The 72,089-nt window shown below is 45.6% G+C and overlaps 2 protein-coding genes across 3 annotated transcripts; one reads left to right on the forward strand and one right to left on the reverse strand.

Annotated features, from left to right (window-relative positions):
- The first annotated feature begins 5,772 nt into the window (after positions 1-5,772).
- Positions 5,773-46,940, forward strand: LOC129385168 (uncharacterized). Of its 2 annotated transcripts, XM_055071383.1 has the most exons (7): positions 5,773-6,109; positions 20,695-20,745; positions 24,097-25,193; positions 36,066-36,175; positions 37,352-37,475; positions 39,906-40,211; positions 46,539-46,940. In XM_055071383.1, exons 3-7 carry the CDS (start codon positions 24,183-24,185, stop codon positions 46,677-46,679), a joined length of 1,692 nt encoding a protein of 563 aa, XP_054927358.1. In that variant the 5' UTR covers positions 5,773-6,109; positions 20,695-20,745; positions 24,097-24,182; the 3' UTR covers positions 46,680-46,940. The 2 variants fall into 2 exon arrangements, with proteins under 2 accessions (XP_054927358.1, XP_054927359.1); XM_055071384.1 differs by lacking the exon at positions 39,906-40,211.
- A 3,239-nt stretch (positions 46,941-50,179) lies between these two features.
- LOC126532214 (zinc finger protein 711) lies at positions 50,180-54,635 on the reverse strand. Its single transcript, XM_055071385.1, has 4 exons — positions 54,444-54,635; positions 53,879-53,947; positions 51,258-51,423; positions 50,180-50,786 (listed from the first exon to the last, which is right to left on the reverse strand). Exons 1-4 carry the CDS (start codon positions 54,568-54,570, stop codon positions 50,471-50,473), a joined length of 678 nt encoding a protein of 225 aa, XP_054927360.1. The 5' UTR covers positions 54,571-54,635; the 3' UTR covers positions 50,180-50,470.
- Between the last annotated feature and the right edge of the window lie 17,454 nt (positions 54,636-72,089).

Here is a 72,089-nt window from a genome sequence, read left to right on the forward strand (position 1 = left end):
TTTTGTTCTGCTAGCGCTACGGAGAGTGCACGCATAGGTAGGACTCCCGAAGAGCAGCGTGAACACGATGAACACGATGAGCGGCGTCGGGAGCAGCAACGTCAACATGCACAAATGCGTCGTGCTCAGGCTCAGCAGGATTCATTTCAAGGCCACGTTACATTGGTCGGTCGGATCAGGTGATACCACAGCTTCGTTGGTCAACCACTTTCGCAGCGTGGTTTGTAGCCCATTTTTTTTTTTAAAGTGAAGCTGACCTTCGTGGACTTTTCCTGCAGTGGCTGCTGCTGCTGTTTTGCCGGATAGCTCATTCTTGAAAGAAAAATTGTATTATGGGCCCAATGGTTGGATCAAACTTAGGGTCCCGCGGCACAGCAAACCCGGTACTCATAACTATTGGGCCACAATCGCACGTATACTTTTTGCGTATAAGCGCCAACCAGCTGTTTAAGATGATCGACTTGCGTGTCACAATGCGTAGCACTGGTGCGTGACAGCAAATGGGCACGCACTCGAGCAGCTGCGAAGGGGCTGCGTTTGGACCGCTTGTAACATGAATTATGTGGACGAGGACGGGGATCGCTGACCTCCACCAGAATGTTACGTGTAGAAAGACACAGACGAAAGAGGCTATTTACTGGCTATTTACACTGGACTAGAGCCAGAGTGCCAGGCCGACAAGATGATGATGATGATGATGATGTCCTTGATGAGTTTGGCGCTTACCCACTCGCGGGGATTGGCCAAGAGTCGGGCAGACTTTGCTTATGTGTACAGAAAATGGAGGTAAAAATCTAAAATTTTGTTACATTCACTCGCGCCAAGGGCACAGACCCACTTCGTCGTCGTTCTCGCGGTGGCTCGTCCCTTGAGCATCGTTCAGTGATATCGTAATAATATGAATGGGGCCTTATGTATCACCTTGCACTGACGTTACAATGAAATAGAAACAGGTTTCAGCGCTCGTTATGCATTTACAGAAAGCTTCGCTGAGTGTAGACTCCAAAAAGGTACGTTGGATCTACCACACTTTTTTTTTTACTTGCAGCGTGGAAGTTGCAAGGTTAAACACTGACAGTGCACGGCGCAAGTTGATACGTCTCAACACGGCCAAGGGCATTAGTTAGACTTTTGCCATGAGCCAACCCCATCCATCCATAAGGGTCTATCCGGAAGTCAACGCAGCGTTGACACCGAATATATACGGGTCCACAAAAGGCGCCGCTACCGTACTTGATCAGCTCAACTAATGGATGAAAGGCGCCCAAGTCGACGGCTACCGAAAGACGGCACCGACCTCGGATGCCCAGATTGCTGCACGCATCAGAGGTGAGGTGCCATTAGAGGTAGAGTGCCAACACATGTGGAGTGCGGCTGAACGATGCGATATCATGGGCGGGATATTGCGAACGATTCCTCGATTGTGATTGGCCGGGATACAGTCATAAGATTCCCTAGTCAATTCGCCTAGGGAAGACAACGGTATTAATAGCGGAGACCTTTCGTGCAGTGGCAGGAGGTGCCCACGTGTCCTGATGTGAACTCAGACGTGTAATATGCTCCAGTATAGAATGGGCTTCCGTATCAGGAGCTAGTCTCACTAATGTCAAATAAGCCCTCTTCTTTTCATTCCTGCTACCGGATCTATTCGTCAATGGGCTCGGTGATTTCCTGGTCCAAACACCACCTCGAGCTGTAAAAAAGTGTTTGCGCGAGCGAAAGAAGAAGAAATATGCACGCGGCTCACTCGCTTTCACTGGTAAATTACAGTTCTATCGTCCCACGCTCCACTATTCAAATCTAGTTTCTCTATACTTCTAACCTTACGGAAAACCGCCTGCTTCTTGGCCAATCCCCCATAGTGGGTACGCGCCACTGTCTGGGACACAAGACAAGACAAGCCATATTTTTTGGGAAAGTCAAACGAACGTTTGGTTACACGTAATTACAAGGCTTCCCTCCGGGTTCTTTCTCATTTAGTAGCTTACTTTATTTATAGATTCTGCATTGCTGCAGTGTCTTTCCAGTGGTGGTTGACGCTGGATGCGATTGTTCTGGATATTTTCTTGCATTTCCCGCACCATAACACTGACGAAGCAACATGGGCGACGAATGTAAGTCACGTTAATTCTTTCCTATTTGATTTGCGTCGCCCATATAGTGTTACAGCGTATACCTGTTTATAGCCGCCTTGCGCTGAAGCTTTCCGCAGTTGATATCAGCGCTACAAAACACCTTAGGGAGCGGAGGAAGCGAAATTGGGTATAGGCATTCCAGCCTTGCGCTGGCACTTTGAAACGCTTACGGGAATTTTTATCATTGTTCGCTTATCGCTTTTCGCAAGTTTGATTATACTGCGAGTAGCTGTTTATGCCGCGGTATCTGTTTTTCTTGATTTAGACGCCAAGGCCTACCCACGTGCACGATATTTGCAGTACGCTGAAATCTCTTATCCCTGCCGGGATGGAACGTATGTCGGTCGCAGTTGCGACAGACATTTTACCTTGAAATAATCTTAGAGCTCTTGAAGGACAGGATGAACTGATACGGTTAGCGGCAGCATCGCTTCCGAGATATCCGGTAGGGCGCGTTGATTCTAGCCGTAAATTTCGGGTGGTGAAGCCAGAACGTATGCGTTGCGTTGTGCACGCACGATGGTAATATTCTCCGGCTCGGTGGACAGCTGAGTATAAATAATGCCATCAAAGCGCATGCCACAATTATTGCATGTAATTTAGGAAAGCCTTTTAATGCCTTAGTGTCGGTAACAAAGCTGTTTCCAGCGTCACCCGCCATCGATCCCTTAGCCAGGCTTAAAAGCTTATTAAGGGAAGCAACTGCATTACGCGGATAAAAGCAACACTCTTATTAGCGATGTTTTTTTCGTTAAGCTGCTCTCTTGGTGATGCCTCCCCGTCACTTGCAATTCCTTGCTAGCCTGTTCACCTTGATGATACTTGCCATGATGTGACTTTTCTTTCCACCGCTATGCGTGAAAGGCTCACAGAGGAAACAAGCCATGTCGCTAAAGCTGTCCTCTGCTGGATCTTTTGACCTTGTTTATATTCATTTACTTTCTATTTTTCCTTGCAGCGGTTATGTGTAAGCATATTTTTCTTTATGGCTGCACCGGGTGTACTCAGCCTATATATACCTTGCACGTGACGTCACGGAAGCGGCTTCGCACCATGATGTTTCTCCTTCATGGCGCGTAATATAACGTCAGTGTATCATATTGACCACTACGGGTAACTTATCTACATGGAGAAAGGAAAGGTTAGGAGAGGTTCCTGCACTTCCGGCTTTGTTGAAGCCGCGCAAGACGCCAAAGGATGCAGCTGCCCACCGTGCTATAGGGTGACGTCTGTGCTAGGCGCCAGTGCAAGCCATCTATAAGGGAGAATGTTTCCCAAACGTAGAAACATGCGAGCTTTCAACAATAGACGCATGCGACCGGCCTAGGCAGCTCAGTAGTATTGACGTAATAGTCAGGTTCTGGAAGCCTTTGTGTTCCGGAAGAGACCAGTGGTACTTAACATCTTAATTCAATCAGCGTAAGCATAAAACAGAGTGCGCAACACTTTTGCCTTCTTTAGATTAAATATGTTTGACTATATACTCCTAGTAGTTGACAAGTGCAAAAGGTCACAGTTCATTGAATGCTTTAGGGGCACGAACGCAAGACACTAAATCAGTTTGGAGAGATAAACAGTTCTTTGAAAGCTATGTTGTTAATTTTGAAATAATATCTTGAATTTTTGAAGAGAAAATAAGGGTTGCTGTCTCAATTTTTAAATTTCGCGTGAATCTCCAATGCCGGCACGCCACTGCAACGTCTCGGATTTTAAAGACTTTTTCGTAAGTAGGCCGCGTTGGCTACCCAAATGTCTTCGGTTCCTTTAGAGTACAATGTAGTCTGTCATTGCCCGTAAAGAATTTACTAGGCCCAAGAAGACGCTGCCCCATTCGCGACGTCATATCGAGCTGGTGCTGGAACTTCATTGAGGCGCGGCTACCCGTCTTTTGTTCTTGCGCTTTTCACGGCTTGCTAGGCGTTTTAAAATTGTAAGAGGGGTGTTTTTGGCATTGTACGAGGGTAATTTAAGGGTCCACACAAAGAAATTGTTTTTCTCTTAAGGGTCCGTTTAAAGTATTCACAAATCTCTACTTGACGATGGAGCCTTATCAAATCAAACAATGTTTTATAGGAAGTGGGTAAACATGTACACCATGGCCCACTATAGAGGGGAACATCTATTTGGTATTCCGTCGTCATGTACAACCGCGTTGTGAAATAAACACCTGTATGCGGCGGTTACGTATGGATACCTACTGTCATGTTGTGCGTTAAGTTGCCATGTAGACATCATGAAGGACTTTCGACTTCACAGCGCTGCGCGAGCTTTGTGCGCGATGAAGACGACGGAGACGACGTGCCGAGCGGCTCTTGCGCGGGCGTGGCGATCGCTGCAAGAAAATACAAGATAGAAAATAAATACCGAATAACAGAAGTCCACTGGTGACTAGAGACCAAAGAAGAAGATAAGGAGAACAGAATGACAGACGTCGGCTGATGGGATTCGGCGGATGAGGGCCTGCACTGCGCAGGCGTACGCTCGTGGGGCCACAAGGACACCAGCGCACAAGGTCTTCACCCAGCCGCATCGAAGCTTCCCCGCTTGCCTGGTGTCTACCGGGCACGACGTTAGCACGGGCCGTTCGAGGAAGGCTGCTGGGGTACGAATGTGCGGGCTTGACGGGCTCCTGGACACCGGCTCGTAGATGCCTCCACCCAGACGCGTTGTGCATTTCCCGACGACCTGTGGCGTCTCTGTCGGTGTTGCGGAGACGGGGAAAGCGTGCCGACAGCTGGAAAGCTCGGCCGTTCTCGATCGTCTACGACCGTCACTGTGCTGCGGACGCCGTCCAGACGTCTAACCAAGATAAAGAAACAACCGGTGAACTGTTTTTTCCACAGTCTTGATGAGATGAACTCGGACTCATAAGTTAACTCTGTACAGTTGCCAGGGCTACGTTACGCCACAAGTTTATGTATTGAACTTGCACGATTTCTTGCATGGGCTCTGGTTGCACTTCGAAGCAATGCATCTCTTCTTGGCAATAAGCTGGGATATTGTAAACTCAACGCCATAACGCTCTTTGCGACTGCTTTGTCTTCTGCTTTATAAAGTGTGGTTCTTGTGTGTCTTAAGTTGCAGCTGGCTTTGTTCATTTCTGGAACCGAGGCAACACCTCGGCTTGTTAAATAAGACACGAAACAAATTCGTTACACCTACCAAACGCATCGCAATAACTTTCCGTAATATTCAAGGAAAGGTTGCAGTTCTATCGCTCTTTTTTTTTACCGCTTCAGCATTCCCTTCTTCAAAGAATCATCCGCTACAAACTTCGGAATGCGCTTCGAAATCACCCGAGTATCGATCGCGTGGAGTGTCAGTGCCTCATAAGGGCGAGAAGCGGCTGTATCAGTAGTATAGTACGCGCAAGCGCACGAAGCACTCTCCGATGTCAGAATCGTCTGCTGTGCTTTTCTCTTCAGGAGTGCACGCCCTCGGCGTTGTTGTATTTCACGCCCTATCGTCCAAAGCATTTTCAGAGACGCCTCGTAGATGCTAAAAAAATCACTTATTTTCTTCATCCTGATTCTATTGCGCATGCGCAGATACAGAAATACGAAAAAAAAAAGACAAACCAGGAAAGTGCATCACAGGTGACACACCTTATTTGTACAGGTGTTCTGCTTCAGTGTTATTTTTTTCCGCAGACAAGATCGTAATCACGGCCTGTGTCTTCTTGAAATGAACATCGTAGCAGATGGGTACTGGAGTGTGCCCTGTGCTCATGCGCGCACTATCCTGTTCTCGTCGTTTCTCGCCGTTCTAAGCCTATGGCAAGCTGTGCGGTGAATGCTCGCGCCATATTACAGCATATCCGGGAGGCTGTACGAGCCCTTATTATTAAATATTAGGCTGCCATTGCATGCTAGTCTAAATGAATGCCTTTGATTAACGCTTTGAGTTCTGCTTATTTCGTGTCTTCTCATTAGTTTCAACTACGGAGTCGGAGTCGGGCCTGTCTACTGTTGAGGGTAAGCACTCCTGCATTTCATAATCTTTGTTTTTCATCGTCTGCGTCACAGAACGACCGTGAAGCGTCTTGCGCGTTTGCTGCAATTCAACAACCCCTTCTGAACAAACGGGAGTACCGATACTCATTTGTGTCTAGAACTGGGCGTTTCTTTCACTGACTCGTACTGTTGTAACGAAATTTCCGCAACGTGTTTCGAAAAGATGAATACCCGCAGTGTAAAGGCCTAAAAAATTCAGCGTTACGTGCTATCGCGTTCAGTATGAGCTGCACCCCGCGAGTACTTTGCCGCGTGCTCATCCGTTGTAGCTCACACTGAGCACGATTGGACATCAAGCAACCATAGGTTTCCACAATATTACTGGGGTAGTCTGGCTGCAGTGTCTATGGGATCGACAAGCATAGTGACTGAGACACGAGGGGAATGATGGTTACTAAATGAACTTCTACCTTGTGGCTGAACGGCTTTGTGACTTTAGAAATTGTTAATCTTCAAGAAAATATTGAGTTATATTGTAACCATTTGAATGATTCTGCGTATGCGCAGAGTCATGTTGCCGTCTTCGTTTAGGATGATAGGATGACCTAGAAAGTGAGGCCAACAAATGTAGTTAAGGAGCCATGAAGAAAATAAAAGCGTTCGAAGCTACAAGCAGGAAGGTCTGACCATCATATTGCTGCTAGCCAAATAATTGCAAAACCACAGTTCCCTGTAGCAGTTTTAGCACGAAGCTTTACGCAAACAACCGTTACTGTCTTTGTCTTCATGGTTCATGTTTTACATTTATGATTTCACTGGTGATGAGCTGAATGAAACCAAAAGGGTGGCCGCATCGCGCATGATGAACTCGCACTTTGTTTCGTTATGGTTGCTATGGTGCATTTCGTTTCGTTGCTATGTGTGCATGTGTGGTTAGTGTGGAAGGTTGGGCGTCACTCAGAGGATTGATAGCGTACGCCGTCGGAGGGTCTAAAAATGGGGTACTTATGAGATGCCCGTTCGTCACACGAAGGCTAAATGGCCCGACACCGTCATCCGTCACTTTACACCGAAAGTAGCTTGCTGCTGAGCAGTTAATCGTCAGAAGATTAAAGGAAAAGTAAAGGGTTTATTTTGCACATATACAAAAAGGCTCGGAGCACACATATTTGCAAGTGATATAGAAGCATTCAAGTTTACAGAAATCAGCTGTACACTCATATTTACAGAACTGAGGCGCACGCGCATATTTCCATTTTCATATTATGGGGCGCTCATGTTTAAACAATTATGGAGCACACATGAAACATCCGGTTGTCCTCTATTTAAACTGTTGATATTCCCCGGATCCTTAAATCAATGGTTTTGGTGATAGCATGCACAGCCAACAAGGTGGTCCCAAGCCGTCGTAGGACACCGCCCTAGATGAGACGAATCATTAACGTAAAATGGTATGCGCACCATCCCTGCTCAGAAGGCGAAAATAAGCGGGCGCATAGGACTCCTTGTCCTAGTGATGCTAGGGAAAGAGGTCAAGGGAAGAAGAGGTGCGCGAGAAGGTAAAACTACCTGTTTTAGTGCCCATTTAATGTGATGACGCGAAACAGCACTCCTTGGTTTGTTGAATAGATTGGCATGCCGAAGGCCACCCTTCCGGCGCCGTTAATCAGCTGGTTCTGCGTTGTAGTCGGCTTATGGTGCTTGCAGATCTTGATTGGACCCTTTTTAAAACCGTACTGAACTGCTAGTTTTCAATATTTATTGTTTTCCTTTTAACTGAATGTACATAGACGTATAGCCACCTTCCTCTCCCCCCCCCCTTTCCAAGAAAGTTACATACTAGCAAGCTTCCGAGCTCCCTGAATAATTTACGTTACAATATGCTTCCGCAGCATTTCGCCGCAGTTTACTCTCTTGCGATGTCATAACGGAGTGGGTACTCACGTGGTAGCAGGGCATTTCGACGTTTTGACACTCAACGCAGCTTGCTCGGTCGCCTCCTATGCTGCAACTCGCTGTGAGACCCGATCTAACAAAATAGCACACTGTGGAGCGAGCTGAAGCGAGGGTGAAAGACTCGTAATGTCCTGATGCCCCGTGACTACCTGCTGCGTAATGACGTCACAACATGGTCGAAATGAAAACTAAGCTGCCTCTACATAAAACTGTTATATTAAATTATTTATGGCGCTGCGAGGCCTTCCAGTATTTCTCGTGGGGTTTAGAGCTCCATAAACTTCATTTAACGCAGGAACCGAAGAGGCTTTAGAGTCCACCTTTAGTTGAATTACCGCGGTTATGGGGACCACGTCGTCGACGTGCTCTCAGGCCGATAGCCTGGTAATTATTCTGAGGTAACTAAACATGGTCTTGCGTGTTTCGCAAGAGGGATTCCGCACTGTTAGCGCCGGCTAGACGCTTGAGTGCAATGGGTTTGGACGAGTTCAGAATGAGAACGCACCCACCGCGCCAGCTGAGTGGCTATGGTGCTGCGCTGTGGAGCTCGAAGTCGAAAGTTCGATCGTGGCAGAGGCGGCGCGTTAGAGATGGACGTCACAGAAACCCAGGTGCGCGTGAGGTGGGCGTTACAGAAGCACAGATGAGCAAAATTAATCCGGAGAGCGCCACTACAGCATGCCTTATAACCTGATGGACGTTTTCGCGCGAAAAGCCCGACAAGTTAATTTAACATTGCTTTTTTTTAGCCATGAGGAGACGCCTTTCTGCTGAATGTATCGATATCAGCATGTCTACGATAAGGCCGCAAGGAGCTTGAGCGTAATTTCGTTATTGACGGGATTACAATGTTACCTTCTACATGGGCCTTCCGGCTGGAACTGTGTTCTTAACTGCAGCAAAAGATGGCCTCCAAAAAACTGTTCTCAATACATTTTCATGTGAACTTGCTGCAACAGCTAGACAATGCGCAATAGAAGCGATATGCACTGAAGTCATCAGGCTCATTCACTGATTCATAGCAAAACTAATTCTAAAGTTACTAAAGCAAAAAAATGTTGTGTCTTCACGCCGCTTTTAGCATTCGCTGCCTTAATGAAGTCAGGGATGAAAGACGTGTGTAAACAAATTGAGCTCACTCATAAGTTCCTTTTATTTTATGCTAGGCGGAGAAGACGAGTAAGTACAGTGGTTTATTATTATTTCAGAGGAGACTTACCACATGTTTTGGTGTGTGCAGAATGCGTATTTTAAGGTTTGTATTGGGTATGAATTCAAATAGTTTCTTTATTATTATTGTTGTTCGTTGTACACTGCAATAATAGCTTTTACACAAAAATTTTTTTGTTTTGCGGCTGTATTGACTCGAGGCATTAAAGCATGGGTCATTCTGCGCGTTTTAACTATTACTAGCCATTTAACGGTAATATTAATAGAAATACCTTTTAGCGGCGTCTGTACCGCTTGCGCACGCAGCCATCTTATCCGATGATTGAGCTCACTCTAATCAACAGCTTCCAAATGTTACCACGCAATATCGCAGCCATCAAGGTTGCACACCTTCGTAAGACGTCGACCATCTGCAGGTGACATTACGGAGGCGCCTGCAATTGCTTCAGAATATACAGCACGTTCTGTAACCCGCTCAGGTGATTTGCCTTTTTATTATGCAGTCAAAATCAACAGAACTACGCGGCCGTAGCGGCGAGGCCTGTCAGAAGCATTACGATTGTTGCGGCTCGTATTTTTCAGGCACGTCCTGCAGTAGATCGGTTCACACATTACTGACAAGTAATAAAAAGTATACGGAGAACGAGACGAAGCTGAGGTTAGACTGTAATGACTACTTTAGCTATGATATATCTCCGCAAGCTTCCTATGTTGTGGTCAAAGATATTAAGTGATCATTGTTTGCTAATAATTATGTAGTTTCGCTGAAGAAATGAAATTTCAACATGACAGCGTTTAGGACTTAGGACATATGGAGGGACAAACAGGCTGTGTAACATGTAAGACACGGCGTTTTTTTTTGTGTCAAACGACAATTTTGTTAAGTTTATGGTTCAGGCGTGAAGTTTTAAAAGAAAAGCTAAAGCAGTTACAGCTAGACTCATTAAATAAGGTCCGAAATCTACCTTTGCTCTATACAGTCGTTGAGAAAATCGCAATTAAAGACAGCGTGGTTTCTAAGGCGGATCACTGAGAAATTAACAGAAAAAACTTCATCTGGACTTTGTAGCGATGCTTGTATAAAATAATGGGCTTTGCAAATGAGCTATATGACCCTTGTAACTGTCTCTCTAGTGGTAAGACACCTAAATACATCATGTTGAGATGGGCTTCTTGGATATAAGACTGAAAAGAAGAAGGGTGTGGAGAGAAAAGGGTTCTGTGCAGATTTCGATGCCGAGCAGTGATTATGCTTTGCTAAATCAACTTCCTAGGTTATCTTGCATCGGGCACTGCTGTATTCGGTTACTTAGCGAGGCCGCACAAGAGCTGTTGCTGCTCTAACACCTCTAGTACGCAAATCGCTCTGATAGAGCGGTATGAGTATAATATCACTAGCGAGTTGTCTAGGAAGATCACATAAAAGGGATCGACCTTAATTTTTATTCCTTTCCAAATGCAGTCGACATATATCGCGTCGTCAGCAGCTTGTGTGCACTTTCAGGCCAGTGTGGTCAGTACGATCCATTGAGATCCTTCACTCACTCACAAAATTCTTTTTGTTTTCCTAGAGAAATGAGGCTTTTCTAAGACTTATAAGCAGTAACCTACCTCTCAAATTTGAGAGTTAGATTTAGTATACATGTATGTTGACACTATGCACCACAACTCTATGACGTACATGTTCAACGCGGAAGTTGAACGAAATGATTCCTTCTTTGCAGCTCTCTTTATGTGCATCGCGATCGCTGCCACAATCCTCGACGAGCTTGTAATGGCGACTATCGTTTCCCTTGTATCCTATAGTGGGCAGGTTAAGCACTGACTTTCAGCGCAGCGCGATTTTTTCAACTTCATTGCGCGCGTGGGAATGACGTTGGGCAATACGCGGAACGTCTTTTTTTCATTTGTTTTTGTTGTTGTTTTCAATGTACATTTCACCAAGAAACCTTTAAAGGTAAAAAGAAGATAGGATAATGTTCGAGACGTGTTATTAAAGGAGCCTAGAAGTGAGGACTGACGTGCTGCAGCCACTGATACGTTTATTTACAATGCATTTGAACATGCAAAAAAATGCACACCAACCAATCTTAATCGATATACCTACGCAAGTATATTTGGGCTATGTCGGCACTTTTTACGTGAGTAGGTTACCATCTTTGTACAGACCCCCGACCCAATTAACGCGTTAGCGGCCCAGCTAGAGCATCGCGTTCGATATCGCCGGCACAGCTCTGCAGGAAAGCTTCATGCGGGCGATTTCAGCTATGAAATAATTGCTTGGCGTTTCTTTCCCGATTTTCTTTGCAACAAAGCCACCCTAAAGGGGAAAATTATATCCGCCTCACAGTAGCACAAAGCTACGGAGCTACGAGCTACATTTAAAGGGATTTCAGGTAAAGAATGCTTCGCAGTCGAGGAAAAATCATGCTGTTTCGGGTTTTGGTTATGCACACAAATTTGGGCTGGTTTCTAAGGTATGTGCTCCTTCTCCAAGACAGTTCGCCTTCTGGAGAAAGCCAGATTTTCGGCCGGGGATCACCTGTACCCATTAACATAACCGGTGACTAACTGGTGGCACGGTGTATTTGCAACAACGTCTTCCCGCACACCAGGCGAACACTTAACCACAAGTTTCTCTCCAAGAAACGTTTCTTCAACAGGATGAATTTTTATCCACCTGCGATTCTTTCTGTAGGTTAGGTTAGGTTTTCTTCGCAGGTTTGCCCTAAAGTCGGGTGGTATTTTTTTTTTTGTCTTATCTAAACTTTTCTTCACCTTGCGGGCTTCCGCAGAACTGATTAGCCATACGCGGTGGCCTCTTGACATAAAACAAGTACCGTAACATTTGTAGGCGGGACAATCTAACTGCTTTGAATAATGGAGTAGTTTGTAGTCTCTTCTGGCGCCCGCATTAAGGGTCAATTGTCTTGCATGCAGGAATGACGAACGCAACTTCGCATTTATTTTTGGGGGCATCTGCTGCGTCTGTGCAAGCATACTTCTGGTGATGGCATTGACCGCAGTGTTTTGTAAGTTTTCATGTTTCTGCATCATAGTGTGCGAGATGCTCTTCTGAAATGTTTTTGAGGCTATAGCCTCGTCGTTCAGTGCAATCGAGCTGAGATGTAGATTTCCCTGTTACTGAGATATACTGTAGCATCATTCTCAATCATCGAGTAATCAGCAGCAAGCTTCCTTGATTACCGTAGTCGGTAGCGTTCCGGAACTGCCGAACCATCTTATAAATAACACTAGTCATTGTTAGGCTTGACATGGTTTCTGAACAGATAAAATTTTATTACGGTATCCCATAATTATTCTACTCTTTTCAAAGCGTGTACATTAGGGCTTCTTTGTGCAATAAGGAAATGCTGATATCTGTGAAGGTGCCTGAGCAGGCTAAGCGGTCTTACCTGGCGTATGCTTCGTCGTCTTGAAGTTGACGTTGAGAGCTTGCACAGCATTTGCGTTAAGCAGCTCGACACCGCTAATCCTGCCTCCTTATGAAAGAGCCGTATGATACGTTGTACAGCCTTCTACTCTAACCAGATGCCGTTGTCAGTAGAGGTTTAGCGTTTTCTTTATTTACTCTCCTTCAGTCGCCATGCACAGTCCTTTCCCGTCTTTTTTTCGTATGCCATTTCACATACAGTTGACATAAAGCTGACTGACTCAGCTATGTCTGCATCAAAGAGTAGTCAGGCAAGGAGCATCCTTCCAAGAATGCGTGGTCTGGCAGGCGTGTTAAAAAATGCTATAGAGAGAACACGTTGTGCTATGCTCCGTGTGTTTCTGCCCGGTATATTAGTGCTTTAATCGCAGGTGTTAGCTGAACGCTTTATCGAGCCTAGACCTAATTGACTGTGTCTGCCCGCACGCCGGGTGTTTTCACCGACGCATCCGCTTACAACGAAAGGCTACTCGAACTTATCACGCACCTCTCGGTCAGCCACATGCGAAAGACAAAAGCGGCGGTGATCTCTCTTTAGATACAGCCTATGTTCTGCTGTTCCACATCTGTAATTGCGACAAGGAGGGGACTGTACCTTCTAATTTGAAACTACGGCGAGTATGTCTGCAAGCACGTAGTTTTGATTAATTGGTGCTCTCAATATATTTCTACAGGACGGATTGGCGCCCTTCCTGCCGGTCCGCGTGCAGTCGCTTGCACTGCTGGCAGGTCTCGCAATACGCGACGCCTTACATTTGTCACTTTGCATTTTAGCCACTAAAACCACTGTTGTGTATTTCGCAGCGTGGTTCACTAACCTATTCACCTTTCACCATCTTGAGTGACGTGACACTGTAAAAAATGAGCGAGCCACAAGAGCGAAGGATTACGAGGAGACCATTTTTCTCTTGTTCTGTATCCGTTGGCGATGGTACGTGATGCCACATCACAGAACAGATTTTGCGCTGTTGCGCTGTTTCGTCAATGTGCACAATAAATATCAGCTAGTTCGCGTTTTCTCGTTGGATCTTGGACGCGCTCTCCTGAGAGTATAAGATGCAGAATTCGCTTTTTAGCGATATGTGGCTATCAGTCAGATTCAGTGGCTTATCCTCGGCCGGTACGCTTAAGTCAGTACGACTGAATTCTGAGTTAGATACGCCCATGATAATTGATGATAATATCGTCGTATAGAAAATAGTCTTAAACCAAAATAATGCCAGTAGAAAGGTTCGCGCAAGGCCGGCACAGCAGGGAGGAGCCTGCTGCCAGTTGCTGTGTCTGTTGTTACGTCTAATTTTTTTTTTGTTACCTATATTTTTATTTATTTACATACTGTCAGTGTCATTGCAGCGTTACAGAGAGAGGAGTGGTGTTACAAGTTCAAAATGCCAGTCTTGAATGATGCGGGCTCAGGGTTGTTGACGATGGATGCAGGGAGGTGATTCCATTCGGATGATGTCTTCGGCACGTAGGAGTTGAAGTACATATTGGTCTGGCAGAGCGGGCACTTGAACTTAGAAGTTATGGTCGACGCGGGATGAAAGGTAGCAAAGTGGCAAGAACAATGTGCGTTTCGGTTCAGGACTCATAAAGATATTATGAAAGGGACGTGGGTGGGCTTGCTTCCTTCTGATGGAAAGGTTAGGGAAGTCTAGAGAACTTTTTTTCAAGTAATACTCGTGGTGCGAGAATAATTAGCAATAATGAACCGAGCTGAATGATTTATGATGGCTTTCGATGCGTTTATGATTTATGAAGCATACTCGAGTTTAAACCTGACTAAAGTTTTATAAAGGAAACGTTTTAAGGAATAAGGAGCCGAAGCATTGCGACGACGCAAGAAACCGAGAGGGTGGTTCGCAATGTTAATCACGTAGCTTATATGGGTATTCCATGATAAATTGTTAACTATGTGGACATCTTGGTATTTATATGTATTGACATATGACAACTTATTATTAGTAATGGCATAAACAGGGATCGTACAGTCAGCAGTTCTTCGCGAAATCCTGATTATTCTGCATTTGTCAACATTCAATTTCAAGGACCATATTGAACATCAAGAAGTAATGATGCCAAGAGCAGACTAAAGTTGAGAATAAGCATGAGGGTTAGTTATTGCGCGGTAGATGACACAGTCATCGGCATATAGCCTGATTGTTTATGTAATGTCGGGGAAAAGGTCGCTAATGTAAATTGGAAACGATAGGGGTCGGAAGATGGAGCCTTGCGGTACACACAGGATATGACAAAGCATTTACGTCATTTATTACTGGGAGCGGTTACGTATTGGGTGCTGTTAGATAAAAAGCATTTAATACACGGCAATAAATTCGAGTCCACACTAAACATGCTAAGTTTTAGTAAAAGAAAACGGTGAGAAACGGTATCGAAAGCTTTTTGGAACCTAACTAAAATACAGTCGATAATATAACCACTGTCAGATGCCGAAAATAGGTCGTTAGTAAAGAGAAGTAGTTGAGTTTCGCATGAGTAGTCTTTTCTAAATCCATGCTCAATGTTGTGAAAGAAGTTCTTTTGTTTGAGAAATGCGGTTAGATTAGCGCACTGTCTCTGATAGATCATGATGGACCTTGTATCGAAGCTTGAAATGAGGATGAGGTGCAGTGTACCATTCAACAGTTACAAACTTCACGGATTGGCTAGCCGGTATTTTGAAACATGGCACCTAGCAGGAAGTTCTATAATTGCTAAGAGTGGTGAAATGCAAAGAGTACTATAGGGCATCTGGCCCTAAAAGCCGCCGTATGTGCCAAAATTGCATCCACTGAGCAAGCGCTCTTCACTGATTGCCTACTCGCTTTTCTTCCCTATCATGCAGCTGGATCGGAACCTACCGAGAGTAAGCCACATTTGACTTTCACTGTCAGATTCGGCTTTCTAATTTTTTAAGTCACCGTGAGCGGAAAGCAGTACACATGTTTTTTCTGCTAGTGTTCTACGAAGGGTTTCGACGTGCACTGCCTCCAGTAACTGAATATCGAAGATTTGAGACAAAATACTTTTTTTTTTCTCTAGCTGAGATTAACAGTAACGGCGGAGACATAATTTCTGTGATAAGCGTCAAAGAAGCCTTCGGTTATCGAATTTTCGCTGAATCTTTATTTGCTGAATCTTTAATGCATAAGTTTCCGACTACACACCCCGCAAAATTTTGGACACACTTAACACAGAACAAGGATCCAGTCAGTAAAATTTGTTTGGATCACAGGGAAATTAACGATCCTTATTGCATTGCATCAGCTTTCAATCATTACTTCAGTGTTTACAACGGATAGTACGTACGCCCCAGAATTTCAGTCTCCGTGCCTTATCTTGCCAGACTTACTAATATCTGTTGAAGGAGTTCTTGCTGCCCTGCTTAATTTAAACGCAAGAAAGTCTCCTGGACCAGATGCAACCACAACTACGTTTGGCTCCCGCTACGCAGAATGGTTTGGTAGATACCTTGTGGTCATTTAAAATGAAAGCCTTTTAAATTCGGAAGTTCCAACTGACTGGAAGGTTGCGAAGGTCGTCCCCATTCACAAATCCGGCGATAAACTTTGAGTAAGTAACTACAGGCCAGTTTCACTATTATGTACTTCGGGTAAGATTCTGGAGCATTTAATTTTCAAGCACTTGAGTTCTTTTTTATAAAGTAGCTACTTCTTTTCTAGTAGCGAACATGGGTTTCGGCGTGGCCTGTTCACTGTCACGCAACTAATTCACACAACCAATGAATTCTTGGCATGCCTTGATAACGGTGGGCAAATAGACGCAATATTTCCAGATTTCGCGAAGGCCTCCGATCGTGTTTCGGACCGTAAGCTGATGGTAAAACTCCGACATCTACTGCAAAATCAGCGTCTTCTTCAGTGGCTTGACTCCTTACTTTCTGAACGGCACCAGTACGTCCAGATCTCCGGTTCCAATTCTCCACCAGCTTTAGTTCTTTCGGTAGTCCCCCAAGGATCCGTGCTTGGTCCACTTCTGTTCCTTATTTATTTAAATGACTTGAATTTCGATTCCCCAGGACGATGCAGTTTTTTCGTAGATGACTGCGTTGTATACCTACCGATTCAAAATGCTGAGTATCCTAGTATATTAAACGATTACCTGTCAGAGGTTTCGATGTGGTGTCTGCCCTCGGAAATGTCTTTAAATACCTCAAAGTGTGCAAAAATGGCAATTGCACGCAAGAAGCATATTCATAATTACGCATACAAAATGAACGGCACAACCATTTCTTATGTAAATGAATACAAATACCTGGGGGTTGTATTTAGCAGTAACTTAAACTGGAGCTCGCATATCGGGCATTTGGTTTCAGAGGCGTACAACAGGCTTTGGCTGTTGAGAAACCGCCTAAAGCACTGCACAGCTAAAACAAAATTAACAGCCTACACTGCATTAGTACGCCCATTGCTGGAATATGCAGACGTTCTTTGGGATCCGCACACCCAAGTAGATATAAATCGCATCGAAGGTGTTCCAAAGCAAGCACTAAGATTCATCTACAACGCATATAGTAGACATGTCTCTGTCACTAATCTAAGGCAATCTGAACTCCAGGCGCTTCAATCCCGCCGCAAGTTACACCGTTTAAAATTGCTGCATGGTATTATTAACAAGTTACCAAACATTAATTTTGACTCTTACACGGAATATAACACTTCTCACCCAACACGCGGCAAACACAACTCGACAATAATAGTGCAACTATGGCGAACTAAATCTTACCACTTTTCTTTCTTTCCAAAAACAATATCAGAATGGAACAGGCTTCCGCGTGACATGGTCAGCTTGACAAACCAAGATTCCTTCTTATCTGCTGTCGTGTCTGTTTTCGACGCAATGTGTTTGTTCATGCTCTTATTTGTTGCGTTTTGTTTTTGAGAAACGCAAAATATTTGCTCTTGCTCCTGTGCTCGCTTTTTATTGTGTGTGCGCTCGCTTTGTTGCGTCGCGTTGTGCAGCGATGTATGTTTGTTCCACTCCTGCCTTGGCTACCAAATGGCGGCTGGCAGTAGTGAATAAATATGAATATATATATATTCTCGAAATAATGGTGTTCAATACGTCTATGTGCTACTCGAGGAAGATCATGCCGACCTCTGGATGTAGTGAGACCTACCCTTTAAGCGGTCTCTGGCTGATCAGAGGACGATGACGTGCCTGTTGATGATGGCTGGCTTCCATGTTGGGCAGAGCTTGCTACTACCTGTAAATACACCTCGTAAATAGTTTTCTTGCTGTGCCTCCACGTAACAATATCGAGGCGTGCTACCTTATTAGCGCTATTAAAACGGTCAACGGTTTAGGAATATTACTGAAAGCTGGAACAATCAGTTGCATTGGTTGATAGAACTTGGTAACGAGGAACTGTAATACGCAGGTGCTGGAGGTATTACTTATTTTACTGGAAAGGAATTACTAGCGCGCAAACATAGTCGCAAATCGCGACAACCTCATTTCAAGCACCCCGCCTAAATTTGAAACGAACTTTTTCTCAGGATCCAACCCGTTCTCATTGACAAGATATTGTAGCGCACAAATAACGGAAATGAAGGACGTGACAGCGAGAGACAGCAGAAAGACGTCGCAACACTCGCAACTGTTTATTAGGCACAGAGCTTGGTACATCTATATGCTGCAATCTAATAAACAGTTGTGAGTGTTCATTCTATCTGGTCGCTTTCCCTCTTTTTTTTCTTTTTGGTCCATCGCTGTTAGCGCTGTGTATATCAGCTGTATTTCAGCTCACTTCTGCCAAGCTTTAAAAAGTCCATAGGTGAGTTACCATCGTGCACCCAACTTAATATTCTTAATTGTCCTATTTAACGACTCAAAATTGACTTTTTTTTTTGCTATGAGCGCAGGCAATTATTTAACAATGAAACAATAACTGACTTCAAAATTACTCTGGTATGGTTCTTATTTTTTTTTCGCTGCAAGAAAAGCGCGTGAGACGTGAAGAAGTACCACGTGACTAGGTGCTGTCGCTTCGCGACATTAATTAGTGTGTTCAAACATACAGTGGCGAATAATCGATGCTGCATGCTAATCGAACTCACGAAGACCCCTTAAGCAACGCAGCTAGAATACAACGGTCTTGGCGTCCAATTTTGCTGCGATAAGTTGTCTGTTGCAGCAATGAAGCAAAAGGAGGCCACGTTATACGCGGTAACTAACGCATCACAATCCTTGAAGCTTTGTCAGTGTTTTTCATGTTGACGGATAGCCAGAAGGACGTGGAGCTCTTGGCGGTGGATGTAGATGCACTCGGTGAATGGAGATGCCAACGAGCATAGTTTTTGCTTGCGGCCTGTTCATAGCTTTAGCCTGCGTCTAGCATCGATCATTCGTTGATAGAATGTTCGAGTACCGTAATGTCGCTGCACGCAAGCGCCTGGTCGCGTAGTACTTTTCTGAGTGTGGCGAGTTTTCGTGACAGTCCGGAAACAATTGAAATCAGCGCAGCTATCTTCGCGGAAAAAAAATATTTTGTTAGTTCTCAATAGGTTTTACAACTTTCTCACTGAAAAATTTCTGTTTAAAGAAATACCTCAGAAATTAATAATTTGTAATCAATTTCCTAAGCTCAAAGTAGGATATATATTTAGCCGGACAAGGGGGCAGTCAACAATAATAAGGTGGTTGTATTCCCCTAACGCACGCGTGGATTTTTACGACTTGGCACAAAGTTTGCTGGAAGACCCCGTATGTTTCGGCTATTCTGAACTATCAACGGCCAACACAAACCTACATATATATATATATATTTATATATATATATATATATATATATATATATATATATATCGATAAAAAGGCAATATATAGGCCCGTCTCGCCGAAACGAACAGGTAAATGATTCTTAGCTTAGCAGATTGGCTACCTGTGATATATCAGTGACGTATTGCTCTAAACCCACATACGGCGTTCCTCTGCTGGGCTTATCAAGCATCACCCTTACCTACAGATGCGTTTATATATGAGCAGCTGTCACTGCCTGGATGCGGGCCCTTGTAACCTGACCATATAGTTGTTAACCAGCAGTGAGGCTGCTGCTCGGTTGCTTTGCCATGCAATAAAGGCATCCTATTATGATGGTTTGACTTACTGAACGCTGCGTGTTTCAACGAAGTCAATACCTTGGTTGCGACCTGAAATAAAATTGAAGACGTCAATATAAATTTCTTCTTCATATGTAATGTTCTGCCCTCAGCCAAAATATCGGCAATAATCTTTGTTATGGCATTTCATTTTCGCCGTGGCTTTGAGTTATTTAATTGCATCTGCTTGGAAAACCGAAATTTCAAATATACGCCTATATATTTAGCAAATGGGAGCGCCGAATTCTGCCTCTCCAGTTGGATTAGTTGGAAAGTTGGAATTCTCGCTGAACTCCAATGTAGATTCCCTTCATTGCGCCACGTTTCACCAATTCAGTTTCAAAATTATTCATTTTTGGGTGCATGTCTAAATTGCTGTATTCTTTGTTCCAGACAGTATTTAGTTCCCATTCATTCAGCTTTATATCATGGTACTATAGAACCAGTTTCCATATATCAGTTTGAATTCGGCGCTGCAAAAAACATTGGTGTTCTAATTAAATTTCCTAAAAGCCCCTCTGGCATAGTGTGGTAGAAGATACAACGTAAGATAGGTTTATTTATTCATACAATTTAATCATACAAATCTTAAAAACGTGCCGAATATTTGGCTTAATTAGTGACTATTTACTCCTACTTGATGTGGCATTCGTGGGCTTGCACTTTCTAAAAAAGATATCAACAACTTGTAGTCCACCAGACAGTAGCACAAATGTGCCGACTTGCAGTTTCAGACTTGCGACAACATTGGCAGGCTTTGTTGTTTTTTTTAAACCAAACATTTTCTTAGTTTAAATTTGTTTGGTTTAAATTTAAATTAGGTTTAAAAATGAGTTTATCGTGTGAAGACTTGGCTGACCGTTTAACTCCTTCTAGAGCTTTTAATGAACATTTATTTCTTGCAGGAGATGACGTCGACGCTACTGAAAAGCCGGGAGTTTACAAAGTAGGAGGAGGTAAGGTCACGCCCACAAGTGCAAATGCAGATACGGGACTGCGGAATGGAAGGCATAAAACGATACTCTCTAGATACTCTCTCTAACTCTATAAGTATTGTTACTAGATGGACTGTTAGTAACTGATGTTTCTGCAGTAACTGTAAGCACCCTTCAGTATCTAGAATGAATAAAAATTTAAGTTTTAAGGGTTCTTATATAAAGAAAACAAGAAAACGATGAAGAACAGTCGACGAAAAGAACCTGTCAGAATATTCTCTTGTTTTTCACGAATTATATCTACAATAAATGTACAGCAAACCCCAAACAATACTGCTCTTTTATATACTGTTCGCTGTATATGCTTTTTCACGTCGAGGGACTCCCCTCTATCACACTGTACTTGGTGAATAGTGCGTAAAATATGTGTTTTACTAGTGCGACAAAAGTAATACTTTTCACCATACGGTCCAGTCTCTGCCTAGTTATTGCATTGAGCGCATCGTTGCTACTTGATTAGCTTGTGTTTCTGAGCGACATAGGTAATTCCAATTTATCCGTTTCTGCTACATTGTCAAAACGTTATAGGTATCTGTTATTGTTTTTTGGTGACCAGGAAACACTATAGCAAGCTTTTTCTTTAAGGTTCGGTTTGCTAATCTGTCTTGCGGAATGCAGGAAATCAAAGCAGTAACAATTTTAACATGAAATACACGAATGGAGTGTATTGCTGAATGTATCCCACATCAAATAATTATAGTCTGTTCTTTGGGAAAACTGTGTGCAGCGTCGGTAACTCCATGAGAGCGATGTTTTTTTTTATATATTTTTGTTTCGAGACATAGTTTTAAGTTCAGCCGCATCTTCTTCGTTAGGCCAAAATCGAATGATTATTAGCAGCAGACTATACTTTTGTTAACATATAAACAGTGTGACTTCATCGGGATGGTATCGTCTAAGCCTGCTAACGTGAAAACGCGGGATGCGCGTAATTATGTGGCATTTCGTGCGGAATCCATTCGTCGAAGTCACTGCAGACAAACTATGGGCAGACAGAGACTGTTGGATCAATACAGAGAGCCTGAGAAGGGAAAAATAAAATAGAAAAGAAATAGCCTCGAGCTTTTCTCCTACCTGTTATGATCTTAAGGCCCCCTAGTGCGGTCACGAGTCCGTAAATGAGCAGTAAATGAAAGACTGCATGCAAAGAGGTCATCGAGGAAACGATAGATGAAAGTGTAATGCAAACACAGAAGGACGCCGTGAACTCTGTTTCAGTTGTTTCGGTGCTAGCCTTCACTATGGTAATCACGCGTACCACTTTGCGCAACTTTCGATCTTAGTTTCCGCTGCTTGAGATTGCGCCTTCTCGCGCCGTCGACGTCGCAATCTCATAAGCTGCGATAGAAACAAACATTTTATTGGAATTTCAATGACTGGAAAGCGGTATACATGGTTTAAGAGCGTCAGACAGGTCTTCCATGCACACGTTATGTTTTCTGCTGAACTTCAGTGCAATAGGTCTTAACTCACAACGTGATCTTAAACGAGCAATCGGCTTTTTATGGTAGGTTCACCTACTATAATAATAATAATAATAATAATAATAATAATAATAATCTTTATTTCCATCAGGATGATTGAGGAGGTTGTGGGTAAAAGCTGCTCGTAAACGGCAGCTTGATAAAGGCCCACAACCCCCTTCTACAGGGCAACAACAGAAAAGCAGGGAAAGACAAACACAAGTATACATATAATCTCTTCGGAATTTAGCAGAGCCAAAAATAACAGGAGGACCTTTTCATAAATGAAATAAAGATAGAAACAAAGAAAATAGAACAACAATCAATACAATAAGTACAGAGGGTATAAAGCTGTACAATAAACACAGGATTAAGTATACTGTCACGTGGTGGTGACGTTGAACACAGTAACCATACTGTGGAGGACAAAACTAACTTTTATTGGGTGAACCTGTGCCCACAAAAATAGGCTACACTTATAGCACGACGATAGCGGCGAACACGGTCGGCGATCGTCGAAAATCTGATCAGCGGGTCCAGCGCGTCGGCTTTTACACAGAAATCATCGAATGTTCCAGACTAATCGTTGGAACCTGCGTGCCTTCCACAAAGTTCTACGCCATTCGCGTCACGCGATGAAATCAGGAAACACAAGGTTCGGCGACAACAGACAGCGGATAGAAGCATCGATAACTTTCCAGAAACTTCGGATACATGCCGGCGTTTCCCGCGCTGTGCGATAAGATTTGTTAGGCGGCGAAGCGTGCTCCCCCGATAAATATAAGTACACGTGTCATACACATTATAGGAATACAGGTGGAGTTAGTAATAATGTGTGCAGTGAAGCTGCCGTAATTCACGTTTAGATATTTTAAGTAGGTCAGTCCCGGATTTTTTACAGTTGTTTAATAAAGTTGGAAGTGTGAATGATAATTTTTCCATTGTGTGATTGGTTCTAGGAGTTTGTACAATCCACTCCTCTTTCTGACGTTTAGGTTACAATACAGCGCTCTTTATCAGTAATGACAACTCATCCAGTGATTCAAGATATTTTAGTTCGCGCTGGAATGCAAGTGCTAGCTTATAGCTGTAAAGATTGAATACTTGTATTATGTATGCTTTGGAGAAAAAAACACCTTGCGAGTGACTGTTGTATGGTAGATTAAAAAGTACTCTGATAAGCTTTTCTTGAAGTATAAAGATCTTTTGCAAATTTGTATACGTGGTTGTGCCCCAGACCAAGAAACAGTAATTAAGATGAGAGTACAACAGGGAATTATAAAGCAGAATCGTTACTTGATACGGAAGATATGATCTGTAATGGGAAATAATGCCGACTGCTCAAGCTAACTTAGAACAGCATTACTGTGGCCATCCCATAGCATGCTCTGAGAAAATGTAACACCCAGAATTTTGATATTATTCGTGATTTCTATTGGTGCGCCACCATAACTTAAGCTTACATGAGAATTTAGCTGCCTCGATTTAGGTTTAAATATTGCAGCTTTCGTCTTATTAACATTTATGTTTAGATGGTTTACTATTGGACCACGTTTTAAGCTTGGTAAGGAGAGAATTCCCGTCATTGTGTAAGATATGGCAATTTGGACCAGAGAGAAATATACTAGCGTCGTCGACATACAAAACATATTTAGGCTTAGTAGAGAGGTTAGTACGATCATTGATGTAAAAGTGTAATTGATGTAAATGATGCAAACCACTATATGACTTTAGCCATGGATAAAATGCAGTTGGTTATGAGGGTTGTATTTGAACGTTCCTTAGAAATCTGACCCCGTAGAGTTTATTTAACATGCCAATATATACAAAGAGTTTTAATTTATCGCAGGTAGCTCACCTCCGAAGACGACCAAAGCGATTACACTACCGAAGCCGACAGCTCGGAAAAAAGTCGCGAGTACTAAAACTCCACCGATGCCGAAGATTACAACGCCTACTTCTGCGCCTCGCCCTACCACTACGCCTCGTCCCACTAGCACGCCTCGCCCCACTACTACGCCTCGCCCCACTACTACGCCTCGCCCCACTACTACGCCCCGCCCCACTCCTACGCCTCGTCCCACTGCAACGCCTTCTCCCACTGCAACGCCTTCTCCCACTGCAACGCCTCGTCCCACTGCAACGCCTCGTCCCACTACAACGCCTCGGCCAACTACTACGCCCCGCCCTACCACTACGCCTCGTCCCACTACAACGCCTCGTCCCACTACAACGCTTCGTCCCACTACAACGCCTCGACCCACTAAAAGGCCTCGGCCCATTACGAAGCCTCGGCCCACTACGACGCCTCGGCCCACTACTACGCCTCGCCCCACTACTACGCCCCGCCCTACCACTACGCCTCGTCCCACTACAACTCCTCGTCCCACTACAACTCCTCGTCCCACTACAACTCCTCGTCCCACTACAACCCCTCGTCCGACTACAACTCCTCGTCCCACTAAAAGGCCTCGTCCCACAACAACGCCTCGGCCAACTACAACGCCTCGCCCCACTACTACGCCCCGCCCTACCACTACGCCTCGTCCCATTATAACGCCTCGTCCCATTACAACGCCTCGTCCCACTACAACGCCCCACCCTACTAAAACGCCCCGCCCTACAACTACGCCCAGACCTACAACTACGTCTCGTCCCAGTACAACGCCTCGACCCACTACAACACCTCGACCCACTACAACTCCTCAGTCCACTACAACGCCTCGGCCCACTACAACACCTCGCCCTACCACTACGCCTACTCCTACGACAACCAGTAGTACCCCTACGCGCAAGCCTACGCTGTTCTGTGTGTTTGGCCCGACGTTTACAAGCGATGCAGTCATCAGGCAACAAATATGCGAGTACGCCGTATATGATGGCTCTGCCTTTCTCGGCGCTGTGTTGCCTGACGGCGCCCAACGCAAGCTCGATATCTTTTTCAGGGTGAGTCCCACAACGCCGAGTTTTATCATCGGTTTTAATTAGAACAAGGGCGCGTGTGTTCTTTCTTTGGCCGCACAATCGGGAAATGCTTATACTTCTTTGGCACCGTGCTCGCAACAAATGCGCTCGACAAATATAACGAAAAGCTGGCTTAGTATTCAATAATTTCATTGCTATTTTATTATGATTTTAATATTTGTATGAGCCCCACTCACAAATATTCAATGACTTTCGGAGTTCACTTTCTTATCGACATGCGCAATAGTGTTTTTCGGCGCATGAAGTGAACCTTTATACCGCATAAATTCAACTTTGCTTGTCAGAAATTTTGAAGTGACAGAAACATTCTCGAAATCTATTCAGCGTTTGTCTACGCCACGCATTACTGTGTTTTAGACATGATTCAAATGGGGAGGTCGTGTTCAAGCGTAAGTACGTCTTTCATTATTCGCAACAACTTGGAGAATTTTTCCCACGTATTTTGTGCGGGCCGAACATGGCGATGACGCCTCCATATTTTAGGGTGCGCCATGACCAATTAATAAATCCGGGAGCAACCACTAGGGCCACAAAGTAAGCCTTTCGACAAGCAGTTCGTGCATTTCAAGGCAATGGGACCATGCCACTCTGCTTGTCACCTCCATACAGCTCCAACTACATAACAAACATCTTCAGAAGAGGGCCCGGCCTCGCTCTCATCCATGGCCAAGGTCGCACTGACTAGACGAGCGCGCAGGGTTGTCAGATGGCCCCAACAAATGATAGCCAAATGATTTTAAATTGTAGCCCAGAAATAGCTGGACTCAAATTTTTAGTGAACGCAAAGTAGTCAAAAACATAGCCAAAATGTTTGATGATGTTCTGCAGGTTTCTTAGAAGGTGTAGATGTCCAAACCTCACCGCGTATTTCTGGCTTCAAAATTACTTCAATTACTTCCGCCGCATGCAGCCAGCACAACACCGGCCTCAAGATCTGCGTAAAAAATTCTAATGAGAGGTGGCACTCAGACGTGTATTTGGACACCACTTATCGTTACAATGAGCCGAAGGATTTCTTTTCCGATTTACTTATGCCGTTAATGGTATTGACTGAGCCACGTTTTTCGCTAACTTCAATTAGCGCCTCGCCTTACCCGAGACATTTTTCTATAAGAGTCGGGCCAAATATTGCTTGCTCCACCATCGAGGATGAGCTTCGGCTGGTCACGATTGAGTGTCCACGAGGCGGTCCGAGTTCAAGGCATTTTGGAATAGGGAGACCTTTCCTATGCTCGATGCATAGAACAAACTTGTTATTTATCTCCCGCTCTCTCTTTTTCTCTCTCGGTTTTGTATGTTTTACTCGAAAGCAGCTCGACGCTGCGTTAAAAAATGCTGCCTCTTGGAGGCGTATACGCACTGGACTCTGGAGAAAACTTTAAACCTTCTCGCCTTTTATTCTTCCGAAGAAGCGGAAGTTTTGACCGCAATTCGCCTTTGAGTTGGAACAAACAGGACAACCTGCAGATCCATAACAAAAGAAGTAAAATAATGTTTATCGTTTTAATTTCCACCTGGATTAGAGCGCTGGCAATAATCCAGGTGGTATTAGTATTGAAAAGAGTTGAACGGCGCTATTTTTAAACAGGCTATCGCTGGCAAGATTTGTGCAATGTGAAGATGTGTACGCAAGTTTCTGTGTATGCAGATATGAATGCATGTGTTGCACAATTTCTGATAGGGCCTGGGTACCTTACTCGCAGTGCAACTGAAAAAAAAAATGTAATTCCACTTGCGAACACACAAAATCGAGTTTATGGGTCGTGCAGGGCTGTAATGAAGTACAAAGTAAACCGTTTGTATAACAGTTTCAAGCACTGTACATCAGAATAGGAAGTCAGAACATTGTATTTACCTTTATAAGCTGACGAGAACTCTTACCCAACCACCACTACGACTTGTCCAAAAATAATAAAGTATGGATGTGGCAGTACCACAAGCACCAATTATGTTTACCGAACGCATTTTTCTTTCTCATCACAGCTGGAAATACACCAAAAAGAAGAGAGCTTATCACTGGAATGACTTATAAACATTATTGCCATGACTTAACACCGTCCTCCCAGTGCCAACATTGCCTAAAAACACAGCCTTCGAGATTGCCTACAAATCTTTGTAGCATCAATAACATTTGGGCTTCATAAACCCGAATTTTGTCAGTGTTCATGTCGTCTTCTGGACTCGGAAGTCCTTAAGACAAAAATAGTCCAAATATAGCCATGTAGCCAACTCGGAATTTTCGACGCCAACCCGCATAATAAGTAGCCCAATTTGGCTATGAATAGCCCAAACTGGCAACCCTGCGAGCGCGGCGCTCCTCTTAACCCGGCGCGCTGCGAGTCACGTGGTCGGGCGGCGATCTAGCTGCGGAGAGCGCATGCGCCAAGCCGGCGGCGGCAGCGGAGCTCTGCGCGGCGGGTCACGTGATGTTGCCAAGGCTACGGTGCAGTTGCGGTCAAATGAACGTCAACATGCTGGCAACGGCGAAACACGGATAGACGCTCTTAGTCAAGCTTCCGCGTTAATATAATGAAATTCTATGCTGCAATGATCATAGGCAACGGAGCCAGCTAGGGACGCTGATGACGACGAACACGTGTGCAATGGTGCGACCGCTTTCGCGCGGTTGCGCCGAGGGCCGCCAACAAGCTGGTTCGCGGGTTGTTCGCGGACGACGGAAATGGCCTTGCAATATATAGCGTTGCTGTAAAGTGCAATGGCTCGTAGTGCAGAGGCTACATGCACTCAGCAAAGGGAATATTACAGTGCATACGTTCATTGAAATCACCCAAAGAATTTAGAGAAACGCGGCGTCTAGTCAAACGGTACAAAAAAACCACGTGACATTCTCAACGGCTCGTACCCACGTAACCAAACAAAAAATGCAATGGATCGTAACCCCGTAAGGCTGAGGCAACAAGCGCTCAGTCAACTGAAGCCAACAGTGCATACGTTCATTGCAATCACCCATACAACAGACACTTCAGAATACGTCTGAATTCCCTGCTGAGAGGATGCAGCGTAAACTGCAAGAAAGCCGTCGTTGGCACGAGTCTTACTTCGGTATATGAGCGCGCGAAGCTGCAACTAAGCGTCAAAAATGAGGCGAACAAGCGGAACTGCGAAAGCAGCAACGCGATGATGCGATACGGCGTATTCTAAGTGTGTAACAGGCTTTCGCCTTCACGTGCTAAAGGAGTGTAACATGCTTCCGCACTTTACTTTCTTAATTGCGATAGCAATAATAGAGATCATTCCAGATAAAATCTTGCTGCCGCAGTCACCATGAGGTTTCGCACATATTTAATTACGCGTTCCGCACATATTTAAGCTCGTAATTAACAGGGTGTCCTTGTGCTTTGTCCAGACATCACCCATACGGTGCCTCGATATTTCAAATATATGGTTCGTTCAGTTCTTTTAAAACTCGGCAATATACCCACGTCGTTCGAAAATACGTTTCTAACGGCATGAAACGGTTGTATTAGTAAGTTCCTAATAAGCTGCAGTTTTATCCTACTTTCCTGCTAAAGGCTCCCTATTGCAACCAAATTTACAGAAACGTGCCTCGTATAACGCAAGCAAATATGTAGAGAGTCAGCATTAATTGGCAAAATGTGTAGCTTTTAGTTACCTACTACATTTTAAACTTTCGGTACAACTCATTCAAGACATGGCCACCATTCTGTTCAAATATATTCCGACATCTTTGGGGCTCAAATGGAAGCGGAGTAGTGTGTGTTTCATATAGCGTAGATACTGAACAGGTACAAAATGAGGGTTTAGGAACGCTTATTTAGTGCCATTGTAATCAAATCTCTGTCTAATTTCTCTGTACAGCCCCTCCCTTCACATAACGTTATCGCCAATCCGATGAGATTATTACAGCAACGCTGTTTGTATAGAAGTGGTGAAAAATGTTACGTGGTGAGCCTTCGCGGTGCTTTATACGTGAACTTCATTCGTCATCGACTTTATACGTATACAGATGATATGGGGGAGAGGTATTTCAGATGATGCGTCCAAGGCACTTCGTTCATGTTGGCGGCTCCGGTTGCGGAAAGAGACGCGAGCGTCGCTCCTGTCAGAGCATACGTGCCTTCGCATCGCTCCACAGGAAAGACCCGAATGCCAACTTATTCGACAAGGACCAGTCCTCAGACACGGCTCGGCTCCTCTAGAACATCATCCGAACATTTTGGCCAACTTCTGCTGTGATCGGACCAACGTACTGTGAGTTTCTGTGCTTTTGTCACGGACCTGGCAGGGCGCTCAGCTAGCCCTAACGGCTAGGGGAGTAGGCCTACCGTCAAGTACGCCAACGGCCCGCGCTCCTTCAGCAGCAATGGCCCCGAAATTCGTCACCGACAATGATGGATGGACCACTCGAGTATCAAAACGTTCCCAAGGTACGCAGCACGTTGCAACGCTCATTTTGCGTCCGCCAACTGGCCTTTTCCTACCTCAGCGGAGCCCACGAACGCTTCACGACGCGCTAAGCGTCTCAGCAGGTCTGACTGCTGCAGAGGCTGGCGCCGCTACAGTAGACATCAAAAAAGAAAAGAACTTGGCTATAATAACCAGTGATGACCCCTCGACGACAGAAAAACTCCAGCGCATTAATGAAACCACTCTTAATGGCAAAACTTACCCTGTCCACATCTATATCGGTTCACCCCATAACTCGTACAGAGGTGTGATTCACAACGTGGAACTGAACACTCCAACCGAAGAATTGTTGCGTGAACTCCGAGCCCCAAATTATGAGAATATTGCGGCTCGTATGATGGGTAGAACAGCCACTGCAATCATAACTTTCAAGGGCTCACATGTACCTCGCCAGGTCATCTTCGGCGGAGGTGCATACCGCTGCGTCCCTCACCGACCCAAGGCGCAATTTTGCTCAACATGCTTTGCTATAGGACACCGATCAGACGCTTGTCGCGACAATGGAAAACAAAGGTGCAGAACATGTGGAAAGTCTGTCGGAGATCCTGTAGGGGATCATGACTGCAAACCAGGCTGCCCTAATTGTGGCAAGGAGCACAAGGCAGATGACCCAACTTGTGAAGTGCGACGAGCCGCTGATAAAGCGGTCAGAGAAGCGGCCTACCTGAAGCGTTTGAAACAACGAAAGGACGACAAGCAAATGAAAACAGTCACCATCGCAAGCCGAAGCCGAAGCCCAAAACGCAACTCCGACAACACGTCGAGAGACAGAAGTAGCTCCAGAAGCCGTCAACAGTCCAGGGGCCGCAGCCGCTCCAGAGGCAGGAGCCGATCCAGGGGCCGCAGCCGATCTAGGGGACGCGGCCATTCCAGGGGCCGGGACCACTTCGGGGACCAAAGCCAGTCCGGCAGCAGTGGCCAGTCCGGGAGCGGCGGCCAGTCCGGGGACTGCAACCGGCTCGGAGGTGGCAGCCAGTCTCCGGATCACAACCATACCCGAGGTCAACAAGACGAGCAACCCGCAAACCAGCGAAACGTGAGTCAGTCACCCGGCACCTCCCCTTTTCCCCCCGTGACCTATGCATCTCAAGTTCAAACACGAGCTCAAAAAGTAGCCAAAGATTATAAGAACGCAGACCTAATGAAATGTCAACACTATCGTCACAATCACTAGAGCCTACCGAAGGCATGGACATGCAAGCAGAGGCACACGCACCTGAAGTTACACCCTTAGCACAGGAAGCAGAACCAGCGTCATTGCAACCGGCAATGAAAAAGGCAAGATACCACACAACAGCCCTACAACACCTTGAAGCAGATTTTAAGCAACTAAGGGACGAAATGAAAGAAATGCAAACCAGTCTAGAGGCCAAGATAGCTCAACAGGTTGCTGCTCAAGTTGAGGAGGCGCTAAAAACATACACTCAACAAATAATGAGCCAAATGCGCTCCCTGTTCAACGAGCTCCTCAGGAGCCAGGCAGAGGCGATGGTCTCTACACAAGTACAGGCTGCGATGGCTGCATTACCGCGCCAGGAAGAGCGCGAACGACCCAGAGCACGTCGATCTACCAGCGTAACGCGACCCACTCCTTACCCTACAGCGGGCGCTCCGCAAAATCATCAGTAGAACAATGGCGACTAATCTGGTGGTGTGGCAGTGGAACTGTTGAGGGATTGCTCGAAAACGGGGCCTTCTCACGCAGTACATTGCCGCTCAAGATCGTCGACCCGACATTCTCCTACTCCAGGAAACTAACCAAACACCTCATCTTGCAGGCTATACGGCGTATAGCCATAATTCTGCATTGGCCATTCTTATTCGTAAAGATATAGCAGCAAATGTTGTCCACAGCACGGAACAGAGCCTCACTGTACGCGTCTTTCCAACTAAAATTGTCAAGAGCAAGGCACAGCCCCACTTATTCATCACAAATGTTTATAGCCCGCCAAAACAGAAAGTAGACTTCTTCAAGGAGGTTGCGAATCTGCGGCCAACGAAGTATTTTGATCATCTAATAGCAGGCGACTTCAACGCGCCACACACTTCATAGGGATACACAAAAAACTCCTCCAAAGGTTCCGCACTACTATACCATATGCAACAGGCCCAGCTAACTCTCCTTAACGAGACCGACTCCCCGACGCGGCACGGAAACTCCGTAGAAAGAGATACCACGCCTGATCTCGCCTTCATTAAAGGACGACTGTCAGCGCAATGGGTTAACACGCACGATACTTTAACGAGTGACCACACTGTCATACAGATGTTTCTGCAAATCAAAGGATTCCCAAAACGCCAGCGCAAGCATCGCCTGACGGATTGGAATGAGTTCCGAAAGACACATGTAGGAGACTTCCAAAACATGCACTTGAAAGATTGGGTAGAGATGGTCAGGCAACGAATCCAGTCACACACGAAGGAAATAATAGAGAAGTGGGAGCAACCAAGCACGGACAGGCATCTTCTTCATCTCTGGGAGGCACGACACGCCCTCATTAAGAGATGGAAAAGAAATAAGCTCAACCGAAAACTACGCTCACGCATCAACACGCTCAACGAGCAGATCGTCCACTACACTGAACATCTCACTCGTGAGCAGTGGTACGATACGTGCAACAAGCTCAATGACACATTGAATATGAGCTCCACGTGGAATCTCATCCGATCACTCATTGACCCAACCCAGACAAAGACGGAAACGTCCCATAAGCTCCGAAAGCTGCTCGAAACATTTGAGCATACTGATGACCTATTCAACGAGCTTATAACAACACACATTGCGGATACAGCGCAACCACAGTATGCCGACTACAAAAGCGCAGAGCCAGAAAATTAGGGTCTCACCGGCCCAATCACATTAGCGGAACTACAGCGTGCCTTAGCAGAAGCAAAGCCGAATAAAGCGCCAGGACCAGACCAAATTACGACAACACAGCTCTGCAACCTTACAGAAGCCGATCATGCATTCTTACTTCAGCAAATTAACAATGTGTGGGACACGGGCAGCTTGCCAGAAGAGTGGAAGACAGCCAGCATCATTTTCATTCCGAAGCCTGGCAAGCCCCAAGCCATAGCGAATCTGCGTCCAATATCGCTAACATCATGCGTCGGCAAGCTAATGGAGCGCATCGTGCTTAACAGACTTCTAATTCACCTTGAGCAATCACAACACCTACCCCATAATTTGATTGGATACAGACATCACTTATCTACTCAAAACGTTCTGCTGCAGCTACACGAAGAAATCACGAAGGAAACAAGCAGCGCTCAACTTAAAGCTATTCTTGCCATAGACCTCAAGAAAGCTTTTGACTATGTTAACCACGATGCTATGCTGCAAGAGCTCGAAGCTACTGGCTGCGGAACCAAGCTTTATGACTATATTAGGGACTTCTTACGGAGTCGCACGTACACGCTACGAGTAGGCGACATCACCTCAAAACAGTATCCCCATCCGCAGAGAGGTATCCCGCAGGGTTCCGTGATCTCGCCCACTCTCTTTAATCTTGCCATGTGCGTAGTCCATAGAGCGCTACGAGACATCCCCGACATCAAATATGCGATCTACGCAGATGATATCACCATCTGGATCAACACGGGTTCGCCAGGGCATATCCAAGAAACTCTCCAACAGGCTATGAACAGGGTGCATGCGGCTGCTCAAACTATTGGCCTTAGATGTGCGCCGGAAAAATCTGAGTTGCTACTGGTCCATCACAAAAGATGGAGACCGCCCACCATACAAATTGTAAACGAAGGCGTGCCGATTTCCCAACCAAAATGTATTAAGGTACTCGGTCTCCATATCCAGAATGATGGAGGTCCCGCTGCGACGGTGCATCACCTGCTCAGACAAGGAGAACAGGTGCTGCACATGATGCGTAGGGTCTCCATCCGAGCAAATGGAGTGAAAGAGGCGGATATGCTTCAACTAAGAAACGCACTAATTATGTCGCGCCTGCGCTATCACCTGCCCTATACCAATCTCCGCAAGCAAGATATCAATCGCCTTGATGCGCTCATCAGGACGGCTACAAAGCTGGCCATCGGCATCCCGTTTAGTGCCAGCACTAAGCTCCTACTTGACATCGGTTGCCATAACACGGTGGAGGAACTAGTCAGCATTCATCGTCGTTCCCAAGAACTACGTTTGCAGCGCACGTGTCAAGGTACGCACATCCTCCACAGCATCGGCCATCGTCCAGAAGCTGCGCCCCTTCTGAACACGCGCCCACTACCCCCGAAACAACGCGAACTTCTAACCATAGCTCCACTGCCACGCCACATGACTCCAGAACGAGGCAAGAAGAGGCGACGACAGCGAGTTGCCTACTTCAAGAGGTACACGGCAAGACACCCTGACGGCATATACTTGTACGCTGATGCTAGCGTTGGTGCACGGGGCTCCGCTATAGCAGTCATGAATAACAACCTCCAAACTCTACATACTGAGTTACTCCCAGAGACAGATCCGACCTTAGCGGAACTGACAGCCATCGCAACTGCGATCAAACACATGCCCCTTAGTAACTCAGCCTACCCAAGAATCATATTTACCGACTCCATGGCGGCTTGCAGGAAATTGTTGCACAACGATCTACCTGCCCACACTTCGACATTTATTCAAGAGCACCTTCAGGTTCCTCTGGAAATCATCTGGATACCTGGTCATGACGGACTGCCGGGAAATGAAAGAGCTAATCAGCTCGCCTGCGAGACTTTGAACCAGGCACCCTGCATTCCGCGACAGCCCAGACGAAAAGGTGGGCTCCCCTGCTTCTGCGGCTATATCAAGAGGCAAGACACAAGTTCCCCAAGCTCAGCAAAGTGCTCACCCGTGAACAGGGTGTACTAATTCGTCAGGCCCAGACTGAAACACTCCCTACACCAGCGCGAATGCACCTCCTCCGCGACCTCTTACCTGAAGATCCCCCACCCTGCCGATACTGTGGCAAACACCCGAACACATCCCATATCCTCTGGTCCTGTGGACCACCCCCCCCTCTCCTTCCTGCCCCCACAAATCTTTCCCCTAAACCCCATGCCGGGTGGCTGACAGAAGCAGCCAGCGCCGACGGCCAACGGTACCTTGCGGCGTTTATCAGTGCTGCACTGAAGAATGCCGCAAGCGAGGCTCTGGACTGAGGGCCTTTCCACGTTACCACCGAACATGAAAATAAAGTTTTTTCTCTCTCTCCGGTTGCGCAGGCGTTCCCGAGGAACTCCCGCACTGTTGCCGGCTTGAGCTTCAACGCCGACCGCCCGTCGCACCCGCAGAGCGCGGTGCAGCAGCTCCCCAAGGTTGGAGCTAAAGAATTGCAACGCTACGTTAATCGAGTACCCCCTTGCGTCGCTATGGGATTCCTCAACGTTAACTTCGCGCCTACAAAAGTGAACGCGTTTCTCGCAGCGATGAAGGCGAGTTCTCGTTTTTACGGCTAACGTGTTTAGATGCATGTCTGCACATTACGTGCTCTTTTTGTAAAACTCTCTTTCTTGTAGACTTCTCATTTCGGCTATCGATAGACTCAAGGCTATCTCTGAGACAAATCTTTAACAAGACTCGTTTTTTTTTGTATTCGTGCAAACACCGTGAGCACTCCTTAGTCTAACTGACCGATGAACTATATGGTCGTGCTTAATGACAGTAGTCTCAAGGAAATTTTTTTTTTACTCACTAATGGAGTGTTTCCACCTATACAACCCGAAACAGGGTCATTCTGGAAAACGTAAAGACATTCGCCGGCAAATAGTAACCCTATAAAACTGCAGGTACCTTTTAACGTTACACAAACATGTCAGCAGAGCATCTCTGGACTTGTATGCGTTCTAAATACTTTTTTTATAGGAAATGTTGACTCATTGGCATTATGTTTCAGCCGTTGTCACTGCCTGCTCTGGCAGCGTCTGCCCTCTGCTTCAGAACATCTTTATACGAGCTCGTGCTGGGTGGGATATATTGTAGTGCCAGATGGAGAACCGCCTCTGGGGGCGACCGATGCAGGCTGCGTTTTCCTCAGTGCCTGACGTGTCAGTGACGATTATACTAATGTCATCGAATTTGAGGGAATGTTTAGTAGTTCTGTGCTACGTGTGCCATTTAGACAATGCACATGACATGCGTAGCCAACAGATCCGATTGCGTCAAAGTGCGAACGCTGAAAGAAAAATAGAGGACTATAGACATTGTTGAAGTTGGAAAACCACGGGGAAAAAAGAATCTAATTCTCCTAGTATGGATCACGTAAAGGTGGACGGAGTGCACAATCATTGCGTATAGAAACTCTAACTCGATTGCTCCAAGTGGATCGCACTCCCACATTTCAGGTTTCTGTTTCGGTGAACGCTACTGACCCCGCCCTGTCTCTCCCATATTTATAGGTGATGTATGACGCCATAAGGAATCATGCCAGCCATTTGCTCTTTTTCAGAGCCTACATATACACCACGCGCTCAGGGGAGAGGCTCGCCCGAGAAACGCAAAGTATACCGTAAGTGTCTCGGACATCGTCAAATACTTCGTTGTAAATTGCCGTGTCTAAACTAATACGTGTTGAAAGTTTTACAGATCACCTAGATTCTGTTGCGCTATAGCTGGATGCGGTATCAAAAAGCTTCTTGCTGCGTGTCTGTAGAGAACGACGTGACCTCCAAGAAAGTAAACGTTTCTTTCGTGCACTTATTTATAGAGGCGGTAGTCTATCCAAAATCACATTAGTTATAAGAATTATTTGAGTTCTAGCAGCACCATGCCTACTACAATTGAAGTATAAGAAATCAAAGGATAATAAACATTTCTTAACTGTATGAGTAAGTAAGAGCGAGGGTTTACTTGCGATAAACTAATATTCCCAGCAATAAGAAAGAGGCAGAAGGGACAACCCTGCTACAGGTAGAAGTCGCACGCATAACCTTCGCTTCTCGTGTGCGACTCAATAAGATTCGTATCATGCTACACGTGCGGTTGTCCGTCCACCAATATTCTTGTCCATGTATTCATAGCTTAGCCCTACAAGTTAACAGTTACGTATCTGTTTTGTGTGACAAGCTGTAAAGCGCATGTTTCAGTGGAAAGGTAAAATTTCTATACCCATATTGGCTGGCTGTTGTGTGGTGGCCTTTTTATTGTTGTGCTATAATATAACTGCCTATTCAGGAGTGTTAATCCGAACGTTCTGTGCTATATGCATTGTTTGCAGAGATTAAGACTATCTGAAGGCTATTTCTGCGTCATTTTGGTGCCGCGTACTCTTGGCGCAGCTACTGTAGCTTAAGTTGCGATTTCCTCAAGCAGCAACCACTGTCATCGCTACTGAAAGAATTGTTTTATTTCGTATAACGTGTCCACCAGTTGATCTCCTCTATGATATGCTATCGACATCCGTAGCGTTCCTTTCAGGTGGCCAGAGGGTACATATAAGTTCGAAGAAAAAAAAAAACTTTCAGAGCTACTGTTGCTACAGTACAAGATTTTGCCGCAAAGGGAGCCAGCAGAGCTGATGGGTAACGCGAGACACAGATTCTGTGTTGGCGGGTGCGAGAGATCTCGAAATTAGTCAGTTGAAGCACCATCGCAAAGAAGCTTCCAGAATTCCTTGCCCTTAATGCATTGGCAAATTCGGGAAATAAAGGTCAGCGAGTCAGCCACCGCTTCCTTTTCCTTTCAGGAACCTCGGCCTCGTCATCTTGCAGACGCACATCACGCCCGCCGAAAGAATGCTTGCGGCGAAATGCACGGTGCATCTGATTTCATACAAGTCAGGTCGGCGTCAACGGGACGTGCCCACCTTCGTGAGTTCTCTTACGCGTGCGCTAAAGTTAACAGTAATGTTTGCTTTAAGACTTTGCAGAGCATTTCAGCGAATTCCTGAGGCATGTTTGTTTAATAGTTTCTATGACCGCAGCGCTGATCTCTTCGTAGAACATTCGGTTTGTATGTGGAAGGTTCTGGGAAACGCTTCGGTGTTTCTAATGGGTAGAGATGTCCCCAGGCCTAGTGCTTGGCTAGTTGTAGCTGTTTTCGTCTCGAATGAAATTTCAAGGCGTCGTTTCTTTGGCGCACCTTGTCCCAACATAGACGGCCTTGTTGTAAGGCACCCACGATGGCTCCGGGATTAAGTCTATATTTGCCGTCTGGTACATACCTGCAAGATGCATACAAGGGCGCCTCCAACCAGATTCTAGGTCATTACAGGACCTCAATGCTCGGGAAGAGGTGTTTGGGCCACAATGCGAGAGCATTTTAATAGGTGCTTTGGGGAGCCGCATGGGAAACTCCCGACATGGGAACGTTCCAAAGAGGTTGATGTGTTTCAAGCGTTAGTGTTTTCACATTTCTCGGCAGGTGAACCCGCCAACAAAAATAAGTACACGTGTCTGGACAACGTGATTCCTCGTATGGTGAACTTAAACAAACTTAAACAAACAAATAGACGGACGGCATGCACAGCACTATACTAGCGCCGTTCAGCTCCGTATTTGGTGCTGCAGTCGTCATCGTCCCATCGTTAACGCGTCGTGGGTGTTTTTGTCGCTTGTCTTGCCGCCATCGTTGCTGTGTCGGTGGCCGTCGTCGTTGTCGCTGTAGTCCCTTCAGCATTTATATATATATATATATATATATATATATATATATATATATATATATATATATATATATATATATATATATACATATATGGTAGAGCAGTTTTTGCTATGACAGCTAACTCTGAAACATTGTGATTATAAGAGAGAGAGACCAATTTTAGTTGATGTCCGAGCACTTCTTTCTGGAAATAGAGAAACTCTATGAAATGTCGCCCCTACTAAACATGGGAAATCAAAACGAAAACGACAATTCATGTTTTCAAATTTTTCTCACTTTGCACGGGGTATTTTGCCTCTCTACATTGAATCTGCACAATTTATCAAAATTACAATGCCTAATATTAAGAAGTGGGAGGGAGGGCCGGCAGCAGAAACTGCTGGCTGTGTCTTGACGTTTCTGTGTGGAAGCACATGTTAATTTTTTTTATCTTCACAAACAACGCGATGCTTTTGAACCAGAATTTTTATGTGCTGCGAAGTATTAAAGAAAACTAAATAAGCCTAATAATCCTAATGATCTTCCTGTAGTGAAAATGTTGCTCCCACTTAATAAGCATAATTCTTTTTAAGGTTCCATGAGATAAAATGGGAACCCTTCCAACTTGGTGGTTACATGTGTTGTCCACCATAGGTTTCCTCAGTTTTGGGCAGTTGTAATCATGTTCTGATTATTCAGCAACGATTTCTTCATGTGCCGCATATTTTGTTTCTATAATAGTGCACTTTCTCCTACAAATAAATTTCTGGTCCTTTGAGTAGGAAGCTTCGCTTTTCTGGTTTATTTTTGTTGTGTGATAGATTTTGATTTTATACCAGCCAACCTATTACCAATGAAGTTCGTAAACTTCCAGTGCATGTAACCCAGGCATGTGACTGAGGCAGATGATCCCTCTAGTTTCGTGGTCTATGCACACATTTGTTAAAGATTATATACCTTTTTGTACGACCCACAATCAGCAGCAAACTTGGAGCAATAGAGACTGTCAAAAGACACATTGCGGATCTCAATGACCACAGTGAGAGGGCTGGTACACACAGATTTTATTGCGCTGCCAGGAGGGGGAGTTTTTTTAAGCGATTTGCTGATTTTGCCTGTTTAAGAAACTGCTCAGGGCAAGTACTCTTCTGGTGCCCTTTCACGATCCACAACATTCAAATGCATTGACGAAGGCAGGTGTTTGCAGTACGATATAACTGCTGGAATACCGCAGGTATTGAAAAAATATTTAGGAGGGTATGCTCGCGGTTTTGAACGAACAAGAGGGCGCGGTATGGGTACATTCATCCTTCTCTTCTTATTTTTTCCATCTATTTTTTTCAATGAGGCCCGGCCCTATTTTCCAGCATCTTTCAACTTTTTCGCGAGCCAAATTTATATTTCGTAAAACTTGACACTCGTAAAACGGTAGAGAAAGTCAAAATTCGTAAAGATTGCGAAAAATTCGGGAAAGCTGCCACGTATATGATTTCTATAAACACGCGGTAACCTGTGTTTGTAGTAGTGTAGCCCTATGGGGAAGTTTCCATAGAGTGGTGGTATAATGGTTGTGGGGACGACAGGAGCAGACCGGTCTATCGCCCAAGCACAAACCTCCTGAACACATCCACTCACGCCTACTGCTGCGCGCGCAGGACGTGGTCATTTACACGGTCGACAAATTCAGAGCTCTGGCGGGAAACTTCAGCATCATGTTCTCAACGTCCCTGGGCGTCATGGTGTACGTGGCGAAGGAGAAAGTCCTTTACGGTGAAAAGAATTCGACTGGTAAAGCATGCGAGCGCGGCAGCTTGTATGACCACGATGTATTGTGCACAACTAAGAACGCTCAACGCGATTTTAAGGTCAACACCGCAGAATCAGCGTGCTACCAGATCTACGACCAGTACGACAGGTACCACTTCGTCACCTGGGAGGACATGAATACGATAGAGACCAAGGTACGTAAATTCGTGGTCATTTAGTTATTAGTGGACATTTACCGAGGCCCTTTCTGTGTGCTCGCGTTGTATGTATCCGCGTGATCGAATCTTTTGGGAAAGAACGGTAGCAATCACAGTTGACGCCGCATGGGGCGGGGTGGCGGCTGGGGGCGAACAAGTAATTTCCTGGTTACGCCATTGGCGTGTTATAATCGCAGAGCCAGCACGGTTCTTTGAGTGCGTAAATTTGAGAGTGACTATGTTAGGTGTTTCTTTTTCTTGCGCTGACATTTTCATTATGCGCAATAGTGGATGATGAACGCCCGTTTAATGGGCAATGAAACGGAATGTTATACAAAAATCTAGAGTAGCAGCATGCGCTTGTTGGTTTTCCATACTGGTGTTAAATGCGATCACACAGCGCTTGTGGTGTCGATCGTCTCGTCTCGTGTCCCGTCTACGTTTTGCTCTGTTAACACCAGGATGAAAAATCTAGAGCGACAGCAACGGCGTTTTATGGCCTCTTTTCTTCATTACCACTCGCAGGTCGCGACACTTCATTGTGTGCATTCGCATACTTTTGAAGTCAGAGCGGCGATATCTATAGTCCCTGATATTGTGGTCACAGTTTTTAATGCCTGAGCATTAGGGGTGTCAAAATATAAAAAAGTAAATGTGAGTGAAGTGTGGGAAGCCGGTCACATGGCGCATATATATTGTGACGCTCTTAGGTGCATAGTGGGTTCACGAATATGACGCGCTTAGGTGCATAGTGGGTTCACGCCTCAACAAACAGTATGCGGGGGCACCGAAGGGTAATGAACGAGGACGACGACGTGTGGCTGGCTGGCTGAATCTCGACAGGCGCTCAGTTGACCAAGGCCATCGCTTCTAACTCTACCCGGCTTCAAAGTAACGTCTTTTGTGGGCGTAACAGAGTGGCGGAGGTGCCGGGGTACGACAGAACGTACCACGGAGTCGCAACATCTAGAACTACGCCGGAGCCGTCGTCTTGCCGGTCTCTTGCCAACGACCTTCCCTATGGCTCAGAATGGAGGTGGACAAATGCCAGCTGTAGTTTCACCTTCTCAAAGGTCAGCGCCAGTTGGACCTTTGCGGCACTACATGGAACCACGCTCGTTCGCGGGAAAAGTGGGCGAAGACGTCGACGAGTGGCTGATGCACTACGCAAGGGTGAGCCGCTACAACCGTTGGGATTCTGTCACTCAGCTTGAATATGTTGCACTCTTTCTGAGTGAGACAGCGCTGATGTGGTATGAAAACCACGAAGACTCCCTAACAACGTGGGAGCACTTTGTCGAGGAAATTAAGAAGTGTTTTGGCGACACCCACGCCAAACAGCAACGCGCCGAGAGAACACTTGCTCAAAGAGCTCAAGCTCCTGGAGAAACATGCACTATATACATAGAGGAAATCCTCAAGCTGTGCAAAATCGTAAATCCGCAGATGTCCGAGGAAGACCGAGTCGGACATCTCCTCAAAGGAATTGCAGAAGATGTGTACAATTTCCTCATAAGTCGGGAACACGTTGATTCCGTCTCAGATGTCGTGCGTCATTGCCGTACGTTTGAGACGTTGAAAACACGTCGCATTGTGCCAAAGTTTGGACGCCTGGCGAATGTGACAACCATTGCCAGCGTTGATGAGAGCCCGTCTGCCGATCTTTCGTCTACTATACGGCAGATCGTGCGTGAAGAACTGCTGCGGCACCAGGAACTTGCGCGCGACGTCATACGACAACCTGACGCTTATTGCCCGCAACACATGGCGCCTGCCGCACCCTGCGCTTCCTGGCAACCGGCGGTATGTGTCACAGACGTCAACAACAGAGGTGCTCCATGGCCACGTGAGGACACATTTACGCCCGAACACCGACCAGCAGAACACCCTCGCCCCAGCAGGTTTGCACGCAGACCGACCGTTCCTCCTGTGCAGCAGGCTCAGCCGCTCCGCTCTGCTACACGACCCCCCACGGCTGAGCGCTTCGAAGGGCAGTTCATCGATCGTCGTTTACCTGTGTGCTATAGCTGTGGCGACTTGGGTCACATTGCCAGGTACTGCAATCGCCGCCAACCACCGAGGTTCGACCGATCGACGATGTCTAGGCGGTACCGCGCTCCTCTGGGCGAAACATATTCGCCCTCGCACACATATTGAGGAAGCTTGCCTCACCAGCACCCGGAGCCGCTACGGAACCGTTCTCCAGCATCCGATCGCAGCTTGACACCACCACCCGCTCCTCGTGTAAGCCGGTCGCCCTCTCCGCGGCGTCGATACCCGTCGCCACCTCCGGAAAACTAGTCAGCGCGGCCGTTGGAGGTGAGGTCGCTGGACAATCTTCGATATCGACAGAGATACCTCCAACCATTTGTATGTTTAAGAATAAGGTGTTTGTATTAATTGACGGGGTTTCATCCATGGCCTTAGTGGACACGGGAGCAACTGTTTCAGTGATGAGTCTTGCGTTTAAAAGCCTCCTAGGACGAAAGGTGATGTTTCGCTGGGACCGTGCCGATACGTTTCGCGGAGTGAGTGGGGAGTTGTTGTATCCTGTGGGCGTGTGTAATGTAGACGTTACCTTGGGTGGTCAAATATTTAACTCGGAGTTCGCTGTTCTACCTCATTCTACGCATGACGTAATCCTGGGTCTTGATTTTTTGAAACTGTGTGGTGCCACCGTCGACTGCAAAACGGGTGAAATCAGTGTAGGTACGAGCTTTGCTGCGGCGTTTATAGAAGCCCCACCGTATCGTGAAAGTGTGCTTTGTGTATCCCGGGATACAGTTGTGCCTCCGTTATCCGCAACGTGTGTTTCAGTCGCCTGTTTCCCCGCCACCGACGGAACGTTTGACGCTACCGTGGAGCCCGTTCACCTGAGTTGCATCAAGAGGAATGTACTGATACCGTATTGCACGCTGTCAGTTGTTCAGGGACGCACCAACTTATGGGCCGTAAACTGTTCGAGTGAACCTGCAATACTACCACAGGGTCTGAAACTTGCCGCCTACCATGAAGATCACGTGCTATCGCTCGCCATTTTTACAGAGGCCCTTGATTCTGCGGATGAGCGCCATTTCGCTAATGTCTGCCCTGCGGCGCACTCCTCATTTCTGACTATGGTAAACAAGTCGCTCAGCACTAAGCAGCGTCACGAAGTGGCGAATATTCTGCTAAAGCATGCCCGACTGTTTGACTTCTTCCAGCAAGAGGGACCACCATTGTTTCCTCCTTCTCGTATACACCATCGCATCGATACGGGATCTGCCCAACCGCTGCGACAGAAACCATACAGAGTCTCACCGTCGGAACGCAAGGTGATCAATGACCAAGTCCACGAAATGCTAAATAAGAATGTAATCCAAGAATCCTGTAGTCCGTGGGCAGCGCCAGTGATCCTGGTTAGAAAGAAAGATGGTACATGGCGATTTTGTGTTGACTACCGCCGCCTCAACACCATCACTAAAAAGGACGTATATCCTCTTCCGCGTATTGATGATGCTATCGACTGCCTCTCATCAGCGTCTTACTTTTCGTCTGTTGACTTGAGGTCGGGGTACTGGCAGATTCCTATGCACGAGGCGGACAAGGAGAAAACGGCATTTGTAACACCAGATGGACTTTTTGAATTTAATGTGATGCCGTTCGGGCTCTGTAATGCGCCTGCAACTTTCGAGCGCTTCATGGACAACATCCTGCGTGGTTTGAAGTGGGAAGTATGCATGTGCTATCTAGATGATGTAGTGATTTTCGGGCGCACGTTCAGTGAGCACAACGCACGTCTCGATCTTGTGCTAGACTGCTTGGACAAAGCGGGTTTGGTGCTCAACTCGAAGAAGTGTCATTTTGGAGAGCGCCAAACACTCGTTCTGGGACACCTAGTGGATAAGGACGGTATACGGCCTGATCCAGCGAAGACTGCTACGGTGGAAGCCTTCAAGCAACCTCGCCATGTAAAAGAGCTACGCAGTTTCCTAGGGCTTTGCTCGTACTTCCGCCGGTTTATTCGTGGATTTGCCAACATCGCGTATCCGCTGACATGCCTCCTCCAGAAGGGCGTTCCCTTTGAATGGACTCCTGAATGTGAAGCTAGTTTTCGTGAGCTGAAGTCTCGTCTGACGTCTCATCCCATTCTCCGACACTTCGACCATGCGGCTCCCACAGAAGTTCATACGGACGCTAGCGGTATTGGCATCGGCGCCGTCCTTATTCAACGCGTCGACACCAAAGAACACGTCGTCGCCTATGCGAGTCGTTCTTTAAGTAAGTCCGAGCGTAACTACACCGTTACAGAGCAAGAATGTCTTGCAGTTATTTTCGCAGTACAGCGCTTCCGGTCGTACCTGTACGGGCGCCCCTTCACTGTGGTGACAGACCATCATTCTCTCTGCTGGCTGGTTAATCTCCGTGATCCGTCGGGCCGGCTTGCGCGTTGGACACTCCGTTTACAGGAACATAACTTTACCGTTTCTCATAAAAGCGGCCGCCGACACGCCGACGCTGACTGCCTCTCGCGCATGCCGCTTCCAACGACGGACTGTGACGCGGACAACTTCGACTGCTATATCGCATCACTGGAGCCGGGATTTCCTGATATAAATACCTTCAAGGTCGAGCAACAAAAAGACAGAACTTTAGAACCACTGCTCATTACTGCAAGGCAATCAGCACCATCCACTCGTTTCTGTGTTCGTGATGGGGTTCTTTACAAAAAGAACTATTCCACTACAGGCCCACGATATCTTCTGGTGGTCCCGGAGAGTCTCCGTGTCTCCGTCTTGCGCGCTATGCATGACGATCCAACATCCGGACATTTGGGTTCTGCGCGAACTCTCTACCGCCTCCAAGAAAGGTTCTACTGGCCTAAAATGCGCCAGACGACCGCCCAGTATGTGTCCAGCTGCAGCGAGTGTCAACGTTATAAGCGTCCGACGAGTGCTCCTCCTGGTCAACTCCATCCAGTGCCACCCCCCAGCTCTCCCTTTGAGCAAGTTGGCATCGACCTCCTCGGTCCTTTCCCGCGTTCATCCGATGGGAATCGCTGGATTATCGTGTGTGCCGATCACTTGACACGCTACTGTGAGACAGCTGCAATACCATCGGCTACTGCAACCGAAGTGTGTATTTTTCTGCTGCGTTTTGTCATTCTCCGACATGGACCGCCCAGAGTCATCATCAGCGATCGTGGGCGGCAGTTCACTGCAGACGTGGTCGAAGATGCTTCGTCTATGCGCTTCAAGGTTTCGACATTCCACCCCGTATCATCCCCAAACAAATGGCCTTACGGAACGCACGAACAGAACTCTTACTAACATGCTGTCCATGTATGTCGAGTCAGATCATAAGAACTGGGACAGCGTGCTACCTTTCATTACGTACGCATTTAACACCTCAAAGCATGAAGTTACGGGCTACAGTCCCTTCTTTCTTCTCTACGCTCGTCCGCCTCGTTATACACTAGACACTATCTTCCCGTTTTCCAGCCACGATAATCTTTGTATATCAGAGACAGTCTGTCTTGCTGAAGAAGCCCGACGACTTGCTTCGTTACGCACTCTTGTTTCACAAGACCGCTCGAAGGCACGCTGCGATCGCCGACGCCGACACGTGATATATGACCCTGGTGATTTAGTGTTGCTCTGGAAACCAACCAGGAAACGTGGACTATGTGAAAAACTGCTGGCCCACTATGTTGGACCCTATGTTATTACGGAGCGCATCAGCGAATTAACCTACCGCATAGCACGTCTCACATCAAATGGCCGACGGTCAGCAAAGACTGAACTTTCGCATGTCGCCCGTTTAAAGCCCTTTATTTCTCGACAGCCTGTTTGACTTGCCCGGCGGGCTTCGTCTGCGCGGAGGGAAATGTGACGCTCTTAGGTGCATAGTGGGTTCACGAATGTGACGCGCTTAGGTGCATAGTGGGTTCACGCCTCAACAAACAGTATGCGGGGGCACCGAAGGGTAATGAACGAGGACGACGACGTGTGGCTGGCTGGCTGAATCTCGACAGGCGCTCAGTTGACCAAGGCCATCGCTTCTAACTCTACCCGGCTTCAAAGTAACGCCTTTTGTGGGCGTAACAATATATATATATATATATATATATATATATATATAATGTATACACAGACGACCATCAGCTTCACTTCGAACCTTGTAGAGGATGGTCATGGGTCGAGTTAGCTACTGAACACTTTGCAGCGTGGTGCAAGCTGTTTAAATCATGATCCTGAGAAATGAAAGTTAGGCGTAATGCTCACGCGTTTCTCTCGCATTTACTGCTATACCGCCTCTTAATTTTTTTCGCTTTTTTTTTACCAGATCAAAGACTACATACACAAAAGTGATGGGTGGGCCGTCTTCCATCCCGACTTAGACGTCCGCAGGGTTTGCGGTTCCGACAAGAACTTGGAGCGTGTGATTGCCTTTGCCACGGCTGTAAAGAACCGCTCTGGAGGATAACCTCGCCACCGCACGGTGTCACAATTCATCTGGGACGTTTACGATTGTCCGGCTTCCTTTCCTGTAATGCGAGCTCTCTTTTGGGATTTGTTATACCGTATGACCGATGAGCAAAGCTCAACCTCTCAACCTGGCTTTGACGAAACTGCGCGAAGCTCGAGCCCTGACCTTTGTGTCAGCCAACCTGGCGCTGCACAAGCCACCGATGGCGATTGTTTTTTCAACCTTTGAAGCCTTATCTATAAAAGAAAAAATATGTGTGATTTGTTTTTCCGTCTTTGGGTCAGTTTCTAGGCAAGGCAGGTCTTTAGTATTTAATGAAACTGAGAAGTGCGGGCTAGACGTTGCAATGCTTTCGCCAAAGTACCGGCGGCGATGCTTATTTCAGCCTCGTAGGGCACCGACTCTAGTATTGGTGGAATGACTCGCCGGGCCTCTCGGAAGAGACTGGAAGAGCCGCATTGTCCTTTTCTTTTTTCGGCGTGAGGCGCCTACAAGTAAATTCATGAGACTTATATCATAAGACGTTGTTACAGAAAGCAAGAAACCATCCTAGATGTTTCGTTTATTTAGAGTTGTCAAATAAAACATAACTAGTGCAAGTACGAAAATGCCGCAAACTTCAAAAAGGAGGGGTGTTAATATTTTGCTACCTAACGAGCGCTAGAGTTCGTCTTCCTAGAAATGTTTTGTTGGCAGTCAGACTGTGAGTGAAATTGTTTGCTAAACTCGGCATTTACATACCAAAACGATGATTTGAATGTTGGGTACGCTGTATATCGGAGGTCTTTGTATTAACCACATGGGTTTCTTTATTGTCCACACACCAGAGGCGTAACCAATGGCAGCATCTGACAATGTAAAGGTCCCCCCTACCTCTCCCTCCCTTTTTAAACATTTGTGTGTACCAGTGATACCCAGCATAAAAATTAATTTCATTAACTTGTTTACACTGTCAGCTCTATGTTTGGCTGTAACAGGCGTGGATGTATACAGTCATTACAATACACTCAATTTCCATGTAGGAGGGAAAACATCGCACAATAACCGCATAAATAGTCTAAGTTGCAGCAAGAGACTTGTACTCATGGTGGAGTGTCAGGGACAATGAAATTGAAGATATAATCCCCGAATATCAATATATCGGCGTAGTAACCACAGTTTAAGGCAACATGCAGGTTCCATCTCGCAGCAGTCATTTCGTACTATCCGAGAGGAGAAAAAAAACATACTATCGTTAACGGGAGCTGGGATTAGTCTTTCTAACGAAGTAATTCGAGCGTTCAGTTTTCTGCGTACTGGTGTGTAACTTAAAATGAACGCAATAGTATCTCGTGGGTTGTTCTAGGTTCTAGAGAGAAAGGCAAGGTCAGCCTGGTTACATCGCTTTGGGTGAATAACAGCAGCAGTACTTGTTCAATATAAACCGAGATGCAAGACTAGATTTCGTCTACTTTTGACCGGTTCCTTTGTGCTTAAGGATACCGCACAGTTCTCGCGTATTCATTAATAGGCCTAATAATGTTTTCTATGTTAAGCATTTAAGAACTGCTATGGCACTTTTCAATTAACGCCTGATGGCTTGCAGGCTTGCTCGCTCTGGCACCTACATTTGCTAGATGGGTGTTCCAAACAAAGGTCTCGTGAAAATTCTACACCGAGGTACCTAAAATATACTTTTGAAAGCACACTACCGCCATCGGTATATTGATAACACAGAACCTTTTTTTTCTAGACACGCTTATGAATACTGTTTATCTAAGGTTGACTTCCGCGTGCCAGGAATCTCACCAACTGTTAATTTTTCGCAGATTAGCGTTCAGTTCGACATGATGTGAGGATGCAATTGTCTTATACACTAATCAGACATCTGCATATAATGTCACTGGTACGAAGACACTCGCCTTCCATTCTATGTCCGTTTGAAAAAATTTCCTCTCTGTGCGACTGGCGCCGAGTGAACGGTACGGAAAGTTGTATTCCGCCCCAATCGGAATGCGGCCGCCGTGGCCTGGACTGAAGTCGCAACCTCGTGCTCAACAACGCATCAACGTAGCCAGTGCGATGGATTGTTAGGTCCCTCATACGCGCTCAACTCTGCTTACCAGCGCAAATTGTTGTTCCGGTTGACTCGGAGAGCAGTTGGCACGATTGAAGAGTAATGATGGTGAGAAGTCCGCGCTGTGGCCCTGCATTAACGTCCTTACAATTTTGTTTTTGCTTGCTGCTCAGAACTCTACCATTGTACTTGCCCGTTCTGCTATAATTCGATGTGGGCTTCACCTTATGTGTACATAAATAGGTTAATTGAATAAAGTGAATGACAGCAGTGACTTAGCGAACGTATCGTCGATAAGCCAATGCCTTTCCAGTCAATGCCTTGATTTGTGAGTGATAAGTCTGCTGAGCCACTGCTGCAGTTGCTAATATGAAGACGACCTCCAAGCTTTTAGATGTGTTTGCATTCTTAGAGTACTTCAGCTGTTTTGGGGGGGTTACCTATCCATGTATGTATATATGTATGCATGTACGTTTTTATGTTTGTGTCTAACAGATTTGAACAGAATAGTTCGCGTTTGAGGGGGTAGCGCGTCGATCTGCTGTGCTGAAGTAACAGGGTTCAAAGCCAACCATCGGACCAAGTTTCGTCAACGAGTATGTAGCAATGTAGACACCCGTGCTGCTCTTCCACGAACCTTTCACGCCAGCATGGGTCACTGTAAGATGCGGAACTTGGTAGGTGCTGCTGTCCGAACAAACTATTTGACGCCGATCTAGAGTACTCAGTCCGTGCTGGTCTACACTGAAACTATTCTATGCCAAGTTGGGTCGTTGGGTGTGTGTCGGTAGGTGTGTGCCGTTTTTTAGTGAGCGACTTTGATGCCAATTTGAGTATCAGGTATGTGCCACTGGGAATGTGTCACTCTACAATGACGAAAGAGGTGGTTCCTTAAATTTCTCCGATGCTCAGCGTTCGCGTGTGGCGACGCACCATACATTTCGAAGGCCACGTGCAGGCTTCGCTGTGGCGGCGCAAGATGGCGCCGATTTTTCTAAGGGAAGCCCGAAAGAGGAGTGCCGCTGCAGTACACGGCTCATACATAACTCGTTCCGACAGTCGCTACACCTTTTGACGCTATATTGATTCAGTGCTAACGCATTATCGTCGGCAGTCATGAGATAGGTTCCACAGTGTTTTAAGTACGCAGATACCGATGAGCGATGTTTAAAAAAAAACGTACTATCAAAAAGTATTCCAATTCATGCCTTGTTCGCCTGTGAATAACAGTAATTCCTGCCCGTGGCGCATATACAAATCCCTGCTTCCAATGCGGGCTTGGTCCATTGGTCTCGAAATTTAGTCATATTATTTGTGCCTCTTAGTCACGTGCATTGTGGCCTAATCCGTAGGCCAACCATACGCGTCTTCTGTTCTCTGTGTACATTGTTACTTTGGGAAGCATGTTAGCAAAGTGTAAGCGCATGTTCAAAAGAATTGGACAAATAGTGGCACAGCTGCATCCGACAAGTTCCAACATGTTCTGACATGTTTCAGCAAGTTTTAACAGTCGAAGTAACCACGTCTCTGCATATAATTTGACGCGTCAGTTTGCACCTGTTGGAAGCTTCTGTTGGAAACACTGCGGATGCACTTCTTGGCACGACTAGCCGTGCACCGCACCGGATGGTTTCTGCGCACACGTATTTCACTCTTCACTCGCCTTAATATAGCTGTGGTTGAACGACGCAAACCGATTTGTATTTGTCCCTGTGACGCCGTGTCGGCATGTCTACAGCCGGGTACGCCTCTCTGTCAATGCGTGGCACAGAATGTGACGCTTGAGGTTGTCCTTCCGGCTGAAACTCTTGCAGCAGACCGAACACTTGTAGGCCTGCATGGCATTTGAATGCAGTTTCCGGTGGCGCGCAAAGTTGGAGGAAGCGTTGAAGCCGAGGCCGCAGTCTGCGCAAACGTAGGGCTTAATTTGGCCGTGAATGTTAAGGTGCTGGTTAAGGCTGCTGGCTTGGGGGAAATCCTTCTGGCATACATAGCAGATGAATGGTCGCTGACCCGTGTGAGTCCTCTCGTGGGCAACAAAGTTGCCGCTGGATGGAGGAGATAACATAAACATGCTTCAAATGGTGTGGATTGGTTTAGTCTGACAACTAGTTGCTTGTGCACTTATGCTGTGCTTTATACACAAAAAGCATACTACTCCAAGGTAAACACGTTGAGCATAAGTCCAAACAAATTTACACAACCTTGTGCTTAACAGAAAACACTGCTCGCATACCTAAAAATAAGCGCCTGCAAATAGAGTAGCCTGCATACTTTACGTATGCACCGCTTGAAATATACCTACAACTAACAAATGCGCCTCGTGAAAATAACCTGTAATTTTGGGCTGAATAAATGTATTATACGGCTACTACAACATATATGAAAATACCGCGCCTTAATACATTGAGACGATATGTTAGCTGTCCAGCGTGGAATTAGAAATATCAGGTACTCCATTTTTTGGCACGAATATGTGCCCGGACCTAACGTAAAAAAGGCATTGCATGTTACCGTACATGTGATTGGTTGAGTAGGAGCAGTAGCCACATTTGTGCTTCCCTTGTTGCCTTTGAACATTTTTCTGCATTGGGCGTCCCTCCAAGTGTTCAGCTGAGCACGGGTAGGCGCCACATGTGTCGCAGTAGAATACCGCATGCCTGGAGACCTCGTTCTCCTCAGCTCCTTGAACGAAGTGGCAAGCATACAGCTTGATTTTATTACCGAACTCTAACGGGCCACGGCGCTTGTTCTGTCTTTTTCATTTCTTGAAATGCTCCAAGAAAACGTTCCAGGCATGGCGTTAGGATGAAAACACGCTGAAGGATTAACAACCAACACAACAATAATCATTGTCCTTATTTGCCTCACTGTGCGCTCATTTGGCAGACACGACGCGAATAGTAAAGTGTACAGTCTTTAAGAACTCTAGGTTGATACACACTGCCAGCATCACATGTTCAGTGCATTTGTCTACTCTTAGAGAGCAGCTGTGACAGAGCACTGAACAATTCAGCAGTACTGAAACACAGGAATCTTAAACTTTGTACTGCCAAAAGCTGTCATTTCACACATTTCAGTGTACTGGGCTCGACTCTTGTTTGGATAACTGATGCAGACGGACGCTCAAAACAGAATTGCATGTCCGTGCGAAGCTGAAAAATGCTAAGAATGTTAATGATTTTTAAAAGAATAAATTACAATAATAAATTGAGTTCCTTCCCTCATGCGAATGACGACAGTCACATCAGGAACAGCGTATCAGTCGCCTCCTCCCACAGAAAGCACCACAGAAAGGTCTGCCGCACTTGTCCTTAGTTTATCTTTCATTGTACTGTATTGGTTTACTTGAACGTCGGTCCTTCAGTCAAGGACATAATGACATGGGCCATCAGCATTCATTATTCGCAGGTTTGACGCATAATCACTGTCATCAATGCGTGTGTCCAGCTTGGGACGGTGTTGGCTAAAGACGATGTGGACAACATTGGTTCTAATGCGAAAGCATTATAAGCCCGATTACGGGAAAATTCATCGGCGCAGTCGGCGTGACCGAAAGGAAGTATCAAAAATGGCCGACGGCGCAAGGAGTAAGAACACTTTAGAAAATGCTCGCATTGGCGTGATTTCTCAAGGAGGTTCCTGTAAACAAATTAATGGCTTTGAAAAAAATTTGGTAACATAATAAAAAGCAGTGAAGCCCACTTCAACGGCCCTAAGTAGTCATCCGAGTTATGAACGCCTCGCGGGCAAGCGAGCGCATTGAGACACTTGACGCGTTTTGATTTGGCCTTACCGAGGCGCAGTTAGATTGCAAGCGAGAGCTTGCGCGGACAAGGAACGCGCGGGAGAAAAAAAGGCACATTCCACCAAAGTGACTTCACCGCTTTCGCTTTCCCACACGTAAGCAGTCTTAAGTGTCCTTGCCGCATATTTTTTATGCGAAGCATATTACGAGAGCTCAACCCAGCTCCTCAAGAGCGGCGGCGTCGCCTTCAATACCACGTGACACCGTGACGTCACGACAGAGGAGAAACGGGGCTCCAACTCGCGCCGTCGCGGCGGTATATAAGCAGCTGCGCTTGCCTCTGCTAGACACTCACGAGGTGAGGTGCCTCCTGGAGACAGAGCTGCTCGTTGGAATGAGAAGCGAAGGTTGCGGCGTGCTACAGAGACTGCTTTTCTAGGTGGCTTTGGCTCAACTCTTGCAAGATGGGCTGGGTGGGAATCGAACCAGGGTCTCCGGAGCGTGAGACGGAGACGCTACCACTGAGCCACGAGTACGATGCTTCAAAGCGGTACAAAAGCGCCTCTAGTGAATGCGGTGTTGCCTTAGAAACGAGCTGTTTCTAAGGCTCAGGCGTGCGTCGCTTGCTCAGGCGCACATTTCGTTTTTAGCTGCAGACAACAACCACAGCAACAGTAAAGGGGCAGTCGCTGCCAACGGACTCCTATGGCTTTTGCTTTCGCTATATTACAATTCTACCTTGATCATGCAAAGGGCACTGTGCCAACTAATGCTAACTCCGTGATTCAAAGCCTGCGAGCGGCATAAAAATGTGGCTTTTGAATGGCGTTTTAAACCTTTGAATCCTGTGTGGGCGCAAAAACAATGAAAAATAAAAAGAAAATAAGGACTTTTGGTGGTGCCAACTACCATGTCGTTCCGTAGGGAAAGCTCTAAATATTCATCCATCCGTAGTGCCCATAGTGGAATGTTTAAAAAAAAGAAAGCTAATATCGACGTTGATCCGCTCTGCAACCATTTGAATTATATGTGAGTGACGTATGCTAAACTACGTTGGTGGGGAATCGACAATGCGGGAAGTTAGCTAAATTGCGTGGTATCTAAAATACCAATTTCATATGCTGCCGTTTTCTGCTAACACTGAATTATATTCAGGAGCGTAACTTATTTTTCTAGCTATATAAGCCTAATACTTGATTATAAGTCCCCATTGCGACGTATAGCACCTACTGCTTCAATGTTTAAGCTACTGCAGTGCTGTTGAGGGTCACCGTCAAATGTGCGGCCCATATAATCTTCCGTATCGGAAGGTGCATTTCCCGTATTGTCTGCTTCGCCTAAACACAGAGAAAATAATAGTGAATCTCAAGTGAATGGCCATGGTTTACTAACCAGAATGTAGCTGCGACGAATATGGCGCGGCTTTTGACTGCAGGAACTCTGGTGTTTGAGGCCTTAAACCTGCAATAAATGTATTATGTACATGAAATTTGACAGTTACTCGATCCTAGTTATTATTTTTTTTTGGTCCGCTACTGTGATTCGGATGACTTGTCTCCTTCTTCCCCTTATTCTCTATTCTCTTGCTGATATGTTTTTATACTTTCGCGGACCTCGATTTTCAACGCTACTTCTGTACCTTCATTGAAATCTCCACCAAAATTTGTAATAATCGGTGATAGTCATTGTTTCGAAACACCTCTTCACAAAGTCCGCACGTACAGTGTTTCTATACCGTCGTATACAAGCGCCAGTTTCAAAACACCCGTCCTTGCAAAGCATGTGCCTCAAATAGGTGGGAGCTGCTTACATTAAAATCTGACTAATATTCAGTGACATGCTTATTTCTCACGATTGTTAACAGGCGGCGAATCGAGAAACCAAAATTTGCGCCTCTTCCAAGAACCTTAAAGGCAATGTACGTGCGGTTCATGCCACGTATTTCAAGCATACTCACCGAGCTTGACCATGATGTCGTAGTTCGTCTTTTGGTTGGCGTAACGAAGCTTTTTGGTACTGGACAGATCCTCCCATTCTTTGTCGCTGAAGTACTTGCGTATCTTTTCAAAATTGTGCGTCGACATATCACGCACCTCTACACCGCAAGCTTCTTTGCCTGCTCCTCCTACACATTCACAGCGTGGCTCAAATCTTCTTCGTCTTCGCATAATTCTATTAGCTCCCATGCCTCGCAATATTGCCCGCTTTGTCGGGGATGCTCAGTGGATTTTGCATTCTATTTCTGGGCACGAGGTAGCGGGTCTTATTCCTGGCTGCAGCTGCCACGTTCCGTTATGATTGAATGAAGAAATGGTATTGTACCGAGCCCTTGGTACACGATAAATATTTGCTTCGTGGTAAAAATTATTGTGGAGATTCTTCACAATACCGCCTCTCATAAGCAAACTGTGTTTACGGGTTCTAAGACCTCGTTTTCTCATTTCTTTTTTTTTACAGCGACAGCTTTTTAAGGGCTCACTCCTATTGTTTTGATGCCCACTGGCGACCGTCGCAGGAATCTCGAAATACTTTGGAATCTTATAAAGAAATAAAGAGAACAATTGACCGTGCCCCAGCGTATTCGAATGCCGGTCTCTTGAGTTATACATTTATTTTCCTTTTTTTTTGTGTTATTTCTTTGGTAACTAATTTCTTTTCTATTTTCAATCATATTAACACCCGATTCGTGGCCTATCCCCCATAGTGGGTTTGTGCCATTAATTGAGGCATCATCATCATCATCATCATCATCATATCATAATCATCATCAACCGGTCTCGCAGAGCATCCATCGATCGTAGGTTTTATTTCTTAGTCACTCGCTCGATGCTACCGTAGCAAGAAATACTGCGCATGGAGAGTACAATCATGCCGCTAGATGGTATATGATTGCCTGATGTCACGCTGGGCAGCTTATGTATTGACAACTCCAGAATCTGTGCTGACAACACTGTCCAAATAAACAAGGATGGTTACGACATCTAGGTTCACGGTGGCTCTCTCGCTTGGTACTGTGGCCCAATTTCTCGTTTGTGCCTCGAATCAAATTGTTTCTTCAAAGCCGAAAGGGTTCTTGCTTCCGATTACCTTACGTTTTGATCCGTCTCAAGGATTTGAGCGATAAAACTGCGGAAATCATTGCACTGTGCGTTCAAACGTCTGTGTGGCCTGTCTGGTGAGCTGCATTAGCCTTCCTTAAGAACAAATTGCCTTTCAAGCAAGCCGGTGGTTGAATAAGAGAAGTGTTTGTGCGTAGCCGGCCTCCGTAGATAAATGAACTTGTTCGTGGCGTTGCTTCACTGCTACAGGTATGCGATACTTGACTGTTTCCTACTTTAATAGGCAACGCCACGCTGTGACTCGTGTTCCAGTATATCACATAACATCCTACAATGCATAGGAACAAACTTCTATCGTGCTCTGAGAAGTTAAATACGGATATTGTGCGCTGATAAAACGAGGCTAAGAACTCTTAGGTTGGTTGGTCAGTGTGTTTGGGGATAAAAACAAATCAAAGTTCCGTTTGTGAGTCGGGGTGCATTTTTTTTTATAGCTACCTGATCTGTGTGATAAGTTAGTTTGTGTGCGACGGCTGGCGCTTATTCGTGTTCGCAGTAGAGAGTGTTCGAGGTAGGGTCCAGGCTTGGGTACACATCAGACACCCGCTGCCCGTAGTAATTCTCACACCCTGGGGAGACGTGATAAGTAACAGCCAGTCGAACCAAGTTGCGTTTCTTCCGACTGGTTTCCGAAATTTAGCGAGGGTTTTCTCTTGAGCACTGTTACTTCTATGAGTGTAAACGCATCATTTGAAAGTGAGTCGAACCCGTTGTAATCGAATTTGGCTCTGCGCCAGTGTCGGAAAGCATACTATAGCGGCGCAGTGGCAAGGCAGAATGCTCCAAATCTGGAACGAGTGCTGTTTGCAGTTGCTTCAAGTTTTTTTTGCGAGCAAATAAACTGACAACTCACTGCATTGAATGAGAAAACAGATCTTCTGCTTACACCGCTAAACTAAAGCATAGAATCGAAATGATATATCGCCTCGGGGCATAACATGTGTAGTGATCAACTTCAGATCTTCGGGGCTACTTATTGTGCCTGCTACCGGTGCCTGCGGACTAAAGCACATTAGCGACAATATTCCCGCTGCTTAAAGCGTTAGTGACACTAATGCTGGGACACGAAACAATATTAACCAAACCAAATGAAGCTTAAGCCTAAACTATTAATATATTAAAGCGCCTGCTAGATAAAGCACACTCTGCGATTTGAAACGCCAGCAAAATATTTTTTAAAAAATATTGGACGACGCATAAGCTTCGTCCTTAAGAGTGGAACGCGACAGTATTCAAAGATCCCTGACTGCTTTTCACGCTTCCCAGCAATTGCAGCTTTTGTAGTCATAACGTTTGCCAGAAACGCTGGCGGCGAACGCCATACGCACGAAGGCGAACATACGCAAGAGACGCGGCCTCTTGCATGGGCCGGTCCCAGACGTCGTGCACAGCCGCGCCAAAAGATTACATCATTTTCAGGTTTCTACTATAGTTTCGCAATTTTAGTATCTAATTCTGAAAAAGATATGACATAAAAGGCATGCGCTGTCGGTGTTTTGTTCCATGACTTTTGTTTGTGGGCTCTCATCCCCAATATACGGAGGAATAACATGGCCAAGACTGTAAGACAAGGTATGAGCAACTTTAGTGATAGAATGGTGTGGCAATATAACCCGCATGTACCGCATGTCGTATACCAAGGCGTGGCATATACACATACCTAAATTTATGCGGAGATTTTCGCTCACGGACAATTCCGCCTACACCGACACCGGATTTTCTGCGACACGGGGCCCTTAACGCTATCGCGTTAGTATGTAGAAAAATATTCCCAGTTCCATCGGAAAGGCGAAGCACCGATTGCGATAGCAAATTAGTAGATAGCTGTACGAAGTAAGGATAGTAGTTTTATCGGCCGTGTAAACTTGCAAGCATTCGTTTACCAACTAAATTAACAATGATAGAATGTGTAAGCGTGACAACGAGGACGTAGAAAGAAAGAGACACACGGAGAAAGCGCTGTCGTTGTGTGTCTGCTTCTTCCAAGTCCTTGTTCGGTCGCGCTTACACATTCTATCATGAATTCAAACCAACTAGCCCGTCAATGTGTTTTAACTAAATTAACCAGCACGGTGTCACGCGCGCACAGGTAAACATGGACACACATTGATCGATGACAGCCGGAACTGTCCGTGAAAATGCTGGAGTTAGGAATCGCGGCAGCAGCCGCGAGTCAGTTGACCTCCGTGCATCTGTCGCTTCAACGCGTACGAAACGTCGAAAGCGCAGTGCATACGAAGCTATTGGCACTACGCGCACTATGCAACCATCTCAGATCACTTTGAAGATGAGACCCGAGTGGGCGCGCACATGAGCCACGTCGCAGACCGCTTTACTGACACACGAGCGTCGGCAACGAGTCCCTACGGCCTCCGCCAAAGGCGTCTAATACGGCGTCTGCGATTCGCGTGGCCAACTCCGCAGTAGACGCCGTGGTTGTCTCCATTCTGTCCGGAGTGGCGGCCGAGGAGGACATCGAGGAACCGTAGCAGCTGCCGGAGAAGAACGCCCCTCCTCCCTCGCCTGACCCCACTGCCTCGCACGCCACAGGAGAGGACACGCATACGAGCCGCGTTCCTCGCTCGCGCACGCCACATTGAACCGAGTTCGCCGGCTCACCCTCAAACGCTTTCACTCATACGGAATCTCACGACGACGGCGACGGCACAAATGCGCCTGAAGTGTTATATAATTGCTATCGCAATAAAAAGCGACGGTGTACTCGCCGGGAATAAAGTCGTCCAGAGTGAAGTGTTTCAAATAAACCAACGCAGTATAAGTCAGCTCTTCTGAATGCGTAAGATTCTTGTCCATGTCGCTCTCCGTTGCGCGTTAAATTAATTAAATTGTGGGGCTTTACGTGCTAGAACCACGATCTGATTACGAGGGACGCTGCAGTGGGGGACTCCGGAGTCGTTGCGCGTCGTCTGCTAGTTTCGGGAAATGATGAAGCGATGAATTGCTGTCCTTCCACCGTGATGACACGCCCCCCCCCCCCCCCCCCCTCCCCCATAATGGTACGCAGAAAACTTCTTTCAGCATGTCTTTTTTTTTTTTTTTGCTTAATGGATTTGTGCAGGGCGGCGCAACGACGCTTTGACAATTATGAGGCAACGTTTCAGCGCACGGTGTAATGGGACAAGCTGCAGACAAACCTTGATCGGCTGGTTCTCGGCGCGGCCGCTATGGGGCGAGCATCCAGTTGAAGTCGTGAATAAGCCTGTACCGATTACAGAGAATTGAATGAAGGAAACGTTAAGAAGTGAAAAACGGGATAGGAAAGAGAATGAAGAAGCCGTGTCTCTCCTTGTTCACCACCTAAGAGCGCCACCCTCCACAGAGGAAGACAACGTAGCCTCTAGAGTCAACATTGACTAAAACATTCGTCTTCTCGAAATCAGATCGGTCGCGCACGTCTTTGAATGTTCATTCGTACCGTTACCAGATGAAACAGTTATGGCGTCACTGCTTCGCATTACGGGCAACATTGCAATTATTTAAAGAATATTCAATTATGATCGAATTTATGGGTTCGTTACACTTCTTGAATGCTTGCTGTCATAAAAAAATGCACGTGGCTTATCGGCTTCTTTATGTTAGAGCTGTGTGCCAACCAGGAGATATGATGATTGTTCACTTCTATAGGTCGCTTGAAGGTCACTTAACATGTGATTTGTTGAACGCGCGACTGCGTGCATTGAAAAAAAATAAACTTTTTTATTCTGCGACCTTTCCTATGAATGTTTCTTTTTCTATAATGAGACGCAGATAAATATTTGGTATTCCATTCTATATGCTAAGGCCGCATTATCAATTATTTGGATTTGATTTAATTCGAAAACCTCTACTTAGAAGGCATGTGTCCTTAATTACAATTCCTCCTGACGCGCACAGAGGTCTCTTTTATTTTTCGGCAATAGTAGTATGAGTCAACGCTTTAGCCATGGGAGCTCTGTCGCAAATAGTTAGCGCAACCCGTACAACGATATATTCGATTTGTTTGAAGATCGCGCTGACTGAAAGCTCTGCACGAAGCAACGAGATGGCAACGCCAGTTTACAGCACAAAATGCTTTGCCTTTCAACTTGGGTTTCCGTCTTGTTTTTAGGTGTACGGCTTTTGGTCAGCGCGTTCTTAAGAGAAATAAAAACGAACCAACTACTCCCATCTATTGTTCTAAACCATCCATTCCGTACCGCCCTGCCACCGTCGCCTCCTAGTGTCAGCCAGAGAACAGAAATATCGAGCTGTTTTACAGATTGCTTCAGAGATGGCGTCATTTACCCAGCGAAAGTTTTATGCGAGGTGTTCGAATGATTTCTTTGGTAAACAAGGACATGGCAGAGGGAGAGACTCGAGAAGTAGTGATTATTGGCTAGGTGTGTTTGAATCAATGAATTTCCTAATCGAATCGAAAACAAATTTTCGAAAATCATTACCTTAGAATTTCAAATTAAATATGGCATATTTTCTCATTTCTACACAAAGTGCAATGTCATGTTTATGTGAAATCTGTCTGCTTAAAAAAAATGAGGCTTCTCATTAGACACTTGTAATGTGGATTGAGACTGGACGTTCACTCAGCTTAGGAACTTGTAAATCAGGAATAGTTACTTTCATTTGTCTGGTGTAATGGGGCAAGAAAAGTAATAAAACAAGACAACGGCATGTCTACATATGTGGGCAGAGTGTTGTTTTTTTTTTTTTTGAGAAGGGAAGTGGGATAATACACGACCTGCCAGTTATTATAAAGTCATGCGAACACCGTGAGACGAGACAAATAATACGTTGTTTTACCTCAGTCGAGACAGTTTGTATATAGGCTAGCTGAAAGTGAGGCATTCTTATTAAGTGGCTGGAAAGTGCCATGCAGGAGTTACCTACGCCGCGCGTCCACTCGTGAACTGGCACCTACGCGCAACTACCACAGGTTTCCTGCAGCAGAACAATTCGTAACAGTGCTCACTAGCCTCAGCTATCCCGAGACTCAAACAAGCGTTGTTATTTCTTTATTAGAACAGAAACGAATAGTCGACAGTCTGGAATCGTGATATCTCCATTCGAATACGAATTGGATAGAAAAGACCATTCAATTCGTACTAGAAATTTAGAGTACTCTCACACTGTCCCTAATTCAAACCAAGGCGAACACACGCGCTCAAGCTCTGACAGAGGTCCGTAAACGGCGCTTATCACCTACACTAAAGTGCATCTTGGAGACACTGCAAGTGGTGTCGCCAATAAACAGTTACTCATGTTTCGAAAACCAGTGTGACACAAAGCGAACGATAGAGACTTAAGAAGGGGTCGGCACAAGCGATGGTCCTGATTTTGTCCTGTTGATTGCGTTGTGGTTGACTGGTCTCCGTAAATTAAAAAAAAAATGTCATTTTCATTTTTTAAACTGTGGTTTGGTAAACGCAGTTGACTTAATTGCTGTGAGGAAGTTCAAGCGGTCCATATAAAGAAGTTTCAGCTGTTAGACTCTTCTAGTCAGTAATGTATTCGATTTTTCGAGCGCTCGTGATCCGCAATTGATTCATGTTATTGGAAGACAATGAATGAAGCCGTAAAGAATGGCTACTCGCTGGACGTTTCAGCTTAGTTCTTTTTATCCGCATACATAGTGCGAAATGCGCGTTACGTGCAAAGGAGTTTCCCTGAATGAATGAATGAAACCACGTTTATTCCACATTAAAACGCGCCGAAGACGCTGCGGTGGAAAGAGGAGGGGTGTTATTGCAAAAGGGGTAAACGATAGAGGGAAGCAAGGCGCCAGATTTTCGTTAGTCACAGTCATATGAAGGCAACCGTTAATGAGGCCATGGGAAGCACAGAATAAATTATTTGTTCTTTTTAACTGAAGCCTAGAAACAATGAACTAATGGTAAATTAAAGCGGACGAAAAAACAACTTGCCACCGGTAGAAGACAAACCCACACCCTCCGTACTTTTCAAAAATGCTGGTCGCACCTTCTCAATGCCATACAATGTAAATAAAGTAGTTTTGTTCGTGATCCAAACTTCTCGCTGAGCTGAGGGTGAAACAAAGAAGGCGCGTAGAAGCTGGGCGTTCACGGGCTCTAGCTCGAAGCTCAAGCTTGCGTTTCTGTGTGTTCTTTGTGTTCTTATCGTTGCTCAAAACCCCGCGCAATATTTTAATGCATGCGAAAACAGGCGCCGAAATATGTCTACTATCGTGCACCGAACGTACTATATGGTATACCGAACGCGAGCAGTGGAGCCTACATGTATCACATTACAACCTGCGTTGCCTGCTGGGCATGCATGCTCAGTGCAGCTTGTGGGTGTTTGGGTGCGAGGGTTTCTTTTTCCAGTCGTTGCCCTTATATCACCGCCGCCCTGAACACAGGAAAATATGCGTCAACTGACACAGCACGTATAGCTGGATCTGTTCGCGTGTGAAAGCGATCAAACAACATATTGGAAAATCATTAGCTCATATTATTCGCGCAAGATGTAGATAGCATCCTCTAATGAAACGATGTTATTTTGCAAGATTACTTGATTTTGTCTGCCTTCTCCTGCCGTTGTAATTCTAGTATGCTCTTATTACCCTAGGAAAAGTACGTCGCCTACGACTTCCTCTTCAGTGTATAGGCGCTGATTTGAATTGAATGAATCAGCTGCTTAGGCGATTGTTGGTCATTATCTTGTTGCTTAGAAAAAACACAAAGGCTTCAGGTCACTTACTAAATTGAAAGTTAACTGACGATTCGGGTTCCTTTACATTGCAGAAGATGTAAGGTTGTCGTCAGTTTAACTAACAGCGTGTGATTAATGATCAGGAATAACGAGCAGTGGTTGCTTAGCGGCTTTGGCGTTACGCTGCTAAGCACGAGGTCGCGGGATCAAATCGACGCCGCGGCGGCGGCATTTTGGTGTGGGCAAAATTCAAGAACGCCAGTTTGCCGGGCATTGGGTACACGTTGAAGAACCTCAAGTGGTGGAAATTAATCTGCAGTCCTCCACTGTGGCGTGCCTCATAATCATAGCGTGGTTTTGGCACGTAGAACCCTAGATTTTAATTTTTAATGATCAGGAATAAGCTAGGGGCAAGGTTTCTTTCGTTCTATTCATGGGATCGGATATTGGCTGTACCTGTATTTGTCAACTGTATACCCATTTTTCTTGTACACTGCCCAACCGGACAAGTTTTCTTCAAAGTCTTGACTATATTTGTCTCGTTTCTTGCTTGCGGGTGAAAACGAGCCTAACAACAAACATAACGATTTCCATACGTCGCCTACTTCTTTAAGAATTCGCTCCTTGTAGAGTGACTAAACGGAAAGGTTGCCTAGCGTGCAGCTATTTTAAGCCTGTACAACAGGAGCCAAACCTATACGGCGCACGCTCTTCGTGTGTTAATGCTGTATTGAGTTGATATATCGTTGCCTCCTATGTCTCGCGCCATGTGTTCTGTAATGCACAACCTTGTGCTTGAACAGAACAGAGCGCTAATAACAGAGCTTGAATACAAGATGGTGTCATAATGAAAGACCATAAGACCTGGACGAAATGACTCGCTCATCGACTGAAATCAATTGAAAAGGGTGTCTAAATTACTTTTAGTGCTTGGACGGCAATCATGTTAAGCTACTGATGACGTAAGTTAATAATGTCACGTTAACTGCTGACAGGTTTCCATAATCTGTGATCTTAAAACATCGTTGTGAGCTTAACGAAAATCTCAAGGCTTAAGATAGAGCGATCGCGGGCAGCCGTCGTCGTTTTAATGAAGGCTGTCCTGCGGGCAATAACAGCCGAGGCAATGATGCACAGCAGCTGCTTATTCAAGTGCCGGAAGCTGTCGCTTTCGCACTTCCGTATGCTACCGAATGAGCTGGAGTTTAATTCAGTAACGCCAACAGTTGAAATGGAGTGACAAAGCATACGTCTTTACAGTAAGTAGTCATATGTTCACTGAACGAAGAAGATGAAAATTCAATATCTCGTATTCCATTTCTCCTGAACAATGTTTCTGCACTCCTTCTGCGCCGTTATACAGTTTCGGTAGATTTAATCTTGGTCAAGAAAGTAGCTGAGTTTTACAACAGGATATCCAGTAGGACGACGCACACGAGCGTTGACTAACAACCGCAATATTTACTCCTATGGAAAATCTACATGAGTGCCAGAATTCCAGTGTTCGCGAGAAGAAATAAAATGTACAAGCGACTCGCAATACGCGAAATGTCTTTTTCTTTAGCAATGGAATAAGCAGCCTACCAGCACAGGAATCATTACATTTGTTTAGAGGTATATAATACACTTGTTTATAACATCTTCAAATGTCCCCAGTTTGCTGTTCTCGATATCTCTTTAGGATAATCAATCAGTCAAAGTCAGCAATACGTACATACGTGACTAAAAAGGGCTGCTGGGTGGTCCCTTTAGCAAGATTGCGCGCTTGTGCACTTTATTATTATTACAACGGTCCATCTGGACTATTTAGTAGCGGCGACAAGACAAAATAATTGAGTAAGCAACTCCCTTGACACATGTAAAATAAGGAAGTTCAGGCTTCTTGTGGCCGTGTTTTTAATTTCTTCCTGCGATGACTTTGCTGCAGTGGGCAGCTAAATTATTGGAAGCTATAAACACAAGCCTCGTACGATTTCTTACTTCTAGAAAGCTTTATGAACTTGCACACAACATTTCCTTGTAGTTGTTTTTCCATGTGAGATCGTGGCAAGCACGCATTCAGTGACGCTGCTGATAAGACATTCAGGAATCCTTGCCTATAAAAGCCTTTGTGCAGTGCTCTGCGATTGAGACGCGATTCTCGGAACGCGTGGCTGCCGCCGCTTTTTCGGGGGCCAGCGGTGAGCGCTGGGTGATGGCTGCGGCGCCAGATGGAGTCGCAATGCGTCACACGGGCTTTCGTTATACATCACGATGCACCAGCTCGGTGTACCCGGTGTTCACAAAAGTGCTAGCAGCCATGCCCTCCGAATATCGCGTTTTAGTCGCTCAGAACTGTACGTGCTAGTTTGAAGCGAATTCCCAACTTTTGGTGTGGGAAATCCTTATCAGGATTACACTTTATAACTAACTTCTGGTGAACCTCTCTTTATAAGTTCTCATAACAATAAATAAGCAGTAAAGTGGATTGTCTCGAATACGGAGCATTGTAATTGGACGTTTGCATAACAGATAGGATTAATTAAGTATCTAGAAACTCCGTGAGCTATTCAAATAAATTACCGGCAATTAACATGAATTAACAGGCGTGCATCTTTATTGTTGTTAGTCAACGCTCGTATGGGTGGTATGTTATGTGTTCTTCTTTTAAAGATGTGTTTCTTCATCCAAACATGCACCAAATGGCGCAAATCAGCATTCGGCTATAGCGCCTAGGTCGTTAGAGCCGAGGATTGGTAGGTTCACCACGCGTGTTGTGAATGCACAGCTACCGTGACGTAGAAAGCACGGATTTTACGTGGAACAGACCACATTTCGCAAAAGGAACCGCTTTCGTCCGCTGTGCCATTCTGCCATATACGAAATGTTTTTCTTTTTTATAACAAGTATGGGTTCTTTCACAGCCACGTGTTGTTAGTGTTAAGAAGGAAATTCACGACAATTGGTGAACTTGAGGCTGTGCGACAACCAGGTCGTTATTGTGGCTGGAACGTTTTGCATTGTCTTATCGATTAAGACGGACCCACTGTTGTGCACATTTTAGCCGTGATAACAGCGTGTTCATCACCGTGCGTGAAATACGTATACTCGTTGTTGCCGGGTGAAAAGAAGTTGAAAATAACTGGGAATTGGGTTCCATATATGCTTTTAAGTTTAAAGTTGGCCACGTGCAAAACACTTCGTAGCCAGCAGCCATATCTATTCTATTTTGTAACGGCCAAAATCCACAGCCGCTTGTAGCCCGTGCATCAGTATCAGCCCGCGGCTCCCATTGCAGCCCGTATAGCTAGCAGCTGCATCCTTTCGGCCGTAGTCACATATGCTACATTCTTCGAGATATCGTGCGCTGGACATTCGCCCCCCTTGGCGCTAAATGTGATTTTCAACCCGAGTGGACTTACGAAAAACAACCAACTCTCGTGCGACGTGCGGCTAGTCTAGTTGGTGACGTGGACTATGGAAATGGTGTTTCAAAAGTTGATGCACCTTTGTGCAGCAAATCGAACAGTGGTGGAGTGCCTTTTAAACGTGTGAGTATTTTTTTTTTGTTAGAGAACTACCTGCGTCTAGTTAATTTAGATACAGGAGGAATGCGTACTTTAGCGCGAGTTCAGCAGAGTAATTTGTATGAAAGCTCAGCTGGCCATTAGCTCCTCGTGCAACTATGTAATAATTTTTTTATTTGTTCTGGACTTTGATAAGGAAGAGGCTTTCTACTGAATTTTGCTTAACAAGCGGCAAGCTCAGTCTAGATATATTTTTTCGCGTTAACGTTCACAATATTGACGCGGTGTTTCAAGCTCTCATAAATGAGAATTGAATTGCACAGAAAAGCTTTGAAACGCCCTTAGGCTAAACTGAAATGGCAAGAAACTGGTTATCTCTTTCAGATAAAAAATTTCTAGCGGGTTTTAGTACCTGAAGGAGCGTTCGTTCCAGGGCTTCAAAGTTTTTTCGACCGATACCTAGGACCATCGTTATTCGTTAACACGTGATAAATCAATGTCTTGAGCTGAAATAGCACGTTAATTAAATTAGGATCGTTAAGCATTAGGATGAGACGTGTCTGTCGATTGGTAATCTACAGTATGCCAACCCCTAACCAGAGAATCTGCGTAAGTTTTACGTTACCCCAGCAATGAGTACACTTTTTATTCATACTTTCCAGCGCCTATAGGTGGTGCAGCGGAAGTTCACTGTGGCGGAGATAGAGGTGAGGGGACGAATCGGGGGAAAGACGAACGTCTCGAGAAGCAGGTGGCTAATAGCGAGTCTTTAGCATCGCTTAGCACATTTTTTTCAGCTTTCTAAAAAAAACGCAAAGGTATAAGATCGTTGATCGTGAAGTAGCATTTAACGTCGGGAACGTTATATATCGTTAAAATAAGGATATCGTGAGCACCGTAGTCCATGTGCAGTCCCTTTGCTTCAAACAGCAAGCGTTGTGAAAAGCTCGGCGCATACGGTCAAGCTTGAGCTTTACGGCAGTACCATTGCCGTGAACATCATCACATTTTTTTATCGTGTTTTCTAATATTTCTGTCATGTCAGAGAATAGGCACCCAGCAGCTGCTCGAAAGCTGAGCATGGTACCACTAAGGCATGAACAGAGCTATCGATGACAGTCATGCTGCTAAATAAAATAAGCGACCCGTGCATTCACAACGAGGAGCGTCTTTCACTGCTCCACAGCTGCGCAATGTTTTTTTAAGAATACTGAAAATACAAGGAAATGGACGGAATTCTCAAAGCATCTCATTCTTAAGAACGGCTCTTCAGTACGCTGAAACGCTGTAGAAACCGCATAAGCGCGAAACCATCGTTCTTTTACAGCTTCGGAGAAAATCCAGGTGGCGGAGTCAGCGTATATGGAGGCACTGTATATATAACACTGTGTACATGATACTAACTGGAACTTCTCCCCAAAAATGTTTGGGGTTCGGTTCATCCATGGCCCTATGATTCTTCTAGACACTGATTTCTACCTAATCTACCTCGTCTCTGACGCGCGCTTGAGTCCAGTCTGCTCGGTGGTACACATTAAGTGTCGTAAGAAGGTGTGCTTATATTTCTCGACCTGAACCTCATGATTTCTGGTGAACGTACGTGCTAGATATATAAAGCGAGGTCAAATAAGGCGTTTTTACTACAAAGTTGTGCTGCATATTTTAAATTAATCAAGTAAAACACCACTCACGACATGACGTAGCCGGAATTCAAAAACAAAGGGAGTGAGTGGCCCGGTAGTCAAGCAAATTTCTTTCGAACAAACTGAGTGTGCTGACACGTATATTGTTATTAGTATATCATGATCGAACTTATCAGATGACAATCTATGCTATCTTTTCCTACATGATGCCCTTAACGTCGTGATGGTAGTGTTCGACGTAAGCACTTGGTTTCCACTCTAGGCTGCGAAACAAAGCATGGACTGACACTTATGCCCAACAGCTCAGTATAGCTCACTTCGCTCTGCTGGGCACCCGTTACAACACGGTGTGGACGCTTGTCGTACTTTAGAATTGCAGATTTTTACGCCGCAGTGGGAATCAGGGAACTTGTTAGATCGTTCAGTTATCGGAAATGCGCTCGGCAGTTGATAAGCACGTTAGAAAGCTGCCACTACCATAACGACCACGGGGCCCATAACCAATAAATATGTCCTAGGCCCACGGCCAACAGACACATTACAAGGACGAGCGGTAATGACCCTCAAATAATCAGAAGGGCAGCGGATTGGGCGAGTTGGTGTTGCATGGTAACTATAAATTCAAACAGCGCTAAACGACAGGACCAGAATGAGGTCTGCTCGGTGGTACACATTAAGTGTCGTAGGAAGGTGTGCTTATATTTCTCGACCTGAACCTCATGATTTCTGGTGAACGTACGTGCTAGATATATAAAGCGAGGTCAAATAAGGCGTTTTTACTACAAAGTTGTGCTGCATATTTTAAATTAATCAAGTAAAACACCACTCACGACATGACGTAGCCGGAATTCAAAAACAAAGGGAGTGAGTGGCCCGGTAGTCAAGCAAATTTCTTTCGAACAAACTCAGTGCGCTGACACGTATATTGTTATTAGTATGTCATGATCGAACTTATCAGATGACAATCTATGCTATCTTTTCCTACATGATGCCCTTAACGTCGTGATGGTAGTGTTCGACGTAAGCACTTGGTTTCCACTCTAGGCTGCGAAACAAAGCATGGACTGACACTAGTCAGCGCCGTGTTTGTCTCCTCCTCATTCTGGTCCTGTCGTTTAGCGCTGTTTGAATTTATAGTTACCTCAAATAATGTCTTGATGAAAGTGGCATTTTTGGAAATTATTAATCGCAATTTCTATTCCTTTCTGGGTTCGTAACGATTCAGATGGCTGTGATCTGAATTGATGTATTCTGTAGTCAGTGTGTGACAGATGACGTTACGCTCTGGAGTGTGTTATATGACATTTGTTGTGATCTTTATTTATATGTGAGCTGCTTTTTCGTTCTAATGTGTTGTGAGTTGTTTCTTACGTTTATGTGAGATAACTTTTATGTTGAAATTTGTTGTTGATGGGGTTTGGGCCTCTGAACTGTTTCAGTGCATTTACCTCACTCGACTGACCGATTTTTTCGTTGTTACCTGGCTTTTGCCAGGTGCCTGTTTTCTATGTCATACTTAATATGTGCTTGTTCTATGAGAAAAGGAGTAGTCGGTTCCGGCTAAAGGCGCCAAGATCATGTAATATTTTATCTCCAAAGAAAAAAGAATAAGTAGAAACATTGTTGTTTGAAACGGGTCTTTTAGCCAACGAGTGAATTGCGCCCTAGTAACTGAATTGATATGTTAGATATATATTTCGAATGCTGCCAAGGCGGCCACTTTCGAACCCACTAACCTTGAGGCTCAGCAGGGCTACGCCAAATCCACTGCATGGGCTATCTTGACTGGTCATTGTGAGGGAGTGATTTTAAGGAAACTTCACTTTGAAAATGTTCATGTCAACGAGACACTGGCGAATTATAATCGCTAAGCGTTCCAAGAACGGCTAAGATTGCTTTCCTGGTTAGACTTCTGGTCTTTGTTTATGGACTTCGCACACATAAACGTTTGTTATGTGTCGTGAGTGATGACATCACGTTTCGAACGTTCTTTGTGCGCTTTGGGACATAGCAATTGTGCGAGAAACATCTCTTAGCAGCACTGCTGCGAAATTTTCCACATTTTAAAATATTCGCTTTATCTATGCATGCCAGCCGAAATACCGGGCTTCTATTTGCACACCCATAGTGCTTCTATGGCTGAATCAAAGCAATCTTTACCTGTGCGTGATAAGACGACCACCAAGCGATTCAACTCTGCTCACGTCCTTCTGCGTCAACACGCGCTATATCTCAAAGAATAATGAGAGTGAGTTCAAGCGACCAACTCACTCACAATTCATTTTGAAATACACTTGCAGGCTATTTTGAAATACGCCTGCGTGCGCATGCCGAACGCACCCAAAAGAGCAGTTCTTTGTCTAAAAAAAAAAAAAGGAAGGTTGCATTGAATCCATGCTAGCACAGGCTGTAATCGCTTGCTTATTGGCCGCTTTGCTAAATAGAGACGAACGACGCGTCAGTTTTCATGGCCCTACATTTGCCCAACGTAGCCTTTGCTGTAGACCTCTGTTTATTCGGCCCCATCTACGTTGCGGCAGTACTTTGTTCAGAGATAAAATTAGCTTTCCAACCCGCCGCCGCATTTTTGTTTCTTGTCTCTGAATGGTCCATCCAACGTACGAGTGTAGCCGTGACTGTATTCATCATTGACCCCGCGTCTCTACATATAAACAGAGGCTCTCGGATAAACATGGACGCGCATAGCTACTACGCGATGTTATAGTCTTTTTCATTCGAAGCCAATGGCTAGCGCCACGCTTCTTTCTTCAAAAAGGAGAAACGAAAGACGCTCTATTGTGCATTCGACGGCGCAGCGTCGGCAGAAAAGCTTCGCTTAGCGCAGCACGGAAGCGCGTTGGGGATACGAACGGGAGAAGGGGGGATTCGTGGGTGGTGCAGTACAGGCGCCAGTGCGTCGGGCCGTGGCATCCTGGCGTGCGGCCAACTGGTTCGCGAACCGAATGAGGACGAAAACGGCGAAGGCCCTTGAACTGAATAGTGGAGGCTCTGAACACATCGCAGCATGCCGTATACGCCCGTGTAAAGATCGCACTTGCGCAATGCCTCCAGGGCCAGCTTTAAGAGGAAAAGTTTTATGTATTGAACGTGTATACGCGACAATATTGATTTCGGATGTCGCCTCAAGCGTCATAAATGCGATGGGGAGAATACCTCCACGCGTTTTCGCTGGCTTTGCAAGTCTGCGATCCTACAGCTGTGGAGCTGACGATAGAGAGAGAGAGAGAGCGGGCGAATGAGCGAATGCGATGGATAAAGAATTACTTTATTTTACAAGGCTCTTTGTCATAGTGTTCGTAGCTGGTCAAACGTCATGTGTTGCTTTGAGGGCGAGACATGGCACATGTATGTTACATAGCGAATAGGGCTTGAAATTTGCGAGCGTTGAGTTTCGGCTTTGTTGGTACATCTTTTCGAGCGTTTAGTGGAGAAACTTCAGAAACAATGGACAGAAGACGGCACGCACGAACGTTTGTGTGTGCTTTGTCCGTGGTTTATGAAGTTTTCGTGGTAACAAGAGCAAGATATCGCTTTAAATTTGGGAAATTAGGTCTCATCTTTAACAAGGAAAACCATCTTAGAGGGCATTTATGTCATAGTCCCTGAAACTGGCTCTTAGCTCTTGCAGTATCAGAGGTTGGATTGCGTGTTGGTGGTCCGTCATATCAGATCACTTCCATACTTAACTGTTTCGCTGTATATCACTGTTATTAACCTCTCTCACTTACTAGACGAAATAACTAAATGCAAAGATAAGGATTTGCGTCCAAAAATACCTCACGAGAAATTTGAAACCTATCTCATTGTAATGATAATTCTTCTTAATCTTATCGTTAGCCTTTAATGACCAGCTATGAAAACAAACGGAAGGGGCGTGTTCGAACCAAACGTCAATATGTGGTTAGATGGAAAAAAAAATGAAAGAAAACAATTCAATGCGTATATCCCGCACGACGAGGTTAGAAAGACCGCGAAGGCAAGCTTAACTTCTTCCATGAATCAAAGTGTATTGGGCACGGAGGCTTTGAGGAATTGAATTCAGTGAGCGCAGTCAGTAATATTTGTTGATCCCGTGTCGTAGCCCCAAAATTGATGTCGCCCGCAGACAGGCTTATTTGCGTCCACAACCACCCCAACGTGTTAAGAGCGAGTTATAGAGTATGTATCGAGCTACGGCAAATGCCTCTGAAGCTACAGATAAGATGGCGAGCATTCTCCGCAACTTCTTCACTTTACAACACTCGGTTTGCTAAGAGCTGACCTGTAACTCAGATCGAAGCACTGCAGTGGGATGGAAGTAAAGCCGGCTTAAAGCCTACGAACGCCGTGACTAGTCGAGATGTTGAGGAAACACCGTCTGATCAAGCTGAAGCATCCTTGTAGAAACGGTAAGAAGGCAATCAGAATTAGTACGAACTATTTCATTGATCAGTGCGCAAGCTTGTCAGAACGCAAAGCGCCTCGTTTATAGTCTTTGTTCTGAGTATCGAGCGATTGATGAAGCACAATTTGCAGTTTTTGCAATGACCAGTTTGTTGTTAATAAGAGATCCGCATAAATTTCGAAACGTCAATACGTGTCCTTGGGCATCTTTCTATGACATATTTTTGTTTATTTAATGAACTCTTCCTCACGCTGCAAGTTAAAT

This window comes from Dermacentor andersoni, chromosome 5 (assembly GCF_023375885.2).
Source record: "Dermacentor andersoni chromosome 5, qqDerAnde1_hic_scaffold, whole genome shotgun sequence".
Lineage (NCBI taxonomy): Eukaryota > Metazoa > Arthropoda > Arachnida > Ixodida > Ixodidae > Dermacentor > Dermacentor andersoni.

What these genes read in the sequence shown, in the direction of transcription:
- LOC126532214 (XM_055071385.1), bottom strand. Translation starts at nt 54,570, where the DNA reads ATGTCGACGCACAATTTTGAAAAGATACGCAAGTACTTCAGCGACAAA. An exon ending in CGACATCATGGTCAAGCTCG is followed by an intron (nt 53,948 to 54,443) that starts GTGAGTATGCTT and finishes CATTTATTGCAG; the next exon opens with GTTTAAGGCCTCAAACACCA. An exon ending in TCCTACTCAACCAATCACAT is followed by an intron (nt 50,787 to 51,257) that starts GTACGGTAACAT and finishes TCCTCCATCCAG; the next exon opens with CGGCAACTTTGTTGCCCACG.
- LOC129385168 (XM_055071383.1), top strand. Translation starts at nt 24,183, where the DNA reads ATGCCGAAGATTACAACGCCTACTTCTGCGCCTCGCCCTACCACTACG. An exon ending in CGAGAAACGCAAAGTATACC is followed by an intron (nt 36,176 to 37,351) that starts GTAAGTGTCTCG and finishes TTTTCCTTTCAG; the next exon opens with GAACCTCGGCCTCGTCATCT. An exon ending in AACGGGACGTGCCCACCTTC is followed by an intron (nt 37,476 to 39,905) that starts GTGAGTTCTCTT and finishes CTGCGCGCGCAG; the next exon opens with GACGTGGTCATTTACACGGT.